Here is a 72,089-nt window from a genome sequence, read left to right on the forward strand (position 1 = left end):
TTTTTTTTGATTTTCAGGGGCTTTTTTTTGGTTTTCATGGATTCCATTTCATTCTCACTGACTCCTATATTAGGTGATGCAGTCAAGAAGTAACATTACTTTCTGTTTTTATGTTGACATATTTGGACTCACACAGAAGCAGAATTAGAAGAATTCATCAAATCCCCAATAATCATCATCCCTGCATTAAACTGAAAGCCACAACACAGAAGGAAAGCATTAAAATCCTGGACATCACAGTATTTAAGTTGGAACAAAACACACATAAGTTAGCAACAGAAGATTTTGAAAAAAATAACTGACCCACACTTCAGCACGGAAAATGTCACTTGGACCCGTGAGGTCACAGCTAATATGTTTCCATTGCGTAAACATAAATCTGGAAGGTTTTAACCAGGCAGTTCCAACCCTTTCTACTACATCTCAGATCTCAATCTCAGATTTAAATTTAACAATTGAACTAGCATTGATATTGATTTCGCCTCAGCTGCCGTTTGTGAAAGAGAGTTCCAAACTCCTACCTGGTATTAATTTTTGGATTATGCTCCCTGGTCCTTGACTCCCTTAAATTAATTGATCATTTACTTCATTACATTTGCTTCATTACAACAGGGTCTACACTTCCAAAGTGTTTCATTGACTGGAAAGCACTTGGGATGTCCTAAGGTCATAGATAAAAAGCATTATAAAAAATGCACGTCATTCATTACTGCTTGAGATCTTAGTGTATACAAAATAGTTGCATGTTTGTCAACAACACAGTCACTGCACCTCAAGTAATTCACAGTAAGTGAAATGCTTTGAGATGTGATAACACATAAATGCTAATCTTCTTATGAAATAAAACTGTTCAGTATTAAATTATTCAATTAACACGGGGTTCATTACAATAGCATTCGCTACATTTCCCCCCTTATAATAGCTCTTGAACTTATGCAGCCTTAAGCTAGAGACAACACTTTCATTTGCAAGGAATTCATTATCTCACTGCCTCCATATTTTCCTTGTTCCTTTGTTGACATTTTTAAAACAGGTCTCTCTCCCTTGCAACTTCTCTCCCCCTTTGCACCCCCTCTTTGCCTTTGCAGCCCCCTCTCCTCCTTTGCAGCCCCCTCATTCACTAGCAGCTACCCTCCCCCTTTGTAAACCCCCTCTGTCCCTCTGCAGCTCCTTACTGTCTGTCTCACCAGCCTCGTTTCCTGCCCAGCCTCGCCAACCTCACTTCCCCCAGGCTGCGCTTTCCCTTGGGCCTCACTTCCCACCTGGACTGGCAGCCTCTCTCACCGTTGCTGTTCCAGTCCTCACGTTTCTCTTCCGCTGCTGTTCCAGTCCTCACGTTTCTCTTCCGTTGCTGTTCCAGTCCTCACGTTTCTCTACCGTTGCTGTTCCAGTCCTCACGTTTCTCTTCCGCTGCTGTTCCAGTCCTCACGTTTCTCTACCGTTGCTGTTCCAGTCCTCACGTTTCTCTACCGCTGCTGTTCCAGTCCTCACGTTTCTCTACCGCTGCTGTTCCAGTCCTCACGTTTCTCTTCCGCTGCTGTTCCAGTCCTCACGTTTCTCTACCGCTGCTGTTCCAGTCCTCACGTTTCTCTACCGCTGCTGTTCCAGTCCTCAGACCTCTCTCATTGCTGCTGTTCCAGTCCTCACGTTTCTCTTCCGCTGCTGTTCCAGTCCTCACGTTTCTCTACCGCTGCTGTTCCAGTCCTCACGTTTCTCTACCGCTGCTGTTCCAGTCCTCAGACCTCTCTCATTGCTGCTGTTCCAGTCCTCACGTTTCTCTACCGCTGCTGTTCCAGTCCTCACGTTTCTCTACCGCTGCTGTTCCAGTCCTCACGTTTCTCTACCGCTGCTGTTCCAGTCCTCACGTTTCTCTACCGCTGCTGTTCCAGTCCTCAGACCTCTCTCATTGCTGCTGTTCCAGTCCTCACGTTTCTCTTCCGCTGCTGTTCCAGTCCTCACGTTTCTCTACCGCTGCTGTTCCAGTCCTCACGTTTCTCTACCGCTGCTGTTCCAGTCCTCAGACCTCTCTCATTGCTGCTGTTCCAGTCCTCACGTTTCTCTACCGCTGCTGTTCCAGTCCTCACGTTTCTCTACCGCTGCTGTTCCAGTCCTCAGACCTCGCTCACCGGTGCTATTCCAGTCCTCAGACCTCTTCCATCGCTGCTGTTCCGGCCCTCAGGCCTTTCTCACTGCTGCTGTTCTGGCCCTCAGGCCTCACTCACAGCTGCTGTTCCGGCCCTCAGGCCTCACTCACAGCTGCTGTTCCGGCCCTCAGGCCTCTCTCACTGCTGCTGTTCTGGTCCTCAGGCTTCTCTTATCGCTGCTGCTCTGGTCCTCAGGCCTCTCTCACTGCTGCTGTTCTGAACCTCAGGCCTCTCTCACTGCTGCTGTTCTGGACCTCAGGCCTCTCTCACTGCTGCTGTTCTGGACCTCAGGCCTCTCTCACTGCTGCTGTTCTGGACCTCAGGCCTCTCTCACTGCTGCTGTTCTGCTCCTCAGGCTTCTCTTATCGCTGCTGCTCTGGTCCTCAGGCCTCGCTCACCGGTGCTGTTCCAGTCCTCAGACCTCATTCACGGCTGCTGGTCCGGTCCTTAGGCCTCTCCCACCACTGCTGTTCTGGACCTCAGGCCTCTCTCACTGCTGCTGTTCTGGACCTCAGGCCTCTCTCACTGCTGCTGTTCTGCTCCTCAGACCTCACTCACGGCTGCTGGTCCGGTCCTTAGGCCTCTCTCACCGGTGCTGTTCCAGTCCTCATGCCTCACTCACCACTGCCAATCACCTTCCCATTGCTCATTGCCATTCCATACACAGGTTGTTTCTCTCCAGGTTCTAATGTTGGGATAGCAGCAAGCTTGGGGAAGAAAATGCCTGTAATTGGAGGAGCAGCTCCTTACACAATCTGCCATTTCCACTTACGTAAGTGACTTTTCTCTGATTGCTCACCCCCATGATTGAATTTTCAGAGGTTTTATTCCATGGGGGTGCTTAGTAGGGTGAATTCACCTGCCACCCCTCTATATTTTGAACGCTGAATCTAACCAATATTCTGTACAAAAGTCAATTAATCATCCTTCTGCATTCACTTAATGCAGGTTCCCGTGTGCTTTTGCATGTGCTGGTGCAGTGCTACCTCAGTGGCTGTAGTGTGGTCGATGGAAAGTGCTAACTTTCAATGAGTAGACAGCAGATGGCCTTGGAGATCGACCTTGAGCAGCTCTGGCCCCAGAAGGCCTGACTTCAAACTGTACAAACTTGACATGCCTGACAGACAGGCAACTGCAAAGGCCCAGGTGGAGTGGCAAGAGTGGGAGAATGTATTGAGCACTTTTGTGTGTATACTCTTCAGCCTTTTTGTCTGAGTGGCCCCATCAAGATCCTAATCTGAGTCCTTGGGAACAGAACGTTTATGTGACCTCACTTTATGGCAAGTTGGCATCTGCACAACCCTTTCCCCCCAAATTAGCTGTAGGCCACTCGTAACCACTGACTCATGCAGATCCCACCTATATACTGTCCTCTAAATTGCCCACAATGCCAGTATCTGAGTTGGTGGCTGCAAACGCAAGCTTCAGTGAAGGTGTTTCATTATCATCGGTGTCTTCTCTCTCTTGTCCATCTTGCTCCTACACCACTGCCTGGCCAGGTTGCAGTTCCTGGGTATCTGAAAGAAGAAAGACACATGGCTAGGGCTGGGGTAGGGGGAGGTGTGGGATGAGGGGAAGCCAGACGTGCATGTCTACATGATTTGCAGCTTGGGAGCCAGAAGAAATTATGGAATGAGGGGTAATTGGGATGCTTGGAGGAGGAATAGGCAGAGGATAATGTTAACTTCAATCCTTTCAACCCTGCTGGTGGCACAGCCTCAGTCATGACCACTCCACTGATGGCGAGCACTGTCTGCTCTGTCAGGGTGAAGAAATGCAGCAATATATGTCCCCCACCAGTTGGCACTGCTGCCTTTGGTTTAGTGTCACCTTGTCCTGCAAGAGAGAAGGAACTGTGGTACAATGTGTTTTGATGTTGCCATGGTTCAATATCTAGTCATGTGTGCAAGGTGTGATATGTGGGTGTGAGGCTGGTAGTAGTTGTGATTGATTTTTGGAATGTGAGCAATGGGGTTGTGGTGCAAAGAACAATTTTTGAGGTTAATGGGGCAGTTGGTGGAATGTGACATTTGAAGATGCATTCACTAACTATGGCCATTCGTGTGAAGTTATTAAACTTCTTTCAGCACTGCATCAAGGTCATCAGTGTTGCACTCCCAACATTGACCACAATGGCTATCTACTCCCATCACCTCTCAGAGTTGGTCTGGAGAGCCTCGTGATCACCTATGGATAGAGGATCTCACTTCTCCTGTTGCCCTCCAGCACCAACGCTTCCAGTGCTGCGTTAGAGAACCTTCGAGCCCACCCTCTGCCATGCTATGTCATTCCTTTTCTTTCCCAGGTCCTAGTCAGTTCTGCAATTAATTTCAGCACTTGTTTAAGACAAAATGCACCACCTCTAAGGCTTACTTTAGGTAGCACAAGCTAGCTGGAACTCATGCTAGTTTCTCAAGATTTTTGCAGCCCTGATTGAGCCATGCAGACACCCAACACCATGCTTAGTGCTGGCTGGATGCTGCAATCATTATAATGAGCAGGCAGCATTGAATTTGCCTGCTGCCTGCATTGGAATGAATGCACATATTTTGTGGCCTTATCCAGTTGCCCCCTCCCAACTTTTATCAATATTCTGATACCATAATAACATTACCTATATCCCTGTAGCATCATTACTATAATCTCAACTGATTTTTTAACCTCATAGAATGAGAGCTGATTTTTTAAAATACTGGGTTCAAAGAGTGCAGAATTCCCTCCAGATGCTCACATTGTAAGGCTAATAACTAAGTACCAGCTGAATACAGAGCTATATTCGAAGTGAGCTGTGAAACAGTTTTATTAATGTAAAGTAAATCTATATGGGCCAACAAATCACCTTTTTAAGTCCTTGCCCAAGAACATTTTATTTACTAACAAAAATGCCTACAACTATATCCTCAATTTGTATTTTATGCTTTCAAAAGGTGATATTTGTGCTCTGAAATATTGAATTAATGTAACATGGTTGACTTATTTTGAATACTTAGGCTTAGCTTAGTTATAATTTGTCTTTTGAGAAGAGCTAAGTCAGTTCTTGAAGAGAAGAATACTCTGAAATATTTCAATTCCAATAGACTCAATTGTTATCCTGATGGATATGAGCTCGATGGGCTGGCATGATCGGCGGGCCTGGGAGCAGTCGGGAAATGGGCCTCCGACCATAATCGTCCCCCGACTGCAATTTCACGCTGGCTAGCCAATTAAAGGCCAGTCAGCCTGAAGCGTGCGCTGAAAAGCTCAGCACTGGCAGGGTGGGGGCAAGCGCTGATGTCAATGCGGGCGTGGGCCAGCGCTGACAGGCAGCTTCCTGAAGGCAGAGAGCTGCCTCAGGGAGCTGAAGACCTGAAAAAGCAAAAATAAAGGTTTCAAAAGCTGGAAAAAAGTGTCCATGCATCATAATCAATCACCCGAAAATTTAGCTAAAGAAAATTTGTCCACAGAAATTTGTTTATACTTTATTTCATCACGGAAATCTCATTCCGCCCATGGATGAGGATTGATGAAAAATGCAAAGGCCGCTTGGCCAATTCACCCGTCCGCCAACCGTAAGGTTGGATGGGTCACATAAAATGACAGACAATTGCGCCGTTATTAACTTTCCAAAAAATTAGGCTGGGATATTCCGGCCCACCAGTGGAGAGCATTGTTTTGGTGGGACGGGAAAATTTGGAGAGTGGCCAAAAGTCAATTTTCATCATCCAAGCAGGTTCAGAATGTTGCCCAACATGAATTGTAATGGAGGAAGTCAGTCAAAGGAAGGGAGCACAGAAATTCCTTTGTTCATGTTGCTGCTGTTTCTAACAACGTTTTGGACTCAATATTTGCCTCCATAATGCCTGTTTTTTAGGTGAGAAAAAGGTACTTCGGGATCTAATATGGCATGCATGCAATCAGTATACACCAGAAGTATGCTGTCCATCATATAAGACGCTCTTTGGTCATCCAGGTGCGCATCTAAGACTGGCATTTGTTGGTGAGTGACTGCATAGTGCAGCTCGCACTATGTAGGAGTTACAGCACTGGTTCCATATTAAAACATGCACCACTTGTTTTCTCACTGCCAACAGCCTACCAATCCCCTCTTCACTACCCACCACCCTGCCCCCTCCACTCAGACTCACCTGAAGACCTCAGCTAGGTCCCTCATGTGGCAATTGAATTGCCCCTGTGGCCCACAGCTCACCAGTACAATCTTAATGAGATTGGCAGACCAATTTTCTGTCATCCTGTTGCAGGCTCAGTAGGCTTCTATATTGTGTACTGCACTAGGATCATGCCCCAATTCAAATAAATAAAACTTCTGAGCCCCTATCGTTGCAGCTACAAGAATAAAGCACTGATGGACCATCCTGTTATTTTGCCATAGGAAAAGTCATTGTGTTTTCAGAGCATCTTCAGAAATATTTTCCTACTATTTTACAATTCCTGTAAAAAACCAATAACTTTTAAGCAGAAGTTTGAACTTGCAGTGAATAGCTGAAAGGATCACATGTCAAGGTTTCAAGTTTTAGGACTTTTACTGGAGCACACAAATTAAATGCAACTTTGATTAAATACTGTTTCTGTAAGCAACTTATACTCTAAACTACAGAATACAGAACTTGCTTGTGCACCTGCACTCCTCTGATCAAGGAGGTGCTGCCTTCTTCTTAAGACTCTCTGCCTTCACCTTCTGGCTGCAAGACATCTCTGCACATGTCTACAAGACAGATGGGCTGGAGATAGTGAGATTATGTGTTGGGCTGGCTTTTAAGTATGGCACCCGGACCGACCAGCTGATGGTGGGCATATGATCCAGCTCCTGACCCGCCACGTGATTCGGCCCAATCCTTGCCTGTGCATAATTAATGACCCTCCAAGCGCAGAATCGGGTTCAATTTCCCGCGATTCCGGCCAGCGGAGTGGGCACCGCCGAAACCTCAAGCCACCTCGCTTAGTCCCATAAATGGAAAATCCCACCCTCGCACTCTATTCCCCTTCAACACAGCCACTCAGGTCATTGTTTACAGATGTAAATATCTTGCACCTTTTCCCCAGTCTCCTTGTAACCATTAACAACCAAACCACCCAAGCTTGTAGGCAGAATCCAGAATTGGTCACATTACCCCTTCATTCCTTTATTTTACCCTATCCCAAAACATAGCAGTCTTACAAAACCTCACATTTGTAACAATTATTTCTGAAAAGGTTAAAGATTGACAGGCACTACAGGGAAACAGTGACTTATGTTCAACTGCAGTTGTGAGTGAAACTCTTGAAACTCTCAGCCCTCTTATTTGCAATGATTTTCCACATGTCACAACTTCCCTCCACGTTAGTTCTTTTTAAATAGCTCCAGTACCTCGGACTGGTAACTGATAATAAGTTATTCATCCCGTGTCCTGGTCTGATAGAAACACACAAATCTGTGGCTCAGGAATCAGGGGCAAATAACAGCTCCCTAAATGTCATGCATCCACAGAAGATCTGAGCCTCAGTAAAGCAACATAGGGCTTGGTCAGGTCCAGATCTGTTGTTTAAGTCTCTGCGGCAACCCAAAAAGCACAAACTTGAGTGCAGGGAGCCAGTGTTTATTCACAAGCAAATGGTTTTCAAGTATGCAGGAACTGCCCGAGGTGTTTGTAACGCTGGATATTAATTTAAAGGACTCATCACTGATTCCACCCACTCTACCTCTGGCTGTGAAAATAACAACAGCTATGAAATATTTGATTACTTGGTCTTCTGAGTCTCAAGAAGACATCTCTAATTTTCCTTGTATTCTCCAAGTCAAGTGAATGCTCATGTCATAGTGGCCTAATACTATATCGGCAAGGTGTTATGGAGCCAATTTTCTAAATGCACTCTCCAAGCAAGCATGACTTTCATCCCAAACTCCACATAAACAAAATTGGCTTATAGATCCATCAGCACATAGAGTAGTGACTGATGTACTGCCCTACCTTGAAGACTGATTCACTGATGTCTAATGATTCACACTTGCTCCTGTACAGATCCCCTAGTTCAGTCATTACTATATCCCATATTTGGACTCTCTAATCTGATTTTAACCATTAGACATACTGCATCCGCCATGCCAATTGTGTTTGCACGTGGTGGTGACACAGTACCATATGTAAGTGTAAATGCCTGTGTTAATGCCTGCTTCAGTAACACTTGTATGTACTAGATGTGAGCCAATACCTCCATAGCATGACATTCATGAGACCCTGTACATTAGTCTGAATAAAAACTTTCACAATTGTTAATTTTTTGTGTTGTCTCATGTATCAGACAACAAGAAATAAAGTGAATAAGTGAATAGCCGTACCAGGAAATGCTGGAGCTGTGCTGCAATTTAAACTTGTATTTAGGGAACATTTGAAGCTGGAAAATGTAAATTTGTACTTCTGTATGTTTTACAAACATATATGTTCTTCCATTGCAGCAAGAAAAACCTAAGCTGAATAGTTTTGCCTATTGTTTACTTTGAGTAAGTCTATATGATATAGCGATTGTTTAATAAAGGGAGTCTAGCAATTCCAAAAACTAACAGTGAGTGTTGTTATTATCAAAAACTCATTAGGTGGTTCTTGGGTTGTCATGGTACATTTACCTGATGCTCTAGATCTCGCAGAATAAACCATGTACCGCCCTCCCTCAGCTGATGAATCAGTATTCCTCCATGTTGAACACCACTTGGAGGAAGCACTGAGAATAGCAAGGATGCAAAATATACTCTGGGTGGGTGACTTCAATGTCCATCACCAAGAGTGGCTCGGTATCACCACTACTGACTGAGCTGACCGGGTCCTAAATGACATATCTGTTAGACTGGGTATGTGGCAGGTGGTGAGGGTAACAACAAGAGGGAAAAACATACCTGACCTTATCCTCACCAACCCGCCTGCCACAGATGCATCTGTCCATCAGTAGGAATGACCACCGTGCAGTCCTTGTGGAGACGAAATCCCACCTTCACATTGAGGATATCTTCCATCATGTTGTGTGGCACTACCACCGTGCTAAATGGGATAGATTTCGAACTGATCTAGCAACTCAAGACTGGGCATCTATAAGGTGCTGTGGGCCATCAGCAGCAGCGGAATTGTACTCGAACACAATCTGTAACCTCTTGGCCCGGCATATCCCCCACCCTACTATTACCATCAAGCCAGGGGATCAACCCTGGTTCAATGAAGAGTGCATGCGAGGAGCAGCACAGTGCATACCTAAAAATTAGTTGTTAACCTAGTGAATCTGTAACATAGGGCTACTTGACTAAACAGCATAAGCACCAAGTGACAGAGCTAAGCGATCCCACAACCAACGAATCGGATCTAAGTTCTGCAGTCCTGCCACATCCAGGACAATGGTGGTGGACAATTGAACAACTCACTGAAAGAAGAAGTTCCACAAATATCCCCATCCTCACTGATGGGGGAGCCAAGCACTTCAGTGCAAAAGATAAGGCTGACGCATTTGCTACAATCTTCAGCCAGAAGTGCCGAGTGGATGATCCATCTTGACGTCCTCCGGAGGTCCCCTGGATCACAGATGCCAGTCTTCAGCCAATTCAATTCACTCCACATGATATCAAGAAACGGCTGAAAGCGTTGGACACTGCAAAGGCTATGGGCCCCGACAATGTTCCGGCAATAGAACTGAGGAATCGTGCTCCAGAACTTGCTGCACCCCTAGCCAAGCTGTTCCAGTACAGCTACCACACTGGCATCTACCCAGCTATGTGGAAAATTGCCCAGGTATGTCCTGTACACAAAAAGCAGGACAAATCCAACCCATTACCACCCCATCAGTCTACTCTTGATCATCAGTAAAGTAATGGAAGGGGTCATCAACAGTGCTATCAAGCGGCACTTACTTAGCAATAACCTGCTCACTGACACCCAGTTTGGGTTCCACCAGGGTCACTCAGCTCCTGACCTCATTGAAGCCTTGGTTCAAACATGGACAAAAGTGCTGAACTCCCGGGGTGAGGTGAGAGTGACTGCCCTTGACATCAAGGCCGCATTTGACTGAGTGCAAGGAGCCCTAGTGAAACTGAAGTCAATGGGAATCAAAGGGGAAAACTCCCCACTGGTTGGAGTCATACCTAGCACAAAGGAAGATGGTTGTGGTTGTTGGAGGTCAGTCATCTCAGCTCCAGGACATCACTGCAGGAGTTCCTCAGGGTAGTGTCCTAGACCCAAGCATCTTCAGCTGCTTCATCAATGACCTTCCTTCCATCATAAGGTCAGAAGTGAGGATGCTTGCTGATGATTGCACAATGTTCAGCACCATTCGCAACTCCTGAAGCAGTCCATGTCCAACTGCAGCAAGACCTGGACAATATCCAGGCTTGGGCTGACAAGTGGCATGTAACATTCATGCCATACAATTGACAGGTAATGACCATCTCCAACAAGAGAGAATCCAACCATTGCCCCTTGATGTTCAATGGCATTACCATCACTGAATCCCCCACTATATCAACATCCTGGGGGTTACCATTGATCAGAAAGTGAACTGGACTAGCCATATAAATACTGTGGCTACAAGAGCAGGTCAGAGGCTAGGAATCTTCTCACCTCCTGACTCCCCAAAGCTTGTGCACGTCTACAAGGCACAAGTCAGAAGTGTGTTGGAATACTCCCCACTTGCCTGGATGAGTGCAGCTCCCACAATACTCAAGAAACTTGACACCATCAAGGACAAATCAGACCACTTGATTGGCACCACATCCACAAACATTCACTCTCTCCACCTCCGACGCACAATAGCAACAGTGTGTACCATCTACAAGATGCACTGCAGGAATTCACTAAGGCTCCTTGGACAGCACCTTCCAAACCCACGACCACTAGCATCTGGAAGGACAAGGGCAGCAGACACATGGGAACACCACCACCTTGAAGTTCCCCTCCAAGACACTCACCATCCTGACTTGGAAAGATAACGCTTCATTGCATTCGTTCCTTCATTGTCGCTGGATCAAAATCCTGGAACTCCCTTCCAAACAGCACTGTGGATGTATCTACTTCACATGGACTGCAGCGGTTCAAGAAGACAGCTCACCACCACCTTCTCAAGGGCAACTAGGGATGGGAAATAAACACTGACCTTGCCAGTGACACCCACATCCCCTGAATGAATTTTTTAAAAAGCAAAAAAGTCAATCTTGAAATAGCTGAGAGCAGGATGGAAAAATTCTAGGTAAGCAAGATAAGTTAAAAGTGCCAGAGCTTGATGAGATACAATCAATTCTGATGCAGTTGAGGGAGGAAATAACAGAGGCTCCAGAAATGATGGCCCAATGTTATTCACTCACTCCTGCCACTCTAATGACTAATGTACCTCGCGGGGCCTGTTTTATGGTGCACAGGTCTCACAACATGGCTTGACACCACACCATAATTTCCTGAAGCTTTTGTGCCATAACACTGTTCACTCTCTAAAAACATTAAAAACTAATTTTCATAGCTCCACCCCATCAAGTGCGAATGCATGTTTGCTGAAGTAGTTTCACTGCGATCACCACGGCCACTTCAACCTCAAAGAATGGTGGTAGACGACATTCGGATACAAATATCTATTGCTTGTTCATCTTACTTTTTAATTCCACTGTATATCTATATTAGAGCCACATGGTAGAGCAATGGAAACAAATTTTTCCTGTCCAATATTCATAAAATACATGAACTGAGGCATCAAACCAGGATTAAATGGCAGCAGATTGACGTTAGCACCAGAAAGATAGGATAAAAGAAAGAGGAAAAGGAAGCAAAGAATTAATTATTCTGCCTAAGCTTCAACCTTTTATGCAGTGGTTAATTACATATATGAAACCAAAGGAAATATTTCACTCTAAATATTTACTAAAATGATTGAGCTCACATTTTGTCATTGTAGTTATACCAGTTTAGATAATTTAAAATGCATTCCTACTTATATCTTTCAATAATCTGTTGTCAGCTATAAAGAAATAGACAAATACAGACAAAATACATGGAAATTTCTGCCGAAATCACCAATTGAAAGGAATTCAATCCACGATCCATTGGCCATGCTGTTCCCAATCTGATGTTATATTCGCAGCGGTGCCTTCTAATTATATTCCCAGCAAACTGTGGAGTAAATTTACTATTGGAAGATCAGAGAGAATGATGGTTAAGCCTATAGCATTCATCACCAAATGTAATGGTGATATTAGGGTTCTGTGAAGTGTAGATGTGTGCCAGACCGGAGACTGGCCAACCTAGTGTCCAATTTTAAAAAGTCAGACAAAACTAATCTGGACCAATTAGCTTAACATCAGTGGTCGGGAACATTTTAGAGTTTGTAAATAAGGGTGAAATTACAATGCATCTAGATAAGGAGAAAATAATTAGAAGCAGCCACCATAGATCTCAAAAAGGATGATCATACTTGAGAAATCTCATGGAATTCTTTGAGGAGTTAGCAGAAATAGTAAATGGGCAAATGTGTGGCTGGACTTTAGGAGATTGCTAGAAAAGATTAAGGGGTTTGAAATTATGAGAGGATGGCAAAAAAGATTAAAAATTAATTTGAAGAGAGAAAACAGGGAAAGGAGTAAAGAGTGGTTTTTCAGAATGGTTAAAAATAGTGACCTCTAGCATTCAGCTCTATGACCAGAGTTGCTCACGGTATATATCAAAAATTTGGGTAAAAACAATAGATGTCGAAATTTCCAGGTGATAGCAGATAGGGGGTATAGGTAATTCTTTAGAAGACCAAAGGAAGCTGTAAAAGAATACGCTAAGATGGAGGGATGGTCTTTAAAGTAGCAGATGGAATTCAGCGTCAGTAAACATGGAGTGAGGCATTTTGGTAAACAATGGACAGCAGTAATTATAACAGAATTGAATTGTTACGAAACAGAAGGAGGCCATTTGGCCTATCGTGCCTGCATCGGCTCTCCAAATGAACAACTCACCTAGTACCAATCGCCCACCTTCTCCCCGAAACCCTTTGCATTCTCCCTTTTCAGATAACAATCTAATTCCATTTTGAATGCTTCAGTTGAAACTTCAGTTGAATTCATAACATGGAAGTAGGCTTGGTGTTGTGGAAAAGTAGAGGAATTTGTGGTTACAGCTTCACAGAACATTAAAATCATCACCTCAGGTTGATAAGGCTGTAAGAAAAGATAATCAAATGATAGGTTTTCTCTCAAAGGGTGCAGAATAGAAAAGCCAAGAAGTATTAATGAGCCTATAGAAAAACTTAATAACAACTCAGTTAGTGTGTGCTGTGAAGTGAGGTTAAAAAATAAAATTTGTTCATTCTAGATTTTTTTTTCTCTGCTGCTCAGACCTTGCAGTTATTTGTAGATTTTCTGTCGGATTTCCAAAACTTACAGGCCTGAAATTTCATGGGAATGGAGAGGGTTTCCGGCTTACCCAAAATGGCACCAGAGATTGAATTCTGGAAGACCCGCCCCTGAACGCGGCACTGGCTATTTTCACTGGGGGTGGGGGGAGAACAGGGGTGTGTTGTTGTTTGCATATCCATGGTTTACGGAGGTAGCTGCACATATTAAAGTGCAGCTGCCTTCAGTTTGCTCCAAGTTTCGCTGGTAGGATGTCCGAAACATGACTTGTGCACTTTAGACTTATTAGGAGAAAGTCTAAAGTTAACAGAGTTCATTTGAAAGGTAGGGTACCCTTTTGGAAAGGTAGGGTACCCTTTTGGAAAGGTAGGGTACCCTTTTGGGAAGTGGGGGGGTATCCTTTTGGATAGGTCCAGTAAGGGAGGAGTAAGATGCTCTTTGAGAGAGGTCAGGTGCCCTTTGGGAGAGGCCAAGTGCCCTTTGGGAGAAGTCAAGTACCCTTTGGGCTTGTTAAGAGTAGACATGAATGTGTGTAAAACGTGGATAAACTCATTGGAACTGTCAAACTCATTGGAACTGTTTAGCTGTCAAAGGAGCTGTCAAGGGAACTGTCAAATCTTATTGGAACTGTCAAGCTGTCAAGGCATTTAAATCTCCTGGCCTTTCAATTAATAAAAAACAGTTTGCATGTTTAAAAAAATCAATGCTTGCTATATCATTCTGTCTATTGACATAACCTGAAGGTTTTCGTTCCAGGATTTGTGCCGCATGACTAAGTTCACAATCTATTGTTATCACAATGGGGTGGCTGTCAGTTCACACTTTGATAGCTCCAAGTGGTTATACAGTCTTTGATGTGGGGCTGAGAATACAAATGCTTGGTTATAAGCGATTAAGTAGTTGAAGGATTTTAAATGTAGTGAATGGGATTTTATGAATGATTTTTTTTTAAAATATTATTTTCATCAACAGACACTTAGAACTTCATTTTATTCCCTCTCAGTATGGGTCCTGAGGTTTGCCCATGGTGGGTGCTGGGTTAGTTGGCATGGAGGGTGTAAGGGCAAAGGGTGGTACATTGGGGCATGGGCTGGCCTAAGTTGGCACTAAGTTGGTATCGGGGCTATAAAGGGCCAAGGGGGAGTGGATGGAGGGGCATGGGATGGTATTGAGGGTATGGGAGGCCATTGGGGTAGGTCGATGGACATAGCTTGCCACGGAGGATGTGAGGGGCCGGGGGTGGGTGGGTGGGGGTATGAGCTGGCATATGTTGGCATGGATGGGGCATCCAGAGAGCATGGAGATGAGGAGGTGATGGCTAAAGGGCCGCTTTTATGTTTTATTGCATTTTTTACAGCTGGGACGAAGTCCAGGATCACCGAAGCCAGTCTTTCACCCAGCCCACCTCTGTACCCGGCAACCCTTGTGCTGCCTCCAAATTGTTTCCAGGAGTGGCAAGCATGACTCCTATTAATACCTCCACCTCCCCCTCCTAAGCCATCTGACCATCTGGGGTACTTATTCCCGAGTCTGATTTGCAGATCCAGGAATTTTCCCAACTCGGTGCTGTCAACTCAGGAATGAAAATTTAGGCTACAGTCCAGTTCAAGAGGAACAAGGTAAAAGCTATAACCCTCATGGTTCATCACTCTCACATATACACAGACACATGGACACACACACACACATGCATACAGACACGTATACACAGAGGCACACACAGTAGCACACACACAGACACACGCGCACAATATGCAGTCCCACACAAGCATATTGAAAATAACAGCAAGCAAACCCAAGAGATTTTCCCAGCTCTTCAACTGAAACTATTGAGTTAAATTTAGCATTTAGCATTCCCACCACAGTGCATTGGTAGCGTAAAGTTTTATGTTGTGGTAACCCTGACTCCTATGGGGATTTTCCTCTTTCACCCATTCTGCTCATTGTTCAGTAAATGACACAGCTGTCTGATATTCTGTGACATGTTCATGTACAAACAGAGAGTTTGTAGTCTCCAGTCTCAGCTGAGTACCTTATCTTTTTGCCCTCAAATCATGTCTCAGAAAATCAAACACCCTCTAATTTGGCTGTTTGACATCATATTCAGTTTTATGGCCCATTGCTCAAGAAGCCCCCTATTAGTGATAGGGGATCCCATAGAATCTGTCCTTTGCAGCCAGTTGCTTCAGGTGGAGTGTGCCCTTCATGTACAGACTCCTCTTGTACAATCACTGGCCCCAATTCCTGGAAACCCACTCTGCTGCACTACTTTTCCAACTGCAAATTCAGATGCCTATATATTACAGTGGCAATGCTTCAAGAGCATTGTTACTGTTCATTCATGTGTGCTCTGCCTGACGGTAGGTCCATGGCTCATTGTCTGCTGATGCTTCGTCCTGAGCCATTTTTCTTGGAAGTTTTTGTCAGTGGCGATTTGTCATTGTCTTCCTCTCTCAGGAGCAGGACAAAGAGGCAGGTCACAATACTACCTCAGCCAGAATGATTGTTGGAGTTATCGTTAATGACACACATCTTGAACTAGCCAACTGAGCTAACTGGCCCCCTTTGTTACTGTAATAACGACCCAGATCTTACACGAAGCGGCAATCACTGTCAGATTGCTGCTCCGACCACACTTTCGTGTGCCCCGACACAACTCTGCATTTCTGGCCATGACTTCCAAGTCCAGAGTGTACAGTCTATTGGAACTCCATCGCAGCGGAAAAGCATTGGGGTGGGTTGAAGCACTAGTAAGGTAAGTTTAATTGTCCAATGAATGTGTAGCGTAGCAGGTAGGTAGGATTAGAGACCTTCACAGAGGGTCCCAGGAAGCAGTTCAGCATTCTAGGCAATTCCCAGGGAGGCCACCACATTGGGAATGCATGTTCATTCATGGAAGGTGGGCATCATTGGTTAGGCCAGCATTTATTGCCCTTGGCTTGCTCTAACATCTGGAGGGGATGTTAGATCATCTTCCCTAAAGGGGTATTAATAACATCATTAGACTTTTAATTCATCAGATTTTTATTGAATTCAAATTCCACCTGCTGTGGCAGGATTTGAACCCAGGTCATTACTCTGGCTCTAGGTTACCAGTCCAGCGACAATACCACTATGCCACCACCTTCCCTGTTCATTACAAGTTTTACCTTCTTCATATCAAAACAAATGAGGAAGGACATCTTAGCTTAAGAAGGGCAAAGTAGTAAGGAGAGCGCAAAAAAATCAACTTAGCATTTTGGTATTGGTTATTTACATAGGAATTTAATTTAAATATTATGACAATGAAATGTGACATTGAACCCCGAATCCAGTAGTCAAATTAAAGTTGAAGCAAAGAGTTCAGGATGTAAGGAAAATTGACCTTTTGATTGAAATATTCAACATGACTTATCAGTTGAATTTCAGTCAGCCATTATAGATAATTTTCCAAATTTACTTCCCTGCTGGGAGAACTCACTTGCCTAAAGTGCATACCAAAAATTCCATTGCACACTGGGTATGATTTGCCCACCACTGCATTCAAAGAAATTGTGCTAATTTTGGCAGCATTTTCAACATACACTTGTTGGGGAGTTTTTCATGCTACAAGAGTGCAAAATTGACAAATTACCCCTTATGTTCTCAGTTTAGCTGTAACAGTGGGAAATTGTATTAGGACACACAAGTCTGAATCCAAGGCAGAACTGACATTTCAAAGGAAAGAAAGACCTGCTTGTATATAGCATCTTATCAGATCATTCATGAGTATTTCTAAGTCATTCACATGTAATGGGTGACACTGAAGTTGTTGTAGTAATACACAGAGTCCAATTTCCCACAAATGAGATGAATGATCTTCTAGTCTGGTTTAATTGGTGATGGTTGAGGAAGGAATTTTGCCCAGGGTACTGAGCAACTCTTTGCTCTTTCTTCTTTTAAATAATACCATGGGATCTTTACCATCCTCCTAAACCAACAGATCAGACAGACAGAAAATGCGGGGAATACACAGCAGTACCCTTCATGAAGGGTCATCGATCGATGTGAAACAGTAATTCTGTTTTTCTCTCTCCACAGGTGCTGCCAGGCCTGCTTAGTGTTTCCAGCATTTTCGTTCAGTTGCTGAGCGGGGAGGAAAAGGCTTCATTTGCTGAGGGGGGAACGGGTGGGTAGAGCAGGGGGCTTTAGTTCTTGAGGGCGGTGAGGAAACAGGTCTCGGGCATTGGGGGAGTTGATGAAAAGGCAGAGTTTCTCCAAAAAAAATGAACACAAGGGTACGGGGAAAAGGCAGGGCAATGGCGCGAAGTCATAATGCTCATTTGGAGAGCCAGCGCAGACATGATGGGCCGAATGGCCTCCTTCTGTGCCGTTAAGATGCTGTGATTCACCAACCTTTTCACAGGCTTTTGTTGTAGCCACAGTCAGGCAGCACAGGGCAGTCCATTTGGCCACGCCCACCAACAACAAAAAAAAGATGCAAGGATTTAAAGGGGCCTCACAGCTGTCAGAAATCAGTTTGAGCGCCACAGCAGCCATTGCTGCCTCAGAGTTCGCAAATCCAAAGTTTCGCAATTCCACCAAAGGTTTGGGAAGCTCTGTTGTAAGTAGATAGTGTTCTCAGGTTAACACCTCATCTGAAGGCCACTACCTCTAATAGTCCAGCATTCATTTGCACCAATTTCCCCTTGAAGATTAGTCATCTCCTAAACTAAGTCATCTGAATGATGAAAAGGAAGTTGGCCTGAGGAATTGTTAGCTGTTTCCTGCAAGCACACCTTCAGGCTGGCAACAAAAAAATATCTGTGGTATCCATGGATACATTAGGAGAATAGCTACATTTATTCTCTTGACCAAAGACTGCAATGTGGATTTAGGGGCCTCCATTTTTCGGATGGCGGGGTTTCCCATCCCGCCATCCGATGACTCGGTGGGGAATACATCCCCGCTGACTCCGAGTGCCCTGCAGTCATTTCACAATTGAATGAGCCCCTCATTCGGGAGAAAGTCCTGCCTTCGAGAGCTGCTGACCAATCTGAATGGCCGGCAGCTCTCCAGTCCCTGCAGCAACAAGAACTGCAGTGGACTGAAGAGGGACTTCAGGAAGGTGGCTGAGCCTAAGTCCTGGGATCGGATGACAAGGTTTGTTCAAGGGGGTCAGAGGGCAGGGAGGGTAAGGAAGGCCTGGGGGTGCAAAAGGGGCAATCAGGGTGTTGAAGAAAAGGCCGGGGGGGTGGTGGGGATGGAGGTCCAGCGGCCACTGGACTTTAAGGGAGGGCGCCAGCTGTCAGAAGTGGGCTTCTGATGGAGGCGCCTCCCACCCCTTCTCGCCAAAGATCTAGGCCTGTTCTTTGCCCGGCTCTCTCCACATCAGGTAAATCATCCTGTCAGCCTAAAAGTTGAGTCTGGGCGAGAAACAGCCCTTAAGTGGCCTTGCCTGTCCCAGTGTAAAGTCGCTGTATGCTCGAGGCAGGCAGGAGCCCGGAGGGAATCCTGTTGCTTCAGTTTCACGCTCCCCCCACACCCCACCTGCAAACCCGGCTGCAGGGGAGCGTAATATTCTGGCCAGGGAATTAGTCAGGGGACGGAGAGGGGTGTGGAGGGTCAGAGAAGTTGGGAGGTCAGAGTTGGGGCTCGGGGAGAGAACTGTTACATTAACAGCCTTGGAAGAAGTATTTTTTAACAGTAATATTAATGATATTTCAGGATTCTGACCTGCACTATTTTTGTAAAGGACTAAGCAGGATAATATTTAATAGATCATAAACCCTTGATGAATTCAGTAAAAACCAGGTACAGCATTAGCTGATTCTTAACCTCATAGGATCAGTATCTGATTTGAAGAACTTATTGTTGAGTTTAGAATACATTGTACTCCAGGAAGCCAGAGCAAAGCTATCTAAATGTGTCTTGTTATATTTGGCATCCTCTTGAAAATGCTTCCCTTCTTTAGCTTGACTATTCAGCTTTATTCCTAGATGTAGATTCCCATTCCAAAAAGTACACCATGATTTTTTCGTGCAATGTAAGGAAGCCCCTTTTAGCTACTAAATGTATTTTTGTTTTGGAAGGTTATTGGAGTTTAATGGCAACTGTTAAATTGAAACAAAAGGGTTAATTCAGGATTTGTAGAAAATATACTGTTAGATTTCCTTAAAAAAAGATTCTGGAGATTACATTCGATAGCCCCAAGCCCTGAAATGGGGCAATGCATGATTAACCCTCGGCCGTTCATTGCAATGCAGGCAGCATGCCAACTTTGGTTTGCTTGCTCATTTCAATGATGTCAGCAACCAGCCATGATTGGCTGGGAGCATCAGCAGTGGGCCAATATTTAAATAGCGAGCCTGCATCTATTAAGGTGGAAGTGCATTGTGGCCAGAGCAGATGCTCGCAGTCATGCAGGAAGTAATCCTGATCTGGCAAAACTGTGAAGCGTCGCACAACATGGGAGGGCAAGGATTGCAATTTTTTTGATCGCTGCACTGGAGGTCGTGGTGAAGGAAGTGGAAAGGAAGAGAGATGTCTTATATCCATAGGGGGCCAGAAGGTCTCCAGGCACATGCTCAGAAGGCAGTGGGAGCAGATAGCCATAGAGGTCAATGCCAGAAATCAAGGCCCAAGGACCTCACACAAGTGGTCAAGGTCAGTGAATGCATCTTCAAATGTCACATCCGACCAGCTGCATCATTGGCCCCAGACGCTGCTCAATTCACCACACTTCCATCACTCACTCGTCAACAATTTCTACCAATCAGGTCTCATACCTTACATTCATATGCTGCACTACGCACTCACGTGCTTTACACTGCTACAAACCTCACACACAACTCGCTGACATACTGTTCAAACATGCCAGCCATATCACCTAAGCAGACTAAACAGACTAAAAGCCACTCACTGACACATTTCCCTCTCTTTTGGAAGCCAGGGTAGCGCACAACTGAAGGAGGCAGGAGCTAACCAGAGGGGACATATGTGACTACATGTCCTAACCCCCAGGTTGGAGGCTGTGCAGATCTTTATTGGGATGCCTATTGTTGAGGCCATGGCCTGCAGCAGGGTGGAAACCATTGAAGATATCCTAATACCTAATCCTCCACTCACATCCCATCTGCACCGCATCCCACACTCCCTCCTGATTTACAAGCTGCAAACAGGGGCCGTGAGAGGGGGTTGCACTAAATGCAAACCACAGGGGCCTGTGCTCTAGAGGTGCCCAAGCTCATTGGCCAAGTAGCCCATCACTCCGGATGGTCAATGTCCAAAGCAGCCAACCTGACACGTAGACTACCTTGATTGACAGGCTATCCAGCCAATGATTGCTGTGGTGCTGAACAACAGCAATCATTGGCCAAGTAGGGTGTTCCAGATTCCTCAGTCCCGCCTTTCTTTCTTACCTCCTGGACTATTCTGTTTTGATATTGTAGGGTGTTGCTTTCTTCACTCTTCTCCAGGCCTGGCTGGAGGTCAGTTTCTTAGTTTAGTTTACCCTCACAAGGCCCTTGGCTTCCCAACCTCTCCTCTATGTCTTCTTTCAGACAATGGTGTTTGTGGTCCCAGGCCCTTCCTCCCCTTAATCACCAATGATGGTGTGACCCTGAGCATTGCTTCCTCTGTGTGAGAGTAAGTGAGAATGAGTGAGATAATGGCCGTGATTTTCCAGCCCCATCATGTCGGGACCCGTTGCGGGAGATTCGGTAGCCAGCCAAAAGTCCATTGACTTTTGATGGGACCGGACAATGCCGGTGGTGGGCGGGGCCAGAAAATCCTGCCCAATGGGTGTGTGAGTGAGTGAGCGTGTGAGAGAGAGTTTGTGTATGTGTGGGAGAGCATGTGTGAGTGAGTGTAAGTGTGAGACCAGGAGTCAGCTGGACTGTCAGACACACACACAGGCTCAGAGGCTGTTCAGTGCAGGGACACACACCCTCCTACTCCTCCCTCCCCAAAAATCTATCCACACACCGGACAGGGAGAGGAGGAAAACTCAGGCTGAAAGGCAACCCGCTGCTGATTTTCCCAGGGGCCAGCTCGGAGTGTGAGCCACCAGAGGAGAATGCAAGAACGGTGTCAGTTAAACCCAACTCCTTAGCTCGGGCCCAGTCCTCACCCCCTTCCCTGATGACCAGGACTTGGGGGCCAAGTTTGTCTCTCTCTAGCTCTGCATCTAAAGTTAAAAGGCAAAAAAGGTTTTATTAGTTGCCTCTGATGCTTGGTATTTTTTGATGGTCATTTTTATTAATTTAAATTATTAATTTATTACTTTGACATGGATTATTTTTTTGGCTCAGCAAGATGGATATATTTTCTTCGTGCCTTAACTTGTTTTTCTGAAATTCATGTTTAATTTTGTTCCAAACCAGATCTCAGGCAGCTGCTGCTGGGTTTCTTGCTGAAGGGGAATGAAAGGCTCACGAGAAGTCTGGTTGCTTTTTGGAGGGTTGGCAAAAGGGATTTTTTTGTTCCATAGAAACAGGGCATGTCAGAAATGTTCAGCATGTCTGGTGGCATCTGTGCAGAGAGAAACAGGTCAGTGACCCTTCGACAGAACTCATGCAGATCGTGGACCTGAAGCATTGACTCTGTTTCTCTCTCCATAGGTGCTTCCTGTCCTGCTGAGTATTTCCAGCATTTTCTGTTTATATTTCAGATTTCCAGCACCTGCAGTACTTTGCTCTCCTATTGTATGCTCCATGCTGGGCATTTAAAAATGTGGCTAGTTTCAATTTAAAATGAGAAAATATTTATCACTCAATGCAACCTGTATTTTTTCTATTTGCAGAGGGGACAAAAGCCAAGAAGTTTTGCTAAGCCCAAATAAAACAGTTTTACCCCATTGTGGCTATGTTTCCCAATTCTGGACATCCGAAGGATGTGAGGGGGGAGTGTTAAAGTGGGAGGATAAGAGGCCCAGAAACAGGTGAAGCACCAGAGCCTATGATTTCTCTCCCTGGCCCTGGCTGCAATTAGTTTAAGCATGAATTTCTTACATTCCCTTCCCCAACCCCTCTCTGTTTGGAAGAGAAGCAGGATCTGTACGTGGTGAGATAATGGGCACTAGTTGCCTGCAGCAAGACAGGTGCCGGCTTACTGGCGGACGAAGTCGCTCACGGGTTGCCCTGCAGGGGGCTCAGATGAACAATTTGAAGACCAAGACTTGATGGATGTGTACTATGAAATGTGATGCATAGGAGGGCCTGCCAGAAAACCTGCAGCCAATATCAAGGAGCAAGGAGGGGGGCAGCATCAACTTGGCCCAGGGCTTTGCAGAGGGCTTGGAGCCCAACCTTTTAAGGATGGAAGTGGCGACCAACTCCATTCACAAAATTGTGCATGGTGCAGCATCTGATGGCCGATACGACAGCTTCCATTGTAGCACAAGCAGCAGCAACCCAATGCCTGAGTGCTGCAGTGGAATCTCAGACTGCTGTCATGCAAGGTCAACTGTTAGCTGTCAAGCCTGCTGTCATCATGGCTGTAGATTACAGCAGTCCACCAATCCTTCAATAGGTTGCTAGGATTGCTGTGAGGTGCCACAGCACCGTAAACCTGTTGTCCTGTCTCAGAAAGACAATATCCTGTCATCCCACCCCCTTACTCTGCCAGTCCTTTCATGGTGGTCTGGTGCCAGCCAACAAACACTACTGCTACCCATACCAAGGTGGTGCAGTCTGCAGCCAAGCCTTTTGTACCCAGAGCTGCTCGAGATCATTCTCCAAGGGTGTCAGTAGCCTCTTCCATGTAAAGTCCAACAGCCTTCTACCAGTCATGCTGCAGCCACTGGGGTAGCTCTGTGTGGGATCTCTAGGATAGACAACAGTATGTGGAAGACAGGAACTAAAGGAATGCATAAGGGTGATTAGGTGACTTTTGCATGCAATATATTATGGTTTGATTTATAAATTTGGTTTGGAGTGTTTATTTTGTGTTGGCTTTTATTTTTGCAATGTGACCAAACAGACACTGTAACATTCGATGACAGAGGGAAGTGTGGGAATGGGAAATTGTGGTTCCGGTGTCCATATTGCCCTTGGATAAGTTCTCCATAGCCACCGCTGTTGCAGTACAGCTCGTGGAAGTCTCTTGATTTCCAATGGAGGAGGTTACAGATGCCCAGCCAGGAAGGGACTGTCTAGGTTGCCTCCTCCGGTTCCCTTCCGCCTTCTGTTCATGCTCCTGCTCCTCAGGGGCTTGCCATATAGCTGGTGAGAAGAGCTGCCCCCTTATAATGTTGCAGCAAGCAGCAGACCATCCACAACAAGTCTTGGTATTGCTCTGAGAGTGCTGCAGGGTTCCATTAGAGTGGCCCAGGCAAGGAAGCATTGCTTGAGCATCCCAATGGCCTCATTGACATTTTATGTTGCAATATGACTGCCGTTGTACGCATTCTGATCACGCACATATAGGTTGTGCACAGGAGTCATCACCCACGTTGTAAATGAATATCCCTTTTCACCAGTAGCCACCTTATGGTTTGTCAGGATAGCTCAAATGAAGCTGGCACAGCAGACCATCATAGAAGGCATCATGAATGCTGCCAAAATACCAGGCATTAACCAGCTTGATTCACTGCCTGTGGCCCCACACCAGCTGGGCATTGAGGGAATGGGATCCCTTTTGTTTCCAGTACACAATTGAGTTAGCACAGACCTCCCACGAAACAATGTGTGCACTGCCAATGGTATTTTTGCACCTTGGGGATACCTGGAATCCCAGTGAAGCCATATGTGTGCTCCGCCTGCATCTCCCTGTCAAGAAAGACTGAAATGTAGTGAGCCCTCATTGAGTAAAGAATCTCAATAACTCTCACTTACACAACAGTAGATGGCAATCTGCGAGATATTGTAAATATCTCCAGCTCCAGCCTGGAAGGTGCTAGACAAGTTCATCACTAGGGTCAATATATGCCACAGCCACTGGCAGTTTTTTCTTGCCCTGTGCTAAGGTTACACTTGTGGCTGCAGCAGGTGAAAAGTTGCAGTGCAGACACTCTTATTGAGGTCTAGATATCTCACACATGGCGGAGAATTTTACTGACCTGCAGCAGACCGGAACAAGGCTGGGGACCAATGCAATTGAGGGATCCTGTGGCAGATTGGCTCCCCAACCATTTCCCTCCATTGGAGGAGTTAATTTGAACATGTAATAGCCCTATTATGGGGCATCTTACCAGACCATTGGCATTTTGCCAGTGGCAGACCGACGCCGCCACCACCCCCCCCCCCCCCCCCCCCCCCTGCCGGTTGGAGAGGCCGCCGACTGAATGAAGGCAGGTTTTTTATTAAAGAGGAGCTGTGAGGCCCTAGCACTTTCCTCGTAGGGATTTCCACTCCATTAGTGGTGATTTTTTTTTTTTAAATTATCTTCAGACTATCTTCTTTAGGCTGCAGGTTCCCTTCCCTCCTCAGCTGTGTCCACCATTCCAGGTGGTACTGCTGGGGCTCCAATCAGGTTGGCAGGAAGCTATCTGAGGCGGGCTTCCTCCCAAGTGAAGGGTGGAAGTCCTGTCTTGGTTGCAGGGCTGCTGACCAACTTTTTATGTGGCAGGGTGGGAATCTCCACCATCCAAAAAATCCTGCTGATTGTTTCTCATCAAGGTTCAGGTCGGAAAATTGCTCCTTGAGCTTCCTGGACTTATGAGGCCTCCTTCCCCCTTCCAGCAGGGCAGCCTCTGTACATTCTCAAAGTAACCTGTGTTCCAAGAGCAATGTCTCCTCGCACATCCATGCCTGGAGGTAATTGATTTGTGCAGGAGCCTTAAAGTGCTCAGCTAAAGTTCTTTCAGCACTTAATACACGCTTCCTTATAGTCTTTTACAACTCGGGTATCAAACATTTGTGGATTTGAAGCAACGACCAGGAGAAATCAACTAGCAATTATGTCCTTCTGCTGAATGCGTGTTCAGTTTTGCGAGGTTAAGAGAGGGCATTAGCTGGAGTGTTGTTCTCCAAAATGGCAGCACTGGCATCAAGTCAGCCTTCCACGCTTATTGATGCCATGGTCTGGCTGCTCTGTATTCTTCTGGCAGACTTACTGGGTACACGCTAACACCCTCACTAAAATAGCATTTGGCATAATTCACCCCACAAGTATGCACACATGCTGAGAAAATGGGCACAAATGATCCAGTTCCTCACCCTCCATGTATTCCCACATTATCTTGAATATTTTTAGCTTCATTAAAACACTTTGGGACAGTGCAGACTATTCTAACAGTGCTGCCTGTTTCTGATGTCAATTACAGAACTGGACAAGGAGAACAAATGTATGGTAGATCCTATGACATCATTACAGTGCAGTAATTATGTCGCATAATCATATCTTTAAAAGACACTATAGTCAGGAAATGACTCATGTCATTGCACAAATAATTAACACACTGATTTCACATTCCCCTCTGTGTTGCATTTATGAAGTCAATAATTCATTTATTTTAGTTAGATTAAACTCTGTTAAAATAGTGAAAAATAATTCTTTATACAGTAGCATCACTCATAATTATTTCCAAGCTTAAAATTCATGTTTATAACCTGCTGTTCATTCATTGAACTGTCCAATCAAAAGTCCAAAATAGCTGCAATGAAGCATATCAAAGTCACTCTGGTGTAAATGCTCAGATTTACTATAGCAGTTCAGAATTTTGCACTCTTAAAATTCTATTGTTGATATAGGGCGTACTCATGCCCAGAATTAATTTGGAATAGATTGCTGATTAATAACCCTCATCTCTTACTGTGAATCTAATCCCATTATATAACGTCATCTGCCCCATGCAGTGAATTCTAAATGGTTAAACGGGCTCTCAAAGTTCATGATGTTATCTGAGCATCTTGATTGTAAAACCACCCGCTGACTGATCTGTTACAGAAAGGGAAAAGTAGAAAGAGCTGCTCCAATATTCCTGTATCAAGTAAAACATTTGCATCATTAATTTATTCCTGTTAAAGGCAATGGTTACTCTTGTGGCAAGTTACTTGAATGTTAAGGACACATTCTGAGATAATTTAGTAATTAGTCTTCATGCAGAACTGAAAATCTGTTTTTTTAATAACGTATTATAATATACAATTCACTGAAGTTATGCCGGTGGGAGGATTATATCAACTAAAACTTTGGAAGCTGCGTATTCCTATTTTGGGGGTTTCGTCCTAATTTTCTCCACCATTTTCTCCCTTCAGTTTTTTTCTCTCTTCAAGGCATTGACATCTTGCTAAGTTCTTAAAGTGTTAGTTGCCATCCATTGGCTATTGTTAATGTGTTAGCCTTGACAAGGCGTGTTAGCAGATTACTCCAATATAGGAACACCACATGTGAGCCCTCACCTGCCATCACCCAATACCCACGCTTATAGGTGCTTTCCAGCAGGGGTCATTGGGTATCAAAGAGGAGAGGAAATTCCTGGGCCTAAATTTTTCCCCTGTTGGACGCACCAAATTGGCGGGCCCGGGAGCGGTCAGGAAACAGGGCCCCGGCCGCAGTCGGCCCACAACCACGATTTCATGCTGGCTGCCCAAATAATGCCCGCCCAGCATGAAATGCATCTTCCAAACAGTCAGGAAGGGCCTGGTGAGGGCAGGGGCCTGCCTGGTACTGGGTCTAATGGTGACCCAGCGGGCCGTTTAAAATCGGCAGAGGCAGCTCTCTGGAGGCTGCCAGAGGACAATTTTTCTGCGGTCTGGAGACTAGAGCAACGGTCTCACCAGTGGCTGGAGATGCCAGGCAGGAGGGCAGGTCAGGTGGGCACTTGGCCCCCCCAATTTCTCGGACGAGTGCCTCGCGGTCCTCTTGGAGGAAATGGGTGTCAGGAGGGACACCCTCATTCCCAGGGATGACGGGAGGAGGCCACCGCATCAGACCAAAAAAGCTTGGGAGGAGGTTGCAGAAAGTCAGCAGCCATGACGTCGTGAAGCGCACATGGGTGCAGTGCTACAAAAAAGCTCAACAACCTGCTATGTTAGGCAAGAGTGAGTACCATGTTGGCATGGATCACCACTCCCGTGAAGCTCACTGGTGTTAGAGTCTGAGTGCCAACTGTCAATGACGCCAGAGCTGGCCAAGGGGATGAGCCCTGTCTGCTTGGACTGAGTGCCTTGAGGCTCGAGGGCCATGACTCGGATGAGCCCTGCAAGGTGTTCCTCAGGTGGGGATGGCCAGGTTGCAATGGCGTTGCAGGTAGAGAGCAGACTAATCAATGCTCCTCTGTCCTTTCAGAAGATGAGGAGCCATAACACCATCGAGAGGTCAAGGACAGGTGGAGGCCCCCCAAACCTTCTAACCATGATGAGGTTTGAAATGGACACCTTGAAGCTGGAGAGCCACCACCCACCTCGGTCAGCCGGTCATGGAGAGGCGGGGTCTCTGACGAAGGTAAGAGTGCAGTGCACAGAGGTGAGAGTGTCAGATGGTGCAAACATTCTTGTGTAGTCTCATCATTAATGGGAGCCTCAAACCTGGAGTCCCTGTTGATCACTAAGATGATGGCACCATGATGCAGATCTCCATGGTCTCACCAGGGTGCCTGGCATGCACAGTGACAGTGTGATGACTTTAACTAATGACATGTCATTGCTCTCCCTTAGATTCGACTCATATGCAGGACCCCGAAGAGCCACTCCTGATGCCAGAGGACCACCGGGCTTCAGATGCACCAGCGTCAGACCCACTTTCTGAACCAGGCACCAGAGCAGATGGACATTAGATCGTTGGCTAGAATGTTGATGCACATGAGGGCACTTCACACTCGCTTGAGGAGCACGCAGAGACAGAGAGTGCCTGATAGTTGGAGGACTGCTGGAGACCAGGACAATGCTGAGTTGAAGGCAGATGATGAGCCTCTGGAGTCATCCATTAGGCGGCAGGTGCTGGATGTCCAGCAGTATGTGCAGGAGGATCTGGCGGAGATCCATGAGGGTATGTGTGCCATGGTCTCTGTTGTGGAGGAGTCCACGCGGAGCATGAGCACTGCATTGACCCTCATTGCTGAGCGCACTATTGAGAGAGTGGTGACTCTCATGGAGAGGCAGCTCCAGGGACAGAATTAGGGGTTTCTGGGGTTGCACTCAGACCTGCAAGCCCTCACACAGGCAATGATCTCAGGTGGTCAGAGCCAGTGCAGGAGATGGATGAGGCACCCAATATCCCAGGCTAGGTGTCCGTCCATCAATGGCGAGCAGGGAGGTCCAGAGCGACCTCACGTTGGCACATGAGCTGCTTGTCATCTCGGCGGGCTTCTCTCAGGGCGCTCTGGATGACGGCAGCAGCTCCTCTGCCCCTCTGCCAGTGACTGTGGCATCCAATAAGGCTGCGATGACTGGGGAGATGCCAGCTGTGGCATTGGCCGTTCCCTCACAGGTAGGGCCAGCACAGGCTCCACTGGCCAGAGGACGACCACTAAGGTCATCAAGGCCAACAAGACAGCAGAGTCAGCAGGCTGTCTCCAATGCTGATGCCAGCGAGGGGGGCACCAAGGTGCAGCACTTGTAAACCTAAGTTTAAGTCACCATGAGCACAAGAGGGACTGTTCATGAATGATCTTCCGTTCTGCCATGTTTTGCTTAGATGTTTACTGGTGTGGGCATGTAGTAATCTGATGTGTAATACACCTTTAAAATGAATGTTGTAATGGAAGATCACATGATCTTGGTATCCAATAGCAGAATAGTGTGGGCTACCTCTGTAGTCAGTAGTCTTCAGTTAGAGTCTGAAGAGAAAAGACAGAGTTTAGAGTTGTAAGCACACAAGTGTAGCCGCTGAGTTCCTTTTGTAAATAAACTGAATGTGTTTCTTCTAAGAACTCTACTGACCTTCTCTGTCTTGGTGTCAACTTGGTCACTCTGAAACAAGTGTGCTACCCGGATCCTTTAGCCCCAACAGACCAGGGCACTGGATCCAACAAACTGGTGATGTGGGTAAAAAGCAATAAAAGGCACGAAAGGGTGATGTGAAAAGCAAGAAAGAACAAAGGAAATCAGAAAAACCGAAATCAGGCCATACCTCACAAGGTAGTTGTAAGTAAAGAAAGGTTCCCTTCCGGATCGTTGAAGCAGTCCCCTCAGATCATGCCGCAATTTGGAAGAGTGGAGCCTTTCGATCCAACCTCAGACAACTGTCTCATTATGTTGAACACCTCGTGTTCTTCTTCTAGGCGAAAGACATTGCGGGGGAGGAGAAGCACATGATCCTCTTATCCTTGCGTGGGAGTAAGACGTGGATTAATTTGAAATTTGTTGGTACCCAGTCCCCCAGATTCAAAAAGTTTTGATGACTTAATGAACCTCGTAAAGAATCATTACCAGCCCAAGCCATCGGTGATGATGCAGTGGTTCAAATTTAACTCAAGGAATAGAGCCACGGAGAAGACAGTTGCTTGTTATGTGGCAAGTCTGAAACAATTAACTGGATTTTGCGAGTTCGGTACGTCTATCAATGATATGCTTAGAGATCGTTTGGTGTGTGGTACAAATGAAGATGCGATTCAGAAGAGATTACAGTCTGAAACAAATTTAGATTTTCAGAAGGCATTGGAAATCGCTCTGGCAATGGAAGGAACAGTCCGAGAGTCAAAAGCCATATGAGGAATGCAAAATGGCGCCGTCCTCCACATTGGGCAGGGAGCCTCAGCCAAAAGGAGCGCGGAGTGCAGAGCTTTACTCAGAAGTGGGAAACAGCCACCGCTAGCAGACAAATTAAAAGATATAACTTAGCAGCAAAAAAATGGCATCATGGTAACAGAGGTGGAAGCAGACAGCCCTGTAATGAATCACAGTTTAAAAAGATCGAATGTTTCTTCTACCATCGAAGCGGACACCTCATGAGACATTGTAAAGATAGAATCAGGCAGACTTTCAGACAAAAGCAAAGACTAAAGTAATAGACTCAGATATTTATTTGTTACAAAATTTAAAGGTAGGAAGAAGAGAGCCTATGTAACATAGAAACATAGAAATTAGGAGCAGGAATAGGCCATTCAGCCCTTCTTGCCTGCTCCACCATTCATTATGATCATGGCTGCTCATCCAACTCAATAGCCTGTTCCCGCTTTCTCCAGATATCCTTTGATCCCTTTCACCCCAAGAGCTATATCTAACTCCTTCTTGGAAACATACAATGTTTTGGCCTCAACTACTTTCTGTGGTAGCAAATTCCACAGGCTCACCACTCTCTGGGTGAAGAAATTTCTCCTCATCTCAGTCCTAAATGGTCTACCCATATCCTCAGACTGTGACCCCTGGTTCTGGACTCCCCCACCATCGGGAACATCCTTCCTGCATTTACCCTGTCTAGTCCTGTTAGAATTTTATAGGTTTCTATGAGATCCCCCATCATTCTTCTGAACTCCAGCAAATATAATGCTAACCGACTCAATCCCTCCTCTTATGTCAGTCCCGCCATCCCAGGAATCAGTCTGGTAAACCTTCGCTGCACTCCCTCTATAGCAAGAACATCCTTCCTCAGATAAGGAGACCAAAACGGCACACAATATTCTAAGCGTGGTCTCACCAAGGCCCTGTTATAATTGCAGCAAGACATTCCTGCTCCTGTACTCGAATCTTCGCGCTATGAAGGCCAAAATACCATTTGCCTTTTTTATCGCCTGCTGCACCCGCATGTTTACCTTCAACGACTGGTGTATGAGGACACCCAGGTCTCATTGCATATTCCCCTATCTCAATTTATAGCCATTCAGATAGTAATCTGCCTTCCTGTTTTTGCTAGCAAAGTGAATAACCTCACATTTATCCACATTATACTGCATCTGCCATGCATTTGCCCACTCACTCAACTTGTCCAAATCACACTGAAGCATCTCTGCATCCTCCTCACAGCTCACCCTCCCACCCAGCTTTGTGTCATCTGCAAATTTGGAGATATTACATTTAGTTCCCTCATCTAAATCATTAATATATATTGTGAATAGCTGGGGTCCCAGCACCGATCCCTGCAGCACCCAACTAGTCACTGCCTGCCATTTGGAAAAAGACCCATTTATTCCTACTCTTTGTTTCCTGTCTGCCAACAGTTTTCTATCCATCTCAATACACTACCCCCAATCCCATGCGCTTTAATTTTACACGCTAATCTCTTATGTGGGACTTTGTCGAAAGCCTTCTGAAAGTCCAAATAAACCACATCCACTGGCTCCCCTCATCAACTCTACTAGTTACATCCTCAAAAATTCCAGTAGATTTGTCAAGCATGATTTCCCTTTTGTAAATCCATGCTGACTCTGTCTGATTCTGCCACTGTTTTCCAAGTGCTCAGCTATTAAATCTTATATAATGGACTCTAGAATTTTCCCCACTACCGACATCAGGCTGACTGGTCTATAATTCCCTGTTTTCTTTCTGCCTCCCTTTTTAAATAGCGGGGTTACATTAGCTAACCTCCAATCTGCAGGAACTGTTCCAGAGTCTATAGAATCTCAGAAGAGGACCACCAATGCATCCATTATTCCTAGGGCCACTTCCTTAAGTACTCTGGAATGTAGATTATCAGGCCCCAGGGATTTATAGGCCTTCAATCCCATCAATTTCCCCAACACCATTTCCCTACTAATACTGATTTCTTTCAGTTCCTCCCTCTCACTAAACTCTGCGTTCCCCAACATTTCTGGTATGTTATTTGTGACCTCCTTCGTGAAGACAGAACCAAAGTATGTATTTAGTTGGTCAGTCATTTCTTTGTTGCCCATTATAAATTCCTCTGTTTCTGACTGTAAGGGACCTACTTTTCTCTTCACATATCTATAGAAATTTTTATAGTTAGTTTTTATGTTCCCCGCAACCTTACTCTCGTACTCTATTTTCCCCTTCTTAATCAATCCCTTGGTCCTCATTTGCTGAATTCTAAAGTGCTTCCAATTCTCAGGTCTGTTGGTTTTTTGGCCAATTTGTATGCCTCTTCCTTGGCTCTAACCCTATCTCTAATATCCCTTGTAAGCCATAATTTGGCCACCTTTCCTATTTTACTTTTGCGCCAGACAGGAATAAACAATTGTCGCAGTTCACCCATGCTCTCTTTGAACGTTTGCTATTGCCTATCCACCGTCACCCCTTTAAGTAACGTTTCCCAATCCATCATAGCCAACTTGCATCTCATACCATCGTAGTTTCCTTTATTAAGATTCAGGACCCTAGTCTCAGAATCAACCACATCACTCTCCATCTTGATGAAGAATTCTAACATATTATGGTGGCTCATCCCCAAGGGGCACAACTAGATTGCCAATTATTCCTTTCTCATTACACAATGAGAGTGATTGGGAAGCCTATCAGAATAGAGGTGGACTCTAGCGCAGCCACTACGGTGATAGGTGAACATATTTTCAAATACCTGAATCATGGGGAACGTAAACTAAATTTGGAAGAAACTGATGCCAAATTGCAAACTTACCCTGGAGAAGACATACAAGTCAAAGGCGTATGTGAAGCCAGAGTACTCTACGGAGATCAAACAGTTAAATTACCCTTGATGGTGGTAGCAGACGAGGGACCTAGTCTACCAGGATGAAACTGGCTGAAAGAAATTAAATTGGAATGGACTGAAATCTTCCAACTGAGAACTAATAGGCTATCAGAGCTACTACAAAAATATGCCTCAGTTTTCAAGGATGAACTTGGAAAGATTGAGGGGCTACAAGCAAAAATCCACGTAGATCCAGAGGCAACACCAAGATTTATGAAGGCAAGACCAGTACCTTATGCAATGCAGGAAAAGGTAGATGCCGAACTGGACAGATTAGAAAAACTGGAAGTTTTCAGAGTGGACCGCACCAATTGTACCTGTTGTGAAACCTGGCTGAAGCTACAAATCAACAGTCAATAAAGTGGCTAAGTTGGACAGACACCCCATACCAAAAATTGAAGACTTGTACGCTAAAATGGCAGGTGGAACTGTCTACATGAAGCTTGATATGAGTCATGCTTATCAACAATTGGAATTAGGGAAGGTCTCCCAGAAGTTTGTCACCATAAATACATACAAAGGGTTGTACCAATACACCCATTTACCTTTTGGCGTATCATCAGCTTGCGCCATATCCCAAAGAACCGTAGAAAGTTTACTATAGGGATTTCCCCACGTTGTAGTTTATTTGGTTGACGTTCTCGTGACTGGACTCACTAAAACGGAAGATCTGATAAACTTGGAAGAAGTTTTGAAATATTTTTTTCAGGTTGGAGCGCGGTTAAAAAAGGATAAGTGCACATTCCAAGTGAAAGAGGTAACTTATTACCTAGGTCACAAGGTAGATTCAGAAGGCCTGCATCCAGTTGAAGAAAAAGTGGAAGCCATTGGAGAAGCACCAGCGCCAAAGAATCCGAACTGAAATCATTCTTGGAGATAATGAAATACTATGGATGGTTCTTGCCTAATTTGCCGACAGAACTGGCACCCCTGTATTACTTGCTCAAGAAAAACCAGCGATGGTCTTGGTAAACACCACAGGAAGAAGTTTTCACAAACGTGGAACAGTTGTTACAATCATCTACACTTCTAGTACATTTTGACCCAAAAAAAAGTGTTGGTGTTAACGTGTAACACATCTCCCTATGGAGTGGGAGCAACGCTTTCCCATCAAATGGGTGTTGGATCAGGATGAGCTATAGGATATGTATTGAGAACACTCATATACTGCATAAAAAGCGTACTCGCAAATAGAATAAGAAGGCCTGTCAATCATTTTCAGTGTTAAGAAATTTCGCCAATATGTACATGGTCATCATTTTACTATCATATTGGACCACAAGCGTTTGCTGGGATTATTCAGCAAAGACAAGGCTATACCCCCTATAGCCTCAGCACGAGTACAAAGATGGGCACTGTTCTTGGCAGCGTATGAATGTACTTTCATTCACAGACCCGGAAGTCAAATTGCAAAGGCAGATGCACTCAGTCGCTTGCCCATGCAAATAAAATATAAGGATGTTCCAATTCCTCAAGAATTTGTTTTATTAATGAGCTTCCTGGACTCACCACCGATATGTGCTAGACAGATTAAAGATTGGACAAATCGAGACCCAGTCTTATCCAAAGTGCAAGATCAAGTTCTTCATGGTTGGCCACAAGAACAAGAATCTGATGAAATGAAACCGTATTTCCAGAGAAGATACAAAATAACCAGCCAGGGAGGTATCTTATTGTGGGGAGCACGAGTGATTGTTCCTCTAAAAGGACGAAAGCCATTGTTACCTGATCTTCACAGTGCATATCCCGGAATTTCCAAAATGAAGACGATAGCAAGAAGCTATTTATGGTGGCCTGGGATGGATGGAGAAATAGAAAACTTGGTGAGAAGTTGTATGCAGTGTCAGCAAGCACAAAAATTACCTGCAACAGCTCCATTACACCCCTGGGAGTGGCCAGGAAGACCATGGGTGCGCATACACATCGACCATGTGGTGGTACCTTTTATGGGAATAACGTTTCTACTTATCGTCGATGCACATTCAAAATGGATGGACATATATGAAGTGAGGTCGCTGCTACAATAGACAAGCTACGGCAGAGTTTCGCAATCAACATATTAGCTGAAGTGGTCATATCAGACAATGGAACAGTATTTACGAGTGCTAAATTTCACCAATTTATCAGCCTCAACGATATTACTCATGTGAAAACTTCACCATTCTTCAAATGGACTCGTCGACAGAGCAGATCAGACGTACAAATCTGGTACGAAGAAATTGTCTGAAGATTCTATAGCGACTAAATTAGCATGAGTTCTTTGCCATTATAAAACCACCCTCAACGACAACAGGTGTCACACCTGCGGAATTGTTGATGAAGCACCGTCTCCGATCGAGACTGAGCCTAATTGTGCTGAACTCGGGAGGGAAGGTGAAAATAAGTCAGAGAAGTCAGAAAATTGGACATGACTGTCACAGGCAGGACAGGACATTTAACTTAGGAGAGAAAGTATTTGTGAAAAACTTTAGAGAAGGACCAACATGGTTGTTCAGTGAAATAGTGCAGTGTTGGAACATCTTTCCTATCATGTGAAAGTGGAAAGTCGAGTCATATGGAGACATGTGGATCATATAAGAAGAGCAGGAACAAAATACCAAGTAATGATTCCATCAGGGTTCATGATTGAATCAACGTCTCTTGTTGAAAGAACTCAACTCAGTACGAGTGTGTCTGAAGGGGCGACTGTACCTGAAAGAGTTGAAGAAGCAGATTTACAGTACCTGCTGAAGAACCAGATGCTCAGGCGACTACAGTGAGGGAGGTTCCAGGTCAAACATCAGAAGCTGTAGAGCTGAGACGTTCTGCACGAATAAGGAAACCCCCAGAAAGACTGACTTTGTGAATTACTTTCCTGTGTGAAAAATTTGATATTTTGAGAAAAAATTGTAAAATATATTTCTGAGTAAAGGGGGAAGGATGTAGTAATCTGATGTGTAATATACCTTTAAGACGAATGTTGTAATAGAAGATCACATGATCTTGATATCCAATAGCGGAGTAGTGCGGGCTACCTCTGTAATCAGTTAGTCTTGAATTAGAGTCTGAAGAAAAAAGACAGAGGGCTGAATGCTCTGGTTCGCTTGTGGGGTGGGCCCCGTTTGCAGACATGTAAAATGACGCGCGGAGACATCGGGCGTGTGTCCCGACATCGCCGTGCATCATTCCGATCTTCATTTCCGCGGGTGCGCACCAGAGTCCTTAATTGGCCCACCCACGTAAAATGGCTGTGCCTGGCATGAGGCGGAAGCAGATCTTTGGCAGCTTAGCTGAAGGAGCGTTGGATCAAGGCATCCCTGGTGTCCCTGCCTCCCTGGAGGATACAGAGGTCTGCCTCCACGCCCTCAACATTCTCCTCACCGTGCTCCTCTTCTGACTCACCACTGGATTCACCATCTGTGGCCTGTGCAGCTGCATCAAGACACTCTCCCCCCAGTGGATCCCCCCTTGCCAGTGCCAGATTGTGGAGAGCGCAGCATGCAACCACTATCAGTGACATCTGTTCTCGAGGTATTGCAGTCGATTGCACCCTGGATGCTGGGAACCCAGCAATCACTGCAAAGCCTCTGGCTCACTCAGCCTGGCTAGCCTCGTCCATACGGAAATGAGTAAATGTCATTACCCACCTGAACAGAGCTTCTGTCACCAGCTTCACACAACTGTGGACAGTTGATTGGGAGACTCCACAAAGATCCCCCACTGACCCCTGGAAAGAACTGGAGGCATAGAAGTTGAGGACCATTGTGACCTTCAGAGCCACTTGCATGAGATGTCCACCCATACAATTGGAGGTGATCTCAGGCCCAATCATATGACAAATGGAGGTCACGGTGTCCCTCGAGAGGCGGAGCCTCCTTCGTCATTGCAGCTTGGACATATTGAGGTAGCTGCATCGCCACCTGTAACCCCTGGCAGCAGGATAGTGGCACCTTCTGCAGTATCTTATGCCTTGGACTTCCTGCTGGCACTGCACCTGTTGTGCCTGTGCCTCTCCTCCCACAGGCCACTCCCTGGAAGCTGCATTGGGACACGTGGCCTCCTGTCCCTTCTGCCACTCTCTTCCTCCTCAGAGGAGGTGCCACCAGCAGAGACCACAATCCCCATTACCAGGGTAACAGAAGGCTGTCAGATACCTGGAAGGGCCCACATGGTCAAAATTCTCCGAGGGCTTTGGAGACACCAATGAATCCTGAAATGAAGCCTAGAAATGCTAAGAATGAAGGTCAGAACAAAGATGAAGTTGTCAAGTTGAAATAAGCAACCAGGAGCAAACTATCTCCTAAACTCCTCACTACTCACAATGGCAATGCTGCTGATCCTTTTTATCCCACCCTTGGATGAGGTATTGTAAATAATGGGCTGCCCGCCTGCCAGTTTTGCTCATGCGACGGGCGAGAAATTGCACAGGTAACATCAAATCGTGAACAATTGCATTTTTAATGGTCTTTTAATTGTTGGCGGACACAGCTCCGACACCCGCACATGCCCGCCGACTTGTAGATTGCTCGCATGCGGGATGATGTCAGGACTCTTGCCCGATGTCATCTCGTGCGAATTTACACCCGATCAGGCCGGGCGCACACCCACCCGTGGAACGTAAAATTCTGTCCCTGAACAATTTCCCCCTTTCTAACTCAAGAAGAACTGAGGTCAATTATGATTCAACTACCATCACCTTAGCTGTGTTCAGCTAATTCAGCATAGTCAGATTGAAGCTGGAACATACCAGCTCTGTATGGCTCAGCCATGCACAGTTACACTATGTCTTCACCTGTTGAGCCATCACGAGATCCAGTAATGATTTCTGATTCTTCAATGAAAATATGCAGTATAGACTGTTGTCTTTCTTTTCTTTTCCAACATTTTGCCTTATCGCAGAGACAAAGTGAAAACAATACCTTCCTATGGCAAGGTAAGGTTTAACAAACCAATATAGGAGTTGCTATTTGCAACTTTAACATTTATATTAACCTTAAACAAAGTTGCAAACAACATCCTCTGGTTTTCTGACCATGTTGCGTTATCCCTCCTTTGTACCATCTGTTTCCATAGTGTTCATCACAGATGAGCACATCTTTCTCCAATGTCTCTCCTTTTATACCCAACTTCACAGGATTGAGGTTGGGGCTGAGGTCAGAGGTTGGGAGCTGGACATTAACGGAAGCTGGGTTTGGGGTTGTGTGTGGGAGGCCTTGTGAGGTTTGCAGGTGTAGGGAGTGAGGTCCAAAGCCTGCGGCTGGAGGTGGGGAGTTAGTTGGAGGCCTGGGGGTTATCAGAGGCCTCAGGGTGGGATCAGAGCCCTCAGGAAGATGGTTGGGGTACGGGTGCCTGATTGCAGAGATTCTTCAAGCAGACACATTAGATCTAGGAGGTAGGGGTAAAGGAACTCAGCTAGATCTGCCAAGTCCTCACCTGGATGTAAATGCCAGGCTCCTGAGGCTCAGAAAATCTGGCCAAAAGCTATTAAGTTCAAAAAGTTGAATGATAATGAGGTCTGCAGTCTCATTATCGTAACCTTGGAGGAAGTTTTTCACCCGCCCATCTTCCCACTTCAGTTAAAGCCAGAAGTGGGCGACAGGTTGGTGGTGGGTTTAGGTCAGGTATCTGGTTTTCAAGAACCTAACCCAGGACTGCCTGTTTTTTTTAGTCCCGCCCATGGTGTCAGCTTTCACACATATGCTGCTGCATGCAGCTGTATCTCTCCACCAGTTCCCTTGACTCCTCAACTTCCTCCAAGCTTCCTCCAGATTGCTTGTCCCAACATCTAATCTTGGACGAGCCACAACTTCCTACAGCACAAGATTGGGAAGAGCTAAAGCCATTGCCTTTGCTCCTCAATACAAATTTCAGTTCCTTGCTACCAATTTCTTTGGATCAGTCCATAAGACCATAAGACGTAGGAGCAGGAGTAGGCCATTCGGTCCATCAAGTTGCTCTGCCTTTCAATAAAATCTTGGCTGATCTGATAAACCTCAACTCCACCTTTCCCCCATAACCCTTGATTCCCTTACTGATTAAAAATCTGTCTATTTCAGCCTTGAATATACTTGACAACCCAACCTCTGCAGCGGTCTGCGGTAAAGAATTCTACACATTCACAATCCTCTGAGAGAAGAAATTCCTCCACAACTCTGTCTTAAATGGGTGATCCCTTACTTTGAGCTAATGCCCTCTGGTCCTAGACTCTCCCACAAGGGGAAACAACCCCTCACCATCTACCCTGTCAAGCACCCTAAGAATCTTATATGATTCAATAAGGTCATCTCACATTCTTCTAAACTCCAATGAGTAGAGGCCCAACCTACTCAACTTCTCCTCATAAGAAAATTCCTTCCATACCAGGGATCAACCTAGAGAACCTTCTCTGGACTGCCTCCAATGTCAGTATACCTTTCCTTAGATAAGGGGACCAAAGCTGTTCACAGTATTCTAGTTGTGGTCTAACTAGTGCCTTGTATAGTTTTGGCAAGATGTCCCTATTTTTATACTCCATTCCCTTTGAAATAAAGACCAACATTCCATTTGCCTTCCCTATTACCTGCTGAACTTGTATGCTAGCTTTTTGGGATTCATGCACGAGGATGCCCAAATCCATCTGTGCTACATCTTTCTGCAGTCTTTCTCCATTTACATAATATTCAGTATTGTGGCACAGCCAATGGTAAGGACTGAGTTGTTCAAATCCCAGAGGGAAACATAACCCATTTTTGAGTTTGTATATTTCGAGATGCAGGCCTTGAATTCAATGGTAATAAGACCACTGAGTCTCAAGAGGTTTTTTGTAAAACTAAATTAAACATTTATTAATACAAGAAAAATTGTAAGTACATACATATGGCTACAAAGTCTCTACTATAATAACTACAAAAATCCCTTAATTAACCTGACTCTCAGTTACACCCACGTTAAAGCAACAGTAAAACGCATAGGTATAAAAAGACCCCAGGCAAAGCACATTTGAGCTTACAAATTCAAAATGAGGCTCCTTGTAGACAAAGCTGGAGGCATACAGGCTGGTTAGATCTTAAATGCCTCTGCCTCACACATACAAACCCTTTCTGTTTATACCTAGCTTTTCCTTTGAATTTAAATTTTCCATTATGTTACCAGGCTTGTAACATTATACCTCCTAACAATAATATTTTCATCCCACTAATTTTATTAGTAATATAAATAGTAATATAAATTTAATTACTTGGCATCTCCCAACTAGGTGCAAGATTTTACCCCCACTCTTGAATGCTTTGTTCAACAAATGCAAATGCATATCCTTAACACCTATGTTTCTAAACGTCCCCATGTTTATCTAATTACCATTTCAAACCTACTTCTTTCTATACATAAAAGCACCCAGACTAACTGGCTTTAATCCAATTAAAACTCGCACACATACACACACATAGACACTAAACTCTATTATTAAAATAAGTTCCAATAATATGAAAGACAGTAATCTCTTCATGACATCAGCTCCTCTATTCTTCCTGCCAAAGTGCATAACCTCACATTTTCCCACATTATGTTCCATCTGCCAAGTTTTTGCCCACTCATTTAGCCTGTCTATATCCCTCTGTGTCATCCTCACCGCTTGCCTTCCCACCTATTTTTGTGTCATCTGCAATCTTGGTGATAGTACATTCACTTCCCTCATCCAAGTTATTAATATATATTGTAAATAATTGCAGTCCCAGCACTGATCCCTGTAGCACTCCACTATTTACAGGTTGCCATCCTGAAAATGCCCCCCTTATCCCAACTCAAAGAATTCTAATAAATTTGTCAGGCATGATTTCTCCTTCGTGAAGTCATGCTGACTCTGCTTTATTATATTATGCATTTCTAAATTGTCTGCTATTATATCCTTTATAATAGACACTAACATTTCCCCAATGACGGATGTTAAACTAACTGACCTATAGTTACCTGTTTTTTTTCCCTCCCTTTTTGAATAATGGTGTTACATTGGCAGTTTTCCAATCCTCTGGGACTTTTTCAGAACCTAAAGATTCTTGGAAGATTACTACCAGTGCACCCACTATCTCTGTAGCTATTTCCTATAATATCCTAAGATGCAACCCATCAGGTCCAGGGGACTTATCGGCCTATAGCCGCATTCGTTTTCCAAGTATTTTTCTCTAGTGATAGTTATTGTATTTATTTCCTCCCCGCTTTTGCCCCTTGATTATTTAATATTTTTGGAATGCTATTAGTGTCTTCTACCATGAAGATTGATGCAAAGTATTTATTCAATGCCTCTGCCATTTCCTGGGGCAGAATTTTCCTGTTGGCTCATGAGGGCGGGGCGCACGCATGTAAAATGACGTGCGGTGACGTCAGATGAGCGTTCCGATGTCACCGCACGCCATCACGATATTTTGTTGGGCAGGCACGCGATGATCTCCGATGTATGCCTGCTATTAATTAACAAGCCAATTAAGGCCCTTGAGGAGCCAATTGATGGCGATTTTTCGGCGCCCGTACAATCTTCGGGTCGGCGCACGGGCGCAACGGGCAGGCGGGTCAGACAATTGTACAAACCTCATCCACGTGCGGTTTAGGAGGGCTCAGTGGGGTTGCAAGTGTGCTCTGTCAAATATTGATGTTTCAAAGTTATTGAAACTTGCCTGTCTGATCTGCAGTACTTCAAAACACATACCAGCTGCTTGGTCTGGACTCACAACCTTCAGGTCAGCACTCTGCAGTGAGGAATCTTTTTTGGGCCTGCATGTTTCTGGAAGCCTTCGCTTAGCCTGGGGATGGGAGCTGAACTCTCCACTGGACGCACCTCCTCTGAGGAGGAAGGGAGGGCTAGAAGCGGGAAGAAGCCAGAAGTACATATTTAGCCTCCAGGGGAGCCACCTTTTGGAGGTCAGGCGCAGGCACATGAGGTGCGGGGCCAAGAGGTAGTCCAAGGCGGAATGGGCTGCAGAAGATACCACTCTCCTGCTGCCAGGGTATACAGGCGGCGAAGCAGCTACCTCAATATGCCTGAGGTGCAGTGCCGAAGGATGCTCCATCTCTCAAGGGAGACAGTCAATTATATCTGTCAGATGATTGGCCCTGAGATTTCCCCTAACTGTGTGGGTGGACGCCCCATACCAGCGGCTCTAAAGGTCACAGCTGCCCTCAACTTCTATGCCTCTGGCTCCTTCCAGGGCTCGGTGGGTGATCTTTGCAGTGTCACCCAATCAGATGTCCAAACTTGTGTCAGGCAGGTCACAGATGCTCTGTTCAGGCATGCATTGACATTCATCCTCTGCCGGTGGGACCAGGCCAGCCAGGCACAGCGAGCCAGAGGCTTCGCGGCCATTGCTGGCTTCCCCCGTGTCCAGGGTGCAATAGACTGTACACATGTGGCCATCAAGGCGCCAGCAGGTGAGCCCAGTGCCTTCGTCAACAGGAAGGGCTTCCACTCCATGAACGTGCAGATAGTGTGTGACCACAGGATGCTGATTCTACAAGTTTGTGCAAGGTACCCTGGCAGCTCCCACGACGCCTACATTCTCAGACACTCCCAGGTGCCAGGGCTCTTCAGTGCTCCAGCCCGGCTGGATGGTTGGCTGCTGGGTGAGAAGGGCTACCACCTCAGAAGGTGGCTCATGACGCCTCTCCGCCATCCAAGAACAGAAGCTGAGCAGCGGTACAATAGGAGCCACGCCTCCACAAGGGATGTGGTGGAGAGAACCATTGGTCTTTTCAGGATACACTTCTGATGCCTGGACCACTCAGGGGTCACACTCCAGTAGCCCCCCAGGTCATGTGTCGCTGATAGTGGTTGTAGGCTGCGCTCTCCACAATCTTGCACTGGAAAGGAGGGATGCTGTGGGCAATGAAGACGTCAACGCATTGCGGATGCACACGATGAGTCCAGTAATGAGTCCGAGGATGAGCACACACAGGGAAATGCTGAGGGGGTAAACGCTGACCCGGGCATACTCCAGGGAGGCAGGGACACCCGAGAGGCTTTAATCCAATGAACCTTCAGCTAGCACAACACAGATGGACCTCCAGGACAAGCCTGGGCTGCAGGCTCCATACTCGATACCTAAGTGCAAAATCTGCCTGGTTTGGAACATTAACTAAGTTCCTTGTTAACAAAGCTGAATGTCCCACAAATCATTCATTACATTATTGGAAACTGTCCACCTGCAGAAGAAAAGAGGCAACCTCAGCCATAGTGAAATGTCTGAATTTAATATTGAAACCAAAGAAACTTAATGAAACAAAATGAAAAAGGTGTTAAAAATCACACCAATTCATAAAGACCTCATCTCAGGCCAACACAAAAGCACCAGTGATAAACTCGTGGTGTGTCTAAGGTACCTTATATTTACGTTTTTGGGTGCTACATCTTGGTGCTGCCCCCTCACTGGCACTGGCATTGGCATTGGAGACAGCCTGCTCACTCTGCTGTCCTGTTGGCCTCAATGACCTTGGTGGTCATCCTTTGGCCCATGGAGCTTGTGCTGGCCCCGCCTGGGAGGGAGCTGCCAGTTCCACAGCTGGCATCTCCCCAATTGTCAGAGCCTCATCGGATCCCACTGTCACTGGCGGAGAGGCGGAGGAGTGCCCTGAGAGGAGCTCACAGCGACGATAGGCAGCTGCTGCATTGACGTGAGGCCGCTTCGGACCTCCCTGCTCACTGTAGATGGATGGACACTGAGCTGGGAAACTTGGTGCCCGGACCATCTCCCAGACTGGCACTGATCAGTTGAGGTCAATGCCGATGTGAGGGCTTGCTGGTCCGAGCGCATCCCCAGGAAGCCCTGATGGGTCTCCTGGAGGAGCCTCTCCACTCTCTGCATGGAAGACGCATGGCGCTCAGACATGAGGCTTGTTGCTTCGGTGATAGTCCATGTAGACTCGTCCACCATGGACACCAAGCCAAGCACAGCTTCATGTATCTCCCCCAGATGCCCCCGCACACCCGGCCACATTCCCTGTGCTTGCTGCATCATCAAGCACCTTCAGAGCATGTGCCTGGTCCCCTGCAGTTCTCTGACTTCTGGCGCCATGGGCACTCTCTGTCTCTGCCAGCACGTCAAGCAACTGTGAAGCGCCCTCACTGCTGTGCCCCGGGACACTAGCCGATGTTCTAATTCCCACCAAGGTGCTAATATCTGCGTTGGTGCCTGTCTGGCAGAGATGCTGTGACGCTGGTGAGACTTCAGGGCCCTCAGGTGTGAGAGGGGGCCTCTGCTGCTCCTCCTCCCAGCCCTGCTCCGCTGATGCTGAAAGGAAGAACAAGGACATTGGATCAGTTAATGTGGAGACAATGTCAATGTGTATTCCCATCCCCCGGATCATCGTGCGTTCATCCTTCCATAAGCAATGGTCAAGTTGTGTTGCAAACTTCAATCACTGAACATTCAGCACTGCCATGGCTTTTGGGAGAACAATGGTGACCTCACTGCTGGGCAAACATACCTGCCCGTGGCACCCCGACCTCACCGACACCGGTGGAACTGGGTGCCTGGTGCCTCTAGGGCTTCCTGCTCAAAGTGGCTGAGAATCGCTAACTGTGCCGGCCCGCCGCCAGTCTTCACCCGCTCGGCTGTATTATGTGCATTCTTCTCCTGAAAATGAGAGAAGAGCATTGATTAATGCTAATTGTACCTGGACTCTCTTCACGGTAGGCCCACCCCAACCAGATGGGACATTGCAAAGCACCACAGTCTTCTCACCCCGCTGCTGCCAAACACTCTCACAAAGATGCTAGGCCTGTCCCCCCACCTCCACCCCCTTGGCCAACTGCTGCCTACATCACATTAGGTGCCATATGGTCTAACCTTCCATAGCAAGGAGGCGCAAGCGTATGGAGAACAGAGGACAGCTGGTCAATTGGTGCCACGCCACCTTGAAGCTCCCCTCCCAGCATGTCATCACCCCAACTTTGACATGTCCTGGAATTCCAGCTCTGCGCCTGGGTGCAGCTCCTCCACATTGCCCCCAAAACAGTAATGTGGGCCTCAGTGTACCAAATGCTGCGGGGGCAGAACACACCACTTCACCACCCTCTCAGGGTGACCTCGGCATGGGCAATATCTGCTGGCCCACCCAGCGAAGGACACATACCGTCAATGATTCAATGTAGTCACTACACTCAGACTTGGGGTTTGGGGGGTGGGGGTGGCATGGGGGTGGGGGGAGCCTACCTGCTGGATTAAGTGACCAATGCCAACATTGTCCTCACCCTTCCTGAGCGCAACAGGTCATTGAAGTGCTTGCGACACTGGACCCAGGTGCGCCGCACCACATCATGGGAGCTCACCACCTTCGCCACCTCCTCCCAGGCACGTTCGGTCATGTGGGGAAGCCTCCTCCTCCAGTCCTGGGGTACCAGGGCCTCCCGCTGTGCTGCCACCTCCTCAAGGAGGCCAGCAAGGCAATCATCGGAGAAACAAGGGGCATGCTGCCCTGCCTGGCCTGCTCACCAGCAGCGCTCTGGGGAGCCCTTCCACTGACCATGACTTGCAGCCTTTGAAAGGCTGCAGCAACTTATTAAAACAGGCCACCGGGTCACCACTGGACCCAGCGATCCACCACCGCCCGCCCACTCCCGCTGTCCTCAGGAACAGCGATTCATGCTGGGCAGGCCTTAATTGGCCCACCCACTAAAATGGCAGCACGGACCCGATTGCAGGCGACAATCAGGTCCGCACTCGCCCGCGCCCACTCCCACTCTGTTCCCCCCACCAGCCAGAAAATTCTGGGCCTGGTTCCCCATTATTATTTCCCCAGCCTGATTCTCTAAGGGCCTGTGCTCACTTTGGCCTCTCACTTCCTTTTTATATATATAAAGAAACTTTTACTGTCCATTTTTATATTACTTGCTAGCTTACCCTCAAAATTTATTTTCTCCCTGTTAATTATTTTTTTGGTAATCTTTTGTTGGATTTTAAAACTTTCCCAATCCTCTGGCTTACCACTGTTCAATGGCATTACCATCACTGAATCCCCCACTATCAACACCCTGGGGGGGTTACCATTGACCAGAAACTGAACTGGACTAGCTAGGAGATGGTCATTGCCTGTGTGGCGTGAATATTACTTGCCACTTGTCAGCCCAAGCCTGGATATTGTCCAGGTCTTGCTACATTTGGACATGGACTGCTTCAGTATCAGGGGAGCCATGAATGGTGCTGAACATTGTGCAATCATCAGTGAACATCCCCACTTCTGATCTTATGATAGAAGGAAGGTCATTGATGAAGCAGCTGAAGATGGTTGCGCCTAGGACACTATCCTGAGGAACTCCTGCAGTAATGACCTGGAGCTGAGATGACTGACGTCCAACAACCACAACCATCTTCTTTTGTGCTAGGTATGACTCCAACCAGTGGAGAGTTTTATTCCTGATTCCCATTGACTCGAGTTTTTCTAGTGCTCTTGATGCCACACTAGGTCAAATGCTGCGTTGATGTCAAGGGCAGTTACTCTCACCTCAACCTCGGGAGTTCAGCTCTTTTGTCCATGTTTGAACCAAGGCTGTAATGAGGTCAGGAGCTGAGTGGCCCTGGCGGAACCCAAACTGGGCATCAGTGAGCAGGTTATTGCTAAGCAAGTGCCACTTGATAGCACTGTTGATCATCCCTTCCATTGCTTTACTGATGATCGAGAGTAGACCAATGGAGTGGTAATTGGCTGGGTTGGATTTGTCCTAGTTTTTGCTTGCAGGACATACATGGGCAATTTTCCACATAGCTGGGTAGATGCCAGTATTGTAGCTGTACTGGAACAGCTTGGTGAGGGGCATACCAAATTCTGGAGCACATTGCCGGGATATTGCCAGGCCCCATAGCCTTTGCAGTATCCGGTGCATTTGTAGGCCTACAAAGCCCCTCTCCAGAAACCTGTCCCCTCTATTTAGTTTAAAGCCCTATCAACAGCCCTAGTTATTTGATTCGCCAGGACATTGGTCCGAGCACAGTTCAAGTGAAGCCAGTCCCACTGGAACAGCTCCCTTCTACCCCAGCACTGGTGCCAGTGCCCCATGAACTGAAACCCATTCCTCACACATGTTTAACTCCTTGACTTTATTTACGCCATGCCAGCTTGCCCGTGGCTGAGGTAATAATTCCAAGATTATTACCTTGGAGGTTCTGCTTTTTAAATTAGCTCCTAACTGTTCAAATTCTTTCAGCAGAACCCCCTTTCTAGTCCTAGCAATGTCATTGGTACCAACGTGGATGATGACAACTGGATCCCTCCCCTCCCACTCCAGGTTCCTCTCCAGCCCTGAGGAGATGTCCGTAACCCTGGCACCGGGCAGGCAACATAGCCTTCGGAACTCACACTCACGGCTGCAGAGAAAAGCATTTATCCCCCAATATACTTTCCCCTGCCACTACTATATTCCTATTTCCTCCCCCACTTGAATGTTTCCCTGTTCCAAGGTGCCGTGGTCAGTTCGCTCATCCTGCCTGCAGTCCCCGCTCTCATCCACACAGTTTACGAGAACCTCATAACTGTTGGACAATTGCAGGGTCCGTGGCTCCTCAAATGCTACCCCTGGACCCCCATACCTGCCTCACCTGCAGTCACACCCTCCTGTCGTTGATCACAGACCAAACTGGAATTATCTAATTTGAGAGGTGTGACCACCTTCTGGAGCAAAGTGTCCAGGTAACTTTCCCCTTCCCTGATGTGGCGCAATGTCTGCAGCTCGGATTCCAGCTCCTCAACTCGGATCTAAATTTCCTCGAGCTGCAAACACTTACTACAGATGTGTTCGCTCTGGATCACCTTGGTATCCAGCAGAACCCATATTCTGCAGCAGCAATACATCACCTGTCCTGACATCACTAGCATATTTTATTTAATTTATTAATTAATTACTATACTATCCCTGCTATTTACACTTGAAGAATCCCCCGCTCTTTACACTTTATTGTAATTAATTTTTTTACACCATAATTGGTCTTATACTTAACAAGCTATTTTTAAGAAAAAGAGAGACAAAAACAGGACTAGGGACCTAAACGCAAACTGAAGGCCTTGCTTTTACTTCACACTGTTTGTAAACACGGTGCACTTTAATTTAGTTTCAAACTCCATATGCTCCCTGCCACGAAAACTGCTTACTTCTGTCTCTGCAATTCTGCCTCTGTCCTATCTCAGCTACAACTCAATTCCTTCATTGTTGATACTCACCTTCTTTAGTTCCAGGCTGACCAGCTCCGATGCTCTCCTTGCTGGCCTTCTCCCTTCATTCTCTATAATTACAAACTGGTGGCAAGGTCCTGCCCCCTGCATCTGGTTTACACTAAGTCCTGCTCACCCGCCAATCTCACTGACATACATGGAGCCCTGTCTCACAAAGCATGAACATGTAAGTCCTTGTCCTTATCTTTAAATTCTGCTATGGTCTCCCTTACTTCATCCCACTATTAGCAGCACAGCCTTCAGCTGCTTGAGACGTACCTTCTGAAATTGTCTTCCTAAGGGTCTCTATCTCTACACCTCTATTTCCTCTAAAGGTCTCCTCAAAATCAATCTTCTTGAACAACTTTGAGTTTCCCTCCTACCTCACCCTTCCGAGCTCGACATTCATTTTCTTTTGTCAACCTGTTAATCACCTTGTGACATTCTTTACATTAAAGACAACAAGTTGTTATTGCTACAAAGGAAAGGTTGTTTCATGTGTAGGTTCTGTAGTAAAAAGATTTGTAACTGTGTTCGTGCTGACCTTTTGATCTTACATAGAGTAAAATTTTTACCTCGGCAGGCAAACGCGTGCCCGACCTGACTGAACACAAAATGACCCTGATGACATCAGGCATGCGTCCAGACATCATTGCGCACTTACGCAATGTTTCGGTCGGTGGGCGTGGGCTGGAGTTGGCAGCGCACCCGCCGACTATTAAAAGGCCTATTAAGGCCATTAACAAGTCAATTAAAAGAAATTTTTCACTGCCTGTCCAGTTGACGGGCAGGCAAAAAGGCCAAGCGGCCTCTGCACTTCTTTGGAAACCTCATCCACGGGTGAGATGTGGTTTCCAAAAGCAAGTAATAATCAAATAAAAACTTTATTTTTTCATTTAAAAACATGTCCCTGCTCATGTGACAGTTACATGAGGTGGCATGCTTCATTACATTTCTTTTTTAATTATATGTTTTCATATATCTTCACCTCCCTGAGGCAGCTCCCTGCCTCAGGGAGATTATGTAGCGCACACTGGTGCACATGCGCAGAACGCGCTCGCCTCGCTCGCACTCCTCCCCTTGCCCGCACAGGCAGCGCTCAGCGCTGCCACTCGTATTTCACACTGGGCAGGCCTTAATTGGCCCGCCAGTGTGAAATTGCCCTCCAGGCCAGTTCGTGGGCGGCGGTAGGCTTCCTGACCACCCCCGCTGAGCCTGCATGCCAAGGGGAAAAATTCTGCCCATAGATTCAACTATTGGACTGATGAGGGAAACTCTCAAGGGCAGTACAGGAAAGCAGATAATTCAGGATCAATTAATTTTGAAGAACAAAATGAGAGTGGGTGTTAATGACATACCATCATTTTCCAAACATAAGTTATGAGTTACATTGCCATCTGGTTTGGAACATTTTGTTTTTAATTGTCTGAAATACAATATCAAATTACTTTACATTTGCACAATCATATCACAGAGGAGAAAAAGAGGGGGTTGAAATTTGTCTTGGGCAGAAGTACAAAATAAGACTGTCTTACAGTCCAGCAAATTTTATTTTCCACTGAATGCCACCTCAGGTGAACTTTAATCCCAATTTTCACTCCCTGAGGTAGATTTTGAATTTTGGTGGCCAGTCACCCACACTTGAAACAAGATTAATTTTGAGCTATGGCCTCATTAATGGCAAAGGCACCAAACAGGCCTGTGGAGGTCAGGATGCCTCAGCTGACAGGAAGGTGAGTGTGGGTTAGAAATCATAGAGGGGACTCCCAGGTAGAAAGCATCCCAGATTATTTTTGTCAGGTGCAGAGGAGTAATTCAGATCAGTAAATAATGCATACAATCAGTGAATGCATAATACAATGCAGCTACATTTTAAATGAAAAAACTTCTTCAGTTTCAACTGATCCGTTGATCTGGTCAAAAATAACAACCAATAGGTAGAAACCCTTAAAAGTTTCAGTGAGTACATCGAATGATTTTGCAGATTATTAACTGCAGGTTTAAGAAGAGCTGTGAGCCTCATGCTTCATCAGTCAGGAAATCTAACAGACAATCCATACGTTTGTGTTGGAAGATGGAATGAGTTTGTCCATTGAATAACGTGTCCATCTTGAGATTTTGTTAATGTACTAGAAACTATTAAAGCTTGTGTTTCAGTACAAACTGATTACACATTCATTTAGGCACAGTCGTTGGGTTTTCTTTTTGAAGACTGTAAGTTGTTCCATATTGTGAGTTACTTTTATGTATTTCAGCAGATTAAAGAAGTTGAATTCATGCAGTTTATAAATAAGGTGTGTAAATTTGACAGTAAACTTTGCAATTAGTTCAAATGTATTGACTAAAAGGAACCAATAGCTCACACTCTGAATTAATGGGAGAGCAAGCAATCGAGCAGATAAAATGAAGCTGAATTTTTATTTCAATTTACTGAGTAAGAATATTCACTTCTTATGTACTGCTTTAATTAGAGTTGACAGCACCTGTTCTCAAAGACCAAAGGTCCTTCTTTTACATAAACGTTTATTTACTGTGCTGATACAAAGCATATAATGAATAAATATGTACTCCTATCATTGAACTAGATTTTGCAAAGAATCCATACTAAAGATGCCATTTTCTTATGTGTGCAAAAGTCCTCAAAAAGAGAGTAAAGCAATTATTTGTTACGCTATTCAGGAAAATAATCAGACCACTATTGGTATTATATCAAAGTAAGCAAAGTAAGGGTAAATTACCAACTTTTCAATCGTTGCTTTCTACAGGCATGTTACTCATTGACACTTTAGCAGAGAAACATAATCCTGTGCAGTAGTTTGTTAGTATCACCTCCAGGTATATGTTGTACCCACAGAGTACTGGAATCAGCTTCCACAACTTCCTGCCTGACAAATTCTTGTTTTCAATCAATGCCCAGTAGGGACCTGCTCAGTGGCCCTTCCACTTATGCCATAAATCCTGGTGTAGCTTCACTTCCTAATAGCATTCCCCTGAATTACATCAAAGAGGAACAAGAGTAGAAGAAACTACACTAAACCTCTGCTCCAGCAGCAAAGCCAAGAAGTCCATGGAGTAGTACACGTCATATTTATGTGTTAAAAGGACCCAAACTGATTGGTGAAGTCAAAACTAAGACACAGAGCATTTCCTTGCTGAGAGAGTTTATTGATTTTGTTCAGTGTCAACACTCCTCACCTTCACAGAGTGTCCCAGTCATCTTCTATTTATATGTGTTCAAATACCCATCAATTGTTTCCCTTAATGTAATTGACATTAACAAACCTTAACAATGTAATTGATAAGACATTGGCATATTCTTTTACTTAAATTAAAACTTTTGAAAACACAAGAACAATCTTTCAAACAAATCAAAAATAAACAAAATTATACTTTTCTTCATCTTCTCTGTCTCACATTATAACACAATGAACCATTAATAGATCCCATATTCCCTCTTCTTTAAAGAAAACTTTTTCTTCTTTACCTTATATAAATAATTGCAAAGCAATCATGGAAAATATTGGTCTTCTATATTCTCATTATACCACAAGGCATCCCTCTTCCAGTACATCTGAAAACTTCTTAGAGCAAGCACCTCTCTTCGTAGAACAGTCTGACAATTGATGACTTGCATCCACCCATTTTATTTTGGAAACTCTCTTCCATCCAACATTTCCTTTATGCTAGCGAGGTCAACCTTTTTTCAGTGATACTCTTTGTGGAATGAACATAGAACAGTTATCCACATAGCATCCTATGGGCAAATTTTTCTCAGATTGCCTACTAGCATAAGATTTCCTTCAGTATATTAATAAATACACCCCCATATCTATTGCTTCTACTAACGTCAGTGTTTCAGCAGCTTCTAACTACCCTTTTTATCTTCTTTGCTTCCCAGGCCAATGGACATTTATTATTCTTACTCACTAAGAGTGAGTCCTGCTGTGCTAGAATATTCATCTGAAATATTGGCATGTGAATCATTGCTAAAAATGATTAACCTCATATCTTCTGGATCACCCAAGGCTGAAAACTTGAATGTGAATTTTTCTGAATTTAATTTCTTTAATGTTTTATTTGCTCTCAGAACTTTCTCAACTGTAGCACGTTTCATCATAGTGCTCAGTTTCAATATGCCATGACTGGCATCAGGCCTAGTCTGAGTGCACAACCAATTCAACTGTCCCAATCAACCTTTCTAATTGGCCTATTTCTTCCTTGGATGCAAGATTCTATTTCTGTGAGGACCTGGCCCAATTTAGTGGGATGTGATTGCCATTTTCTAAGTAAGGTTGTTGATTCAAGGTCACTCCTGATTTATTCTGATTAATGTAAAACCCTACATATTTAAAGGCCCCTGAAGCCTGACTTGCAACCCTGAATTCCTTCTTTATTTTATCTATCACCCATTGCTCAAATTCTACCGAAACTCCCCACAGATAATTATCAACGTGTACTATAAATATGCCTGCTAGTTTCTCCTTGTGATAACAATAGAACATTACTGAGTCTGCCTTGAGCTGAATACAACCCATTTTCAGCAGAATGGACCTAACTGAGAAATACCATACCATTGATGCATCACTCAACCCATAAACACACTTATTTAATTTTCAGTTTCCCTTCTTTATCAGCAGCTTCTTTAGGTGATCTCAAAAACACTTCCCTTTGAAATTCCTCACCCTGCAAAAATGCAGCTTTTATATCAATTGATTTACATTCCCAGGAATATATTACTAAAAGAGTTAAGAAAATCTTTAAGCTCACTTTTCCTGCAGTCGCAGAGTCCACTCTGACATCTTGATCACCAAGTCTTTCTTTGAAACTCTGAGTCACTAGTCTAGCTTTAGCCTTATATGTGCCATCAGGAAGTACCTCTTCTGTGCATATCCACCTGTGTAATAAGGCTGGCTGTCCCCTATCAGGTATTTCAGTGTATGCACTAAATTCTTTCCAACTCTTTTGTTTGGCATCCTTTATCAACTTATCTTCTAATTTGTCAGTCATCCCTAAAACTTCTCAATCATTAGAGCTTCTAAGTCTAGTGGCATTCCTAGCCTGCTCTATGGCCCTGGTTCTTGTCAAATATGACCTCTACTCACCCTCCTATCTCGTTATCAACTACTGCTACATGATCTCTCCCTCCTGCTATCAGAGCCCCTTTCGCAAGTCCATGATCATTTCTTAGAGCCGTGATCACTTTCTGGTCAACTTCCAGAGCTCATACTGTGTTTTCTAGCCTTCCACATTATACCTCATTTTGCCAATCCATGGGTCTGACCTTCTGTCCCTCATCTTGCACATTCAGCCAATGTTTGTATTTGCTGGGGGCTTTTCCAGCTGTCCAGATAATGGTGGCATCCACCCATTTACTGGCCCCTACTGGAATATATGTTACTCTAGTGCAAACTTTGGGATAAATAACCTTATCCTGTGCTTCAGTGTCACTTTGTTCATATTCAGTCATCCCTTTATCTGCCATAATCTGCTCCTCATAGTTGGCCAACATATGTGTATGTGAAGTGTATGGTGCTTCTTCACTTTCTGTTACCTGTACAGATTTTATAAATGTATAAGCAGTGCCAATTAACCTCGAGGTATGTACCCTAACAGTTAGATTGCCATGTTGCAAAATTACTGTTTTTCCATCACTGCCTATAACCTTACCTGGGCCTTTCCATTCTTTCTGCCCTTCTCTTTTGCAATGTACCATGTCCCTCGGATTAAAATTTATTTCTGATGGCCTTATGCAGTGCTGTAAAGCTCAACAAATTTTCTGAAATCTCAGCCTTGATAAATGCCCTTCTCCCTGCAGCAGGGCATTCAAGTACTCAGAAAAAAATTAACTAATCATAGTCCCTTCCAAGGCCAGGAGATGATTCCATATCACCAAAGGCATTTTTGGATTTCTCCCATGAACTAATTGAAAGGGACTGTAGCCCCCAGTCATTTGAAGTGAATTTTTCACATGGACTGCCCACGCCATGGCAGATGTCAGTTTATAGCTCGGTTGGCCAGCTAAGATTTAGTGAAGCATCTTATCAATTACTCTTTCACAAATCCCATTACTAAAGGGACTTTCCACTGTTGTGTTCATTACTACGAAGTTCATATTTTTACACATACCTTTAAATTCATCATTGGCCAATTCCCCCACCTATTGTCAGTTAGGAATTTAGCCAGTGTTCCAAGTCCAGTTCTTATCCATTTTTCCTTTATCGTATCCACAATTACCTTTTTGTCTTTATATTTCTGTTGACAGACTGAATCTAGTTGTCATATCTATAAATTCTCTTGCTATGGGCTGTGATGGTGTTCTCCTGTTTTGTTTTTACTTATATCGCATTTCTCACTGATTTCTTCTATAAGTTTAGTATATTCATCATCCATCACCCCTGCATCCTTTAGTAGAATTTTTAACCTATGGCAAGATGGAAGAGCAAACTGCTGATGTAGTTTTAAAACAATTTGCCTTTTTACTTTAAATTCCTACCCCCTGATGTCATCAACACTTCTTTACCATCATGATTAGAAATGTTAGGTCTTGTTAAGGGGAGACAATAATATTCCAATTGCATAAACTCTAAATCTACAGGTATCCCAAAAACAATTGCCTTATTGTGTTCAATATCTAATTTGAGCCTTTTTCATGATGGCTTACTCAATAGTAAAGGTATTTCACTGGGTACTACATCTGTGCTGATAAAATGGATTTCCCCGGCTACTTTACACAGAATCATCACTCTCTTTAATGACTTTAAATTGTATCGTCCCTAAACCTGGGCCAGAATTTTACCATTGGCGTGTGGGGGCGGGCGTCATCGACATCACCGCATGCCATCGTGTCATTTCGGTGGGCGGGCGCACTCCCACTCGGCCCACCCGACATGGGGAAAACTCTCCCCCTGATGTAAGTAGAACTTTCATATTCCTTAACCTCACTTCAGAGTTTATTTAGGAACTCCAGATAACACTTTAAGCAATCCACTCCACATACTGTGGACATGCACCCACTGTCTAACACAGCACAATTGAATGAGTCCTCAACTAGAACACCCATTAATGGACTAAAGCTTCTGATGACCAGGCCAATTCCTTCTGACTGATCAGTATAATCATCTTCCCTTCTGATCCTTCCTTGTCATGTGCCATTTCAAAAGCCCTGTTATTCCATTTTGTACAATTCATCGCATAGTGTTATGTTCTTTTTTATTTGTTCGTAGGATGTGGGCTTCGCTGGCAGGTTTCGAGTCACATCCAAAGCGCTTGTTTACCATTCCTTGGTTTCTCCTGGAGTTCATTCTTCTGCCATAGTTATCCAGTTGCTGTCATCTGTTAGAGCTACCAAAAGGCTTCACATCTTCATTTATTTTATTTGTGCTGGTTATTTTGCATTGATGCTTGTGCCCCATATAAAAACAGTCTCAAAATGCTGCCAGCATTGAATCCTCGATCTTGTGTTAACGCTGAATGTTACATTGGTGCCATTAAAGTGGCTGAAAACAAATGTTTCCTCAGAAATCATTTTTTAAGCTTCCAACATCTGTTCCAAAAGCACATCGTTTTCTTAGAATATAAATCCAATCAAGACCAGGATCCTATCCATGTTCGATACTTTGCCACAATCCAGAAATTTGAAAACAAGCACTGAATTAGAGATTTACATATAGAATTTTGGAAATCTGTTAAATTCTATGATATATTGTTCTATGGAATAACCATCCATCCTTTTAAATTTATCAGGCTCTGACCATGCCTCATATGCATTTAACAGGCCATCTTTCTTATAAACTTTGTCCTTAAATTTTGATATTATCCAAATATTCCTCAGCGTCCAAATTTGATCCTTCTTCTGGTAGGAAGCAAAAGTGCCTTGGCCATATCTTGCTTTTTCTTTTGTGTCTCCACATATCCACTTTATTCTTCCATTGGCCATAATGTTCAGCTTCACAGAACAATGGTGAAAATTCATACCCTGATACTTTACACTTTGTTTCAGCTATTTTTCTCCAAAATAACTCCAATTACAATCTTCTGCCTGGAAAGGTATCTTAGATTTCAGTCTTTACATTTAGGCCTACCATTCTCTGCTACCAATGTTAAAAGGATCCACGCCAATTGCTGAAGTCAAAACTAAGACATGGGGCTTTTCCTTGCTGAGAGAGTTTATTGACTTTGTTCAGTGTCAACACTCCTGACCTTCACACAGTGTCCCAGTTATCCCCTATTTATATGTGTTCAAATGCCCATGACCTGTTTCCCTTAGCAATGTAATTGGTATCAACAAACCTTAGCAATGTAATTGATAAGACATTGACATTATACTGCAGTACTGCAGGGCTACCTGACCAAATTTCAGGCCACATGGAGAAATGAGCTACTAAAGAGACATCAGCAGTGGAGTCTCCAGTATCCAACATCCTAATGCCTGGCACAATTTCTCCAATGAATGGCCTGACAGAGTTTTTCGATATCTTGGATTCCAATGTACTCTCCTATCTTGTTTCAACGTAGAAATGAATCAGACTGAAAGAGCCACAATCTAGGATTTCAATAACTTCAGTGTTGTCCAGCATTCTGCACTCAGACAGGTCACTGGATTATGCACTGGGAGATGTCCAGGAATAGACAGCAGCGGGGGATGGCAGGAATTTGCATGATGGTGGTGATATGTTTCTTGTTGAGGCCATATAGCCACCCCACTCTAATGACTCAACATAAGCCAGATAGCAGGTCCCGGCATCACAGGTGTGGCACCACCAGCTATAGGACCATCTCATGACTCAGCACAAGGAGGTACTGGACTACCTCCAATCCCAGAGGTATGCTCTGATCCCCAGTCTTGCCAGAGTCTTCTCATTAAGGAATTACTTAGATTGATACACTACCTTAGGCTAGACAAAATACACACTATACTCTTTCACAAATGGGAAGCACCAAGGTAACAAAGTATTTAACAACTTGCATTTAGATAACAATCCCAAAAATATGCAGGCCCTATGCATGTCATCAGCTTAGGTCAGTCAGGAGCACAGTGAAAAATCAGCTGGGATCAGGATACACCAAGGCCCAGCAGAAGCTACAAATTTCAGTCAGGCCATATATGGGACAGATCTTGCATCCACCCCAACGTGCCCCATGATATCACCAAATGGTATGGATGTACCAGGCATCTGGTTGCAAAATTAAGGCAAAAAAACACCAATTTTGTGCTGCCAAGATCCTCTCCCAAACAGCCAATTAGGAGTCTAACATCTGTTTTCAGACCGTGTTCTGGCATTCAGCAGAACTGAGTGGACCATGCACCAGGCACATACTGCTCAGTGCATTTGGTTCTTCTGCAGCTGAACCAATGGACTTAAAGTCTGAAAACAAAATGGTAATTTTTTTTCTGTTTATAATATGCCATAATAAAAAAAGCACAGACAGAGCAGGAGTGCTTCTCTATGCTCCCGATCAATACAATGGGCTGCTGTCTAACCATTCTCACCCACCCCGCCTGCAACACCAGCCCCCCATTTGCATTCCAATTCCTCCAGGGTCTACCTAACGACAACTGCCAGTGACATAGCTGGCTCAAATTGGTATGGAACCATCCAGAAAGTTACTTTTGGGTACCCAGTTGGCATCAGCCACTTGCTGGGATTATGGAAATGAGGCGGCAGTCCAAAAGTCTAATTAAGGTAGAGATTCAGTAGCCCCCCACTGGTGGCTGGCATGTCAAACGCAATGCAGATCTTGCCTCCAGTCCAATGTAAAGCATGTCTGGAGTACATTCATGTGATTGACCAGTCCTTCCTAAGTATCCTAAGGTAATATATGTTACCTCTTGAGACTTGGCTAAAAAAACAGCACATAGAATTAATAAAGAAAGTTCCCTCCATAAAAAGTGAAAAGAAAAGGTTTGCCACCTCATCAGAGAGCCATGCACTACAGTGCATTAGCCCAGTTGGCAGAACCATTTCCAGCTGCGGGGGTGAAAATACAGTAAATGCAAATATCAGTCACAATGGCTCAAGATGTTTTATTTTCCTGAATATTGAAGCAGGGGTGCAATGTTTGAGCAGGGCCACTAATATCTGCCAGTGATGCTCTAAGAAACAGATGCAACAACACCCAACAGAGGAGTACTTTGTATTGGCAAAAAGTGCGCCACAGGCTTTCCACATTCCTGAAATGAAGGCTTTGAAAAACCAACGAGTTGGATTTGAAGTTTATTGCGATTGGACATTACAGATGGATCTAAATTCTGTTGCCAGGCAGTAAAGTGCTGTTCAGCAGCATTAGCACTATCTAAACTAAAATTATATAAAGCCATGCAAACAATATAGCATATCTTATTTTTTATCCTTCACCCCATTACATGAATTCTGAGGCAATGTTACTGAAAAACTGGCATTTTCTGTTTTGTAATTTCAGAGTAAAACTGGCTCCAGTGTTTCTCCTGGTACCACTCAGCCACATAGCAACAGAAAGGATCGATAAGTTACATGGTCCAAATTTTCTGGCCACACCTTTTTGAATTGACCATTAGGAGGTGCACAAAGGCCCATGTAAGAATATTCCTGCCTTCTGGCTGGCAGCTCCAGGAGTGATAAAGCTGAGGTGAGGAACTCAGTGTTATGGAGGATTGAACATGTGCCCTGTCATTTATTTTATATGCTTGTAACCCATTAAGGTACACTACTGAAAATCACAATTCAATATTTATTTTTTCTTGAATTAGCATGACTGTGTAAGGTAAATCTAGTTCTTTTACTCTAAGATTACAAAACTGACCATGAGCCTAGACTTTTTTAAATTCAATTTATTGTTCAAATTTTAGTATTCAGACAAAAGGTGAGTAACTTACAGTATTATGGCTGAAAGGTTCTTTTACTTACAAACCCATTACAGGTGATCAGTCCATAGTTGTATGTAGTCAGTCAGTTGATCAAGCTGCTGCTTATGTCTTCTCTTTGTTCTTCTTTCTGTCAATTGTAAGGGCTAGCATTGATTGTTGCATCGGGTTTTATATCTTCAGTGGGACATGCTGGAATGCTCCTTTTGAGTGAAACTGATGTTGGTCCATCTGCTTCAAAACACCGTCCACTTCCTCCTCTAATGATATTCTTTGCAGTTCCCCTCCACTCCCCCCACACATCCCCACCACCCCTCAATCACTTTGCATATCTTCTTATTGGAATAGGTGCCCGCAGATCTCAACCATCTATTACAAGCTAGACATAACAACTTTCTTTATCATCAGTTTCATCCTCTAATCACCAGGTTGATTGTCTTCTTGTCTCCATGTGCTGTGCTGATGAGCAGGTTGATTGACTTCTTGGATTAAGTTATACACTCCCCCTGGCAGATTTGAAGACATAAAATCTAGCTGGTACCTGCACGCTGCCTATGTGCCCACTCTTACCCCCATTCCAATTTTAATAGCCAAGTGGGTAGCTTTGGGTAGGCTGCACACCTGCCTGTGTGCCAGCTGAGGTCCTTAATTAATGCTCACTTAAGGGCCTCATCCCACCACAAACAGGGTTTAACCAGGAGTGGGAGAGGTCCGTGCCCAATGCCCAGGCCAGCAGTTTTCCCTGCACAGATTGGTGGTGGACAGGGGGCTGGTCCTCCTTAACAGGCCCCCTCTCCACCCCCACACCCTCCCCACCGCATGTTCCCCTCTCCCCATGGCCTCTCAAACCCCAGTCTCCACATCCCTTCACCGGAGCCTGCCAGCTTCGCACCCGGGGAGACTCCTGAGTAACCTGCAGGGCTGGATCCAGTGCAGTTCGCATCGCGGTGGCACTGCTGGTGCTGTAGATTTGCCAAACTCTGATTGGCTGGTAGCTCTCTGTGGCAGAAAGTCCTGTGAGGGGTGGAAGTCCCGCCTCCAGTCTATTAACAGCCAATCGATCATTAAATGGATGTGGGGCAGCCGCTCTTTTGCTGGCCAGTCTCCTCCCTGACTTTTTTTTGGATCACGTGTTCCATAAAATCCAGCCCCTTGTCTCCACAGAATGTCTTTGCCTCTCACGTCAGGCCTGCATGCAAGGCTGCTGGATCGTTTGTCAAATCATGCTCTGTTGGAACTGGTCAGGTAGCATTCACAAGCTTTGGCCAATTGAATTTGAATGCAGCTGCATCTCGACAGCTGGCCAATGTTGCTAACAATGCTCCCTTGGGTGCAGTGCAGCAATGGGTAATGTAGCATTAAAATAAATAAAACACAGATCCTAGTAACAAAGACATTATGAAACTAATTAGGCTTTCTGCCTGTTCCAATTTTAAAAATAGGTCTTTTTTTAACATTCCTGCACTAAAAAGCCAACTCAATGTACAGATCTTCCCTTGGAGAGCCCAGCAGAACAAATCAATGATATAACATTTATTTAACTTTTGTTTTGCTAAGTTGAGATAGGTGGCGGACAACCCTGCATCTTATAGGAAAAGATTTCAAGTTCATCCACATTCTCAACCAAGATGGAACCCAGCATGTGACTGCAAGAGACAAGGCTGAAATGATTGTAAGTGCTGAATTTATGCAAAGTTCCACAACCTCGCCCCCCCACCAGCGCCAAACTCTACTACTCTCCAAGATCTCTGCACTCCTTGAAATTGAGTCTCTCACAATCTTTGATTTTCATCATTTCAGGATTGGTGGCGGAAACTTCAACTATTTGGCTTCTAAGCTCTGAAATTCCCTCATTAAACCTATTCACCTACCGACCTCTCCATCCTCCTTCAAAACACTCCTTAAAGTCTATCGCCTATTGTTCCGTGTCAAATTTTGTTTGATATTGATCCTGTGAAGTGCCTTGAGATGTTCAACTATGTCAAAGGCACTATATAAATGCAAATTGTTGTTGTTAGCAGCAAATAGTCAATCAAATGGTGTTAGCATCATTATGTCATATTCTAAAACTATTTAAAGTACTGAGCAATCCTACTCATCCTGACCATTGCAAATGCCAGTTTCCATATGGCAATAAGAAACAGCTGAGTGCACTGGACAAAGCAAATACTGCAAACCTTCACCAACATCCTGATGGGTGGTCTACCAGTTGGGGAAAAACTTGGAAGTAATGATACTCCTGCCATATTGTGGCTCTTGTCCTTCTCGGTAGTAGAGGTTGCAGGGGAGGGAGGTGCTGCTGAAGTAAATTTGGTGAGTTGCTGCAGTACCACTGATAAATTGGACACACTGTTGTCACAGTGCGTTGCTGATGGATGTTGTGTCCAATGATACAGGTTTATCAAATAAATTGTTCTTCCTTTGATGGTGTTGAGTTTCTTGAGTACTGTTGTGACTGCACCCACCTAGGTAAGTGGTAGACATTCCATCATATGTGTAACTCAAGCCTTGTAGATGATAGAGAGGCTTTGAGACTTTGCATAAGTCTCTCACCTCCTGACTTCTCAAAGCCTGTCCACCATCTACAAGGCTCATCAGTCCTATTCAGGAATTATCATCACTCTCACGGATGAGAACAGGAAGCTCTGAAGCAAACAAGAAAGAGCAGTTTGCTTGATCGCTTCCCATTGTCACTGGACTCAATAACCACTCACTGTAGCACTGTGGCTGTAGAATATACAATTTACAGGATGTTCTGCAACAACCCACCAAATCAACAGCAGCTCCACCCCCTGCAACCTCTTCCACACATGCATACACAATAGCCAGGAGTGGAGTTCTGATTTTCCCCCCGTTTAACTGAAAGGAGCCAGAACCTACTGTAGCTCTCCTACTGTTGCCCCAGCTTAGCACAGACCAAGGATCAAACATTTCAGTACAGTTCCTAACTGCACAGACTTGCTGAGCCAATAGGGGAGCTATAGAAGTTGACTTGAAAAAGAAATATTTGCAGGGCTCTGGGGAGTGAGTGGGGGAAATGGAACTAATTGGATTGCTCTTTTGAAGAATGGTGACAGGCGTAATGGGCTGAATGGCCTCCTTCTGAATCTACTTAATTTTAAGTTCTAAATCTGTATATGCCAAACTAATTTCCAGTTTAGAATGCCAAATAAAATTGACTTTTAGCCTTGCATAATGCAGCATTGCCCTCAGCATTGGAGTTAGCATCAACATCGATAACAGGAAAACAGCCTAAACACAGCATCAGCAGTTTGTCAGCATTCAGTTCCATATGTTCAATATTTCTACTTTAAGTAGAAAGATAAATTTTATTCATACTAATTTGCTTCCCTTCGAATATTAAACTATATAAAGTATAAACAGTGAAAGCTTGCCAGAAATAGTTGAAAGAATCAGGCAGATGTATTTAATGTTTAATGCACTTTCTTGTTCTTCACCTGTTTGCTGTATGGTCCCAGACAAGCCAGTCAGCTGTTAGTCAAGATAATAAACTTTAATAAATCAGTCATAATATTGTGTCAGACACCTCTTGAATTGTATCACCTCACTCTTGTCAAAGAGTTTGACTTCTTTGCATTTGTAATGCTATATCTTTATTCAGAAGAGCAGAGTTTTAAAAATAAATGCTTGAACAAATGGGCTTGTCAAAAACATAGTAACGTACAATGGCAAGAATGTGAAAAGGCCATGCAAGCTATCTAGCTTGTCTTTTCCTTGAGGTCCATTTTGATAGTCTATGCTCAGACTCTCTGTCACTTCCTCTTGCTTTGGCACTTTCCCCTGCAATGGTGTTACCAGTTAGAAGTGTTGTTTTGCAGTTGCAGCTGATCATCTCTATGTAACCCAATCCTGGTGTGAACTGAACCCTAGATGTGTGAACAAGTGTTCTCATTACTGGCCTCCAGGCAGCGGCTTCCAGGATTTGATGCCCAAAGCCACTGAAGTTCCTAAATAAAAAGGGAAAATGTGGAAAAACTCAGCAGGTCTGGCAGCATCTGTGGAGGGAGAAAAACACAAAAATTGGCCGTGCAGTTGATAGTGAAGAGGATAGCTGTTGACTCCAGAATTATATCAATGATTTGGTTGAGTGGGCAGGGAGGTATCAAATGGAATTCAATCTGGAAAAGTGAGAGGGAATGCATTTGGGGAGGGCAAACAAAGCAAAGGAATACTCAATAAATGGGGAATTATTGAGAGGTGTTGAGGAAACGAGAGACCTTGGACTGCATGTCCACAGGTCCTTGAAGATGGCAGGACAGGTGGACAGGGTGGTCAAGAAAGCATATGGAATGTTTTCCTTTATTCGGGGAGGTATTAAATACAAAAGCAGGGATGTAATGATGGAACCGTATAAAACACTGGTTAGGCCACAGCTGGCATGCTGTGTACAGTTCTGGTCACCACATTACAGGAAGGACATAGTTGCTCTGGAGAGAGTACAGAGGATATTACAAGAATGTTGCCAGGGCTTGAAAATTGCAGCTATGAAGAGAGGTTGGATAGTCTAGGGCTGTTTTCCTTGGAACAGAGGAGGTTAAGGAGTGACCTAATTGAGGTGTAAAAAATTATGAGGAGCATAAATAGGGTAGACAGGAAAGGCTTGTTTCCCCTAGCTGAGAGATCAATTACCAGGGGGCACAGATTTAAGGTGATTGATAGAAGGATAAGAGAGGACATGAGGAAATACTTTCTCACCCAGAGGGTGGTGGGCATCTGGAATTCACTGCCTAAGTTGGTGGTTGAGGCTGAAACGTTCAACTCACTAAAAAGGTACCTGGATCTGCACCTGAAGTGCTGTAACCTGCGGACCAGGTGCTGGGAAGTGGGATTAAAACGAGTGGCTAGTTTCTTTTTTCTCTCTTTGGCTGGTGCAGACACGATGCACTGAGTGGCCTTTTTCTGCACTGTAACTTTTCTATGGTCCTATGGTATCTGTAGAGCTCTGAAGAAGAGTCATAGGGACTTAAAATGTTAACTCTGTTTCTCTCTCCTCAGATATGGTCAGACCTGCTGAGTTTTTCCAGCATTTTCTGTTTTCATTTCAGATTTACAACATCTGCAGTATTTTGCTTTCACCACTGAAGTTCCTCTTTAGCTGTATAGACGCCTAACTGCAGAAAGGCGGAAGGACCGATCTGCCAGCCAGATTGATATTCCACTGACCTATTTATCATCAATTATTTAATCCAGCTGCTCGGATGATGGATTTTGACAAAAAGTTTGCTATGAGACTGACTTTCCTTCAGTGACATGTCAGTGTATGTTGCAGCAATTACTCGCAGGGGCCATTCTCCTTTTTGTCACAAATCTACTTAGCAGTTTGGTTATGGAACTTTCACATTTTTTCTTTATTCATTCACGGGATGTGGGCTTCGCTGGCTGGGCCAGCATTTACTGCCCATCTCTATTTGCTCTTGAGAAGGTGGTGGTGAGCTGCCTTCTTGAACCGCTGCAGTCCATGTGGTGTAGTGCTGTTAGGAAGGGAGTTCCAGGATTTTGACCCAGCGACAGTGAAGGTGATATGTTTCCAAGTCAGGATGGTGAGTTACCTGGAGGGGAACTTACAGGTGGTGATGCTCCCACCTATCTGCTGCCCTTGTCCTCCTAGATGGTAGTGGTCATGGGTTTAGAAGGTCTGAAGAAACTTTTCTGCCACATTCCTGGGAGTTTTGAACCGCAAAGAACAATTTTGGTCATATACAAGATGAGATTATCCCTGTCTTGGGATTTTACTGTCATTGAAGAAAGACTGTTTATTTTTCTGATAACATCCAATGGGCTTAACTTCTCACACCTAGACTCCTGGCAATACCGTGCAGTAATTCCAAAACCCCAGTGTTCCTCAGGGTTACTTCAATGAGAGCCGATTGTTTTAGTTGTGACATCCATAGTTTACCTGCTTACCATGTTTATTTGTCACCAAGTGCTCCATCAGAGGCCAGCACAACAGTAAACATTTAGGCTGGATGCTTTGACACTTCAGCTGGTGTGTTTTTGGTTGGGGGGCATGTTAAATATGTCGAGTGGCTAACCCACCACCTCTCCGCTACCCCAACCCAGTCTCCATAATAGGGAGAATGTGGTTAAGGTACCCGTGAGCCTGCCTACCCTTAGGTCTGTTGAGGCCCTTAGTTGGTCAATTATTGCCCATTTAAGGCCTTCAATATTCCCTCCACTGCCATAATACACTGGGTAGTGGAAGGTAGGTGAGAGTAGGAAGGCTGTTTTTCACCCAAGTTGGTGAAAAGACAGAAAGGCAGGGGGTACATCATTTGGAGGGGGGTGATCTGTGTGCATTGGAGGTTCCCAACACCACTCCCTCACCCAAAATCATAAACCCACTTTGTGTCTCCCCATCTGGCCTCCAAAGCCCACCCCCTGATCCCCCTCATCCACCTCCCTAGGATGCCTAATACCACACTGCCCAAAAAGCCAGGGACTTATCTGGGTCCAGTGTCCATCCTCAATCTTTGTGGGCCTGCTCGCAGTTCCAGCTGCACTTACTACTAACTTCTGGCTCTGTTGAGACTGCAAGAGGTGCCGGCCAATAGGATTGGCTGGCAGCTCTCAGGGTCTGACTTCCTATCCCAGAGGTGCAGAAGTCCGACCTTCAGCTTGTTGAGGGCACCTACAGTGTGTTATCAGTTTCCAAACAACTTTTTCTTCTGGGGAGGGAGGTGGGGGGGTGGGGGGGGGAGGATGAGCACTATGTACCCCACCCCCCATAAAATCCAGTCTTTAGGGCTGGATTTTGCCATTGGCGAGCAGGGGGCGGGACCCACTCGCCAACAGCAAAATGACACTGGATGACGTTGGGGGGAACCCCCAACGTCATCCCGCCCCATTTAAATATTCAGGAAGGCGGGGGCACAGCGAGATCAGCTGTCTGCCCGCTGACCTGTCAATGGCCAATTGAGGCCATTAACAGAATAATTAAAACAACTAAAGGCCCTGCCCGTCCAACCTTAAGGTTGGCGGGAAGGCCAGGAGCCCTGGCGGGCTTCTGAAGAAACATGAAACCTCATCCACTGGCGGGATGAGGTTTCATGTAGGGTTTAAAATAGTTTATTAAAGTTTCAGTGAAATTTATTAACATGTCCCATCTTGTGTGACATTGTCACATGAGGGGGACATGTTAAGGATTTTATTATTTTTCTATTTTTAAAGTTTATACAGCTGTCAGTGATTTCCCTGAGGCAGCACTTAGCCTCAGGGGGATGTGCGCTCTTTCATGCGCATGCGCGAAAGAGCTCACTCTTGCATTTGGGGAAACCGCACCCCCCACCGTCCGCACAGGAAGCGCATAGTGCTGGCCGACGTCACGCTGAACGGGCCTTAATTGGCCTACTCACTTAAAATGGCGGCGGGGCCTGCTTCTCCGGCGGTGATCGTTTCCCCACCCGCCGGAGATCGGGTCGGTCCCACTCGCCCGACAGGCAGAAAATTCTGCCCTAAGTTTCTAATAGACATAGTAAAAACGGATTACTCTGTCATCACTTCTTAATAAGAAGGAATTGACCAAATGCCAGTATCTATTTATACATTTTCCACAAAGTGAAATAAAATTGGTCAATCTCCTGTCAAGACAAAGGAGATGATTTTTAACCCATGCATCCTGATTGGAGTGGGGCAACTGTGCTGTTAGCATTGCCTTCAAAAATGTACTGTCCTACTCTTTCTGGCCCTTTACTGGGTCCTTTTTTTGGCTGGATGAGGTGTCTGCCTGGATCAGCCAGAGACTCATTAATAGAAGCAAATCAGGCTTCTATGATGTCGTTAGGATCCTGATGGTATTTTAACTGCCATGGCTGCCTCATTCGGTGAAACCTGGACTGCAAAAAGAAATGAGCCATGTAGTTATTAAACTTTGCTTACGCGAAGCCAAAAGGAGTAGGAGGAGTCCTTTACCAGGCCCCACCAGGAAAACCTGGACCTCTACTGCCCCAGCCCCTCCCTTTACACCTGAGAAACCCCACTGAAGCCTCACCCTCCACCAATGTGACCAATCAGAATGGACCTGAGGCCATCCGTTTTTAGCAAGCAGCTGACCGGTGGGATGCTAATAAGGCCCAAGAGTTAAGATGACCCAAACCTCAAAAAGAGATTAGGGAAGGATGGTTTAATGCTCTTCCACATCAGTCTATTTTCCTGCCTTCAGATGAAGCAGGACTCGAGGGCATATGGTGATAATCGAAGTAGGACATGCAGACATAATTCTGTCCCAATCCTGAAGTCATAGATTCCGTTGTTATTTTATTTCATTTTTGATATTATTTTCAATCATATCTTATTTTATTAAAATATCTGCATGCACTTTCTGTCAACTTGCTCCATTATAAATTCCTGTGTCCACATTTATGATGAAAACTACCTACGTAAATTTGTCACGCTGTAATTACACCCTCCCGCAATTTGTGCCTGTGAATATTAATGCGATGTTTAGTTCTTTACAGTTCATTTTGTATTCTGTCATGAATTTCAGCTTTAGAAATCTTTAGGAAATTGTTTTTGCAGCTGTTGTATTAAAATAGACCAACTTTAAAAACCACAAAGAACATTCAGGACTGAAAGTTACGCAGACTGAATTTGTTTTATAATTACTCCAGATAATCTTCTGACCCATCACATCGACAAAATGTGCCTTTTATGTTGTGCTTGTTGTACAGCAAGAAATCCATGTACCTCCTTAAGGGGAAGATTGTTACCATTAACTATTTATTAACAAAATCATAAATGTTTATATAAAGAACGTGTTTAGATTTTTCTTTGCACAAAATACTGGGAAACCTTTCCACTTGAATGTTTGATTCTATATAAAATGTTGAAGAGTACATTAAAACTCTTTAAAAGGGCTCTGTAGTCAGAGTAAGCCTGTATTCCCCATGGGGAGCATCTGTGGATACAAGCCCTACTCAGAAACAGGGCTACAGAATACAATTGGATGGGCTGAATGTGAAGAATAAATAGCAGTTGTAATAGTCCAGACAAGCCAGCATCTGTTGGCCGTCATGAGGTTACTTGGGCCAAAATTTGCCTTATGTTTTAATTTATACCAAAAACATAAGAATTTATAGGTATATATATATAATATACACACACACACATATACCAGATTTGGCACGATCTTCTTAAGTGGCATGCTGCAGTTCATGAAGGCAGCTCACCACCACCTTTTCAAGGGCAACTAGGGATGGGCAATAAATGCTGGCACAGCCAGCGAAGCCCACATCCCGTGAATGAATAATTTTTTTAAATGGCATGGCAGACTCAAGGGGCCGAATGGCCTACACCTGCTTCTAAGTCCTTTGTTCTTATATTTCAACAGATTTAAATTTGTGTAATATTGGTTCTTAAAAAAGCTGGCAATAGGTTGCATAACATAATGGTTATGTTACTGGATTAATAATCCAGACAGTTGCACTACTGATCCAGAGACCTAGATTCAAATCACACCAAGGCTGCTGGAGGATTCAGATTTATTTAATCAAAAACGCATCTGGAATTAAGATGCTTGTATTAATAATGGTGACAGTGAAACTACTGGATTGTCATAAAAACTCATCTGGTTCACTAATGCCTTTTAGGGAAAGAAATCAATATTCTTATTCAGCCTGGCCTATAGGTGACTCCAGACCCATAGCAAACCGTTGAGCCTTAATTGTCCTCTGAAATGGCCCAGCAAGCCATTTGGTTGTATAAATTGTTTCCAGAAAACGATAAGAATAAAAGCAGCCAGATCAACCTTCGCACCAGATTAGGCTACGACAAAGACAGTCAAACCTGTATGGTTCTCTTCACTGATAAATGGGGACTTCTGCCAAATTTGGGTGAGTTGTCCCACAGCCTAGCCAAGCAACAACCTGAAATAGGCATACTCACAGAATCATACCTTACATTGTCCCAGACCCAAACTGCTCCGTCACCATCTGTGGAGAGAGAAACAGAGTTAACGTTTCGAGGCGAATATGACTCTTCTTTAGAAAAAGAAAAGAAACGTTAAAACTGCTTCTCTATGCACAGATGATGCAAGACTTGCTGAGCATTTTCAACACTTTGTCTTTTTATTTCAGATTTCTATCATCCGCGGTATTATGCTTTTATTTTCTATCATGATCCCTGGGTATATCCTGTCCCACTAGCAGAGGCGGTGGCAGTGATATGCAATCAGGAGCAAGTGACCCTGGACATCCACAACATTGACTCTGGACCCCATGAAGTCTCATGGCATCAGTCAAACATGGGCAAGGAAGCCTCCTGATGATCATCACCTACTGCCCTCCCTCAGCTGATGATTCAGTTCTCCTCCATATTGAACACCACTCCAAAGAAGCACTGCAGGTAGCAAGGGCACAGAATGCACTCTAGGTGGGGACTTCAATATCCATTACCAAGAGTGGCTTGTTGCCTACTGACCGAACTACCTGAGCCCTGAAGGGCATGCAGTTGGTGGTGAAAGAACCAACAAAAGGTAACAACTTACTTGTCCCTAACCTGATAAATCAACCAGTTACAGATACAAAGTAGGAAAATGTGAGGTTATTCAATTTGGTAGGAAGAATAGAAAAGCAAAATATTATTTAAATGGAGAGAGACTGCAGAATGCTGTGGCGCAGATGGATTTTGGTGTTCTCGAACATAAAACAAAAATAATTAGTATGCAAGTATGGCAAGTGATTAGGAAAGCAAATGGAAGAGGGATGGAGTAGTCTTGCTAAAATTTACAGTTCATTGGTGAGATCATATCTAGGGTATTGTACACAGGCTTGGTCTCCTCATTTAAGGATGGATATACTTGCAAAGCAAGATTATTTGGAGGTCCATGATCACCGACACCTCTTAGGGGATGGGACCTGAAGAAAGAGATACTTGCTTAAAAGGTTCACTAAGTTGTTTCCTAGGATGAAGGGGTTGTCTTACCAAGAAAAGTTAGGTTGTTTGGGCCTATATTCATTGGAGTTTAGAAGAATGAGAGGAAATCTTTTTGAAACTGAAAATTCTGAGGGTCTTAACTCTTGAGGGTAGGCGCTGAGAGGACAAATAAGTTGTTACCTTTAGTTGGTTCTTTCACCACCAACTGCATGTCCTTCAGGGCTCAGGTAGTTCGGTCAGTAGGCAACAAGCCACTCTTGGTGATGGATATTGAAGTCCCCACCTAGAGTGCAATCTGTACCCTTGCTACCCACAGTGCTTCTTTGATATTGAAGTATTCCATGGCTGCAAAAGGAAGACCCGGACAAAATTCAGGCTTGGGCAAATATATGGCAAGTATCATTCGCATCATGCAAGTGCCCAACAATAACCATCCCCAACAAGAGAAAGTCTAATCACATCTCTTTGACATTCAATGGCATTACCATCATTGAATACCCCACCATCATCATCCCAGCAGTCACCATTAACCAGAAATTTACCTGTACCGGCTACATAAGTAGCTACAAAAGCAGGTCAGAACCTGGGCATTTTGTGACGAGTGAGTCAACTCCTGATTCCCCAAAGCCTGTCCAGCATCTACAAGGCTCAAATCAAGAAAGTGAGAGAATGCCCTTGACTTGCCTGGATGAGTGCAGCTCCAACAATTTTCAAGAAGCTCAACACCATTCAAGACAAGGCAGCCCACTTGATTGGTACCCTATCTGCCATCTTAAAAATATACTCCTTCCACCACAGACAGACTTTGTATCATCTACAAGATGTATGCAGCAACTTACCAAGGCTTCCTCAACAGCACCTACCAAACCTGTGACCTCTACTCACCTAGAAGGACAAGGGCAGCAGATCCATGGGAACACCATCACCCCTAAGTTCCCCTCCAAATCACACACCAGCTTGACTTGGAAATATATCACCCATTACTTTATCGTTGCTGTGTCAAAATTCCGGGACTCACTACCTCTTGAAGTACTTTCAGCAGATGGACTGCTGCGGCTCAGGGAGACAGCTCATTACACCCTTCTAGAGGGCAATTAGGAATGGTTAATGAATACTGGCCTTGTCAGCAACACCCACATATGGTGACAAATAATAAAAAAGAAAATTAGTCTCATGCAGATTATCTTGAAATACATTTTCAGAAATATTTTTGCTCCAACCAGGTAACAATGAGAGTGGCAGAAGATAGCTTTTCTTGACTATCAAGCAAGCAGCCTGACCCATTGATATGTGTTAATTCTCCATTTAGCTGCGTATTAGAACTTATACATGCTGGATAGTGCCAAAGAGCAGATAACGCAATATCAGAAAACCTAAATAAAATTTTGATGTTTAAAGCACTATTACTTTACACTATTAATTTATCTGTCATTCTGATATACTTTTACGATATGAACAGTTTTTACTTTGCCTACAAAAATCAGGTTAATTAGAAAATGGACTTTTCCTTAACATGTGAAAGCCATAAATTGCATTTTCATAAATTTGCAAATTTATTATTTCTGTGCTTTTAGTATATTAATCAATTATGTTAATAGTACCTAATTTGCATTGCCTAATTGGGCTACTTTGAAAATAGTTTCATCCAGAACTCAACAACCATAATGCCTATCTTTGTAAAACTTAGAGGCTATGAGTTTTATGTTATTAGGGATAACATGCTAATAATTGTGCTAATTAGAATTAATTAACATATGCAGATTCCTTTAATAAGAAAACAGACTTTTCTCCACATTTCATGAACCTTTCACAGTTATGAATAATTTAATAAAATGGGGGGAAAAGACAAGAATGTTTTTATTGCTGACTGAGTGAGTGAAGAATATTTTCTAAAGCTCTTTGCAATTAGTTTTATTTATACTCACTGCAGAAATTTTAATGTGATGGTTGGAACTCATTTGTCATGGTTTACTAAGCTGACCATCATAAGTAAGGTGCAACAAATAATATTGTCTTATTGGTGCTTACAGGTATCTGTGGCTGCACACAAATGGGCAAGCTTCCTATCTCTGAAAATCAGCTCCACTGTGTACAGGCATGACCTCTGTCTTCTCATCCAGAAGTGTGTGCTGTGATTTGCAGGACAGCACTGCGTGGCAGCTTAATCTGACAAATTACACATGCCTGCTGGCAAATCATTTACTGACCAGAAGACTTGGAATCACACACCCAGAGGATGGGTACATGGCAGTCTGTTTTTTGATGTGGATGGATTCTGGAGCAATATGTTATTTCT

Source organism: Cetorhinus maximus, chromosome 5, assembly GCF_964194155.1.
Source record: "Cetorhinus maximus chromosome 5, sCetMax3.hap1.1, whole genome shotgun sequence".
Lineage (NCBI taxonomy): Eukaryota > Metazoa > Chordata > Chondrichthyes > Lamniformes > Cetorhinidae > Cetorhinus > Cetorhinus maximus.